General features: G+C 41.2%; 3 protein-coding genes across 3 annotated transcripts in view; all 3 read right to left on the bottom strand.

Moving 5' to 3' along the window:
* The window catches only part of LOC117460866 (E3 ubiquitin-protein ligase RNF19A-like), a 52,685-nt gene extending 30,973 nt beyond the window's left edge, over positions 1–21,712 (bottom strand). Inside the window, exon 1 of the mRNA XM_034102466.2 lies at positions 21,495–21,712. The gene's annotated coding sequence lies outside the window, so the exon portion shown is untranslated. The remainder of the gene's footprint in view (positions 1–21,494) is intronic.
* A 2,705-nt stretch (positions 21,713–24,417) lies between these two features.
* pabpc1a (poly(A) binding protein, cytoplasmic 1a) lies at positions 24,418–44,080 on the bottom strand. Its single transcript, XM_034102737.2, has 15 exons — positions 43,207–44,080; positions 42,794–42,987; positions 42,501–42,616; positions 42,091–42,230; positions 41,893–41,987; positions 40,152–40,289; positions 39,776–39,871; positions 39,378–39,650; positions 28,514–28,604; positions 28,231–28,353; positions 27,975–28,117; positions 27,034–27,118; positions 26,784–26,914; positions 24,886–24,976; positions 24,418–24,773 (listed from the first exon to the last, which is right to left on the bottom strand). The coding sequence occupies exons 1-14, from the start codon at positions 43,397–43,399 to the stop codon at positions 24,887–24,889; spliced, it is 1,908 nt and encodes a 635-aa protein (XP_033958628.1). The 5' UTR covers positions 43,400–44,080; the 3' UTR covers positions 24,418–24,773; position 24,886.
* Positions 44,081–45,574: 1,494 nt separating this feature from the next.
* Positions 45,575–68,428, bottom strand: LOC117460771 (14-3-3 protein beta/alpha-A-like). The gene is made up of 6 exons (XM_034102316.2): positions 68,318–68,428; positions 58,057–58,368; positions 51,746–51,869; positions 49,439–49,605; positions 49,186–49,281; positions 45,575–46,568 (listed from the first exon to the last, which is right to left on the bottom strand). Exons 2-6 carry the CDS (start codon positions 58,357–58,359, stop codon positions 46,518–46,520), a joined length of 741 nt encoding a protein of 246 aa, XP_033958207.1. The 5' UTR covers positions 58,360–58,368; positions 68,318–68,428; the 3' UTR covers positions 45,575–46,517.
* Between the last annotated feature and the right edge of the window lie 3,661 nt (positions 68,429–72,089).

The following is a 72,089-nucleotide window of genomic DNA, read 5'->3' as shown; positions in this document are numbered from 1 at the left end:
GGAGGAACAAGTATGTGAACCCCTCGGCTAAAGACTTCTCCAAGAGCTAATTGGAGTCAGGAGTCAGCCAACCTGGAGTCCAATCAAGGAGACGAGATTGGAGCTGTTGGTTAAAGCTGCCCTGCCCTATAAAAAATACACACCACTTTTGAATGTGCTATTCCTAAGAAGCATTGCCAGATGTGAGCCATGCCTCGCACAAAAGAGCTCTCAGAAGACTTACCATTAAGAATGGTTGACTTGCATAAAGCTGGAAAGGGTTACAGAAGTATCTCTGAAAGCCTTGATGTTCATCAGTCCACGGTAAGACAAGTTGTCTATACATGGAGAAAGTTCAGCACTGTTGCTACTCTCCCTAGGAGTGGCCGTCCTGTAAAGAGGACTGCAAGAGCACAGCGCAGAATGCTCCATGAGGTGAAGAAGAGTCCTCGAGTGTCAGCGAGAGACTTAAAGAAATCTCTGGCACATGCTAACATCTCTGTTGACGAATCTACGATACGTAAAACACTGAACAAGAATGGAGTTCCTGGGAGGACACCACGGAGGAAGCCACTGATGTCCAGAAACAACATTGCTGCACGTTTGAAGTTTGCAAAAGAGCACCTGGATGTTCCACAGCACGACTGGCAACATATTCTGTGGACCGATGAAACCAAAGCTGAGTTGTTTGGAAGGAACACACAACGCTATGTGTGGACAATCCAAAGGGTTCACAGGGTTTTTCTTGCAACTGTACACACTATATCGCCCCCCTTGACACGCCACGCGTTTAGATTATTTCCCTGTCTCAATCCAAATGGAACTGTATGAAATAAAACGGCACATTAAATAAAAAGGGATCAGTGAACGTTGAAGATTCAATGGGGATACTGCATGGCGGTTCCGATTGATCTCAATCAGTAAGGCATGACGCAGACCCAGCGTTTCGTTGCTCTGATTGGCTGTAGGTCTATTCAAATTGCATTCGGAGGCATTTTGATCTGACCGCGGCCGCGCTAATATTATAACACCAGAGAATCTCCACACCTTTAGTGTATACAACTCCCCCACTACTTAGACTATTCCTTGCACCCCTCTTCTAGCATAAACCCGAATGGTCTCAACCATATTGCATCAGTAACGTGCACTTGTTACAGCAGGGTCAGTTTGTGTGTTGTGGACACGACCCGTATATTTTCGCAAGCCGTGTTCTCAACATTTAGCTTATTATTTAATTTAATTTGCTTACTTTAACATCATTGTTTACTTTATTAAACAGACCAGACCTAGGTTGCATACCAAGAAGATTAGGAACATGCTCACATCTTACTATGTTGGTCTGAAGAGCTGAAGCATGTATTCATACACAATGGATAAAAACGGTGTTGTCTCGTTCTACATCCTGTGACAAAATGATATACATTTAGCATTAAACTCAACATACTATTCCGGGATCTGATGAAGCCCCCCTCACAGGAAGTGGGATAAGACTCTGGAGACCACACTGTCTCAATGATCCACACTGTTAATATGAGATGAACATAAATGTTTTAGGAAATGAAAAATATAATATAATATAAATATAAATATAAAGTTAACTATATAGAAAAAGAAGAATTAATTGTCCTAAAAATGTGATGCTAATCACGGGTAAACTATGTGTAGCATTTTGCAATGCATAGAAGAGCCAACGCTCAACATGTGTATAACAAATACAACTTCAGAGTAAATGAAACATGTTTACAGTCGGAGACGGTAGGTTTTCCTACAAAGAGAAGAGATCAATTAAGAGCCAGCTCCATTAGGTATCGAGCTCAGCCTCCATTGATTTTCATAGAAAATTAGCTTGCTAATAAAATAAGCTATCATGGCTGCATATCTAAATGGAATTATGAAAGCATGTTGGTCCAGTCAGGCACACAGGTCCGTTTGAGTGTGTGTGCCGGTGTCTGACCGCTCACACACTGCTAGCTAAGTAGCTAACTGCCCCTGCGGTTAGGCTACTTAGCTTGCATTGTTAGCAAAAGCTTGCTTTCTTGCACAGCTTTGCTTTACTTCTCACTTCTCACAAAAATTAAACCGAACGTATAGTACAAACAACACAAATGATCAATACTTACATACATTTTCACGCTATTTACTCAAATTCCTTCCTTGGTAATGAAAAATGTCACTCTTTTTTACCGTTGTCCATGTTTAAAAAGCATAGGAAAGTTACGAGGCAAAACATATCAATGCACTAATAGAAGCTGAAAATGTTTGTTTGTCCATGGCAGACGCACATCAATATAACCCACTGGCTCATCAATGTGACGTTAGATGGTCTAAGAGCGTTGGATTCTTTAACACCGCAGATGTCTGTTTCTCAATCTTTATGAATTCTCCTTCACATCTTTCCTTAGCGCCACTACATGTTCACTGAGGTTAAGGAATAGTGCTTAGAAAGCAACTGTTTTTGACAATTTGTCCGCAACCATGGTATGGCTTACTAATTAAGCTGTGAACTAAGGATGACGTAACGTTCTTTAAGGGCTTCAAAGACACTTGGGATCGGTTTGAATTGTACACGTTTTGACAGATTGACAGAAAAGATTCTGAAATTGCTCAGCAATACATTTTATAGCAAAGATAACAGATCTCAGTAACCTTGGGTAGATTACCACCTAGCTTGTGTTTATCATCGATACAAAGATAGCTTCTGACATTGACATGAGTATGACACTATTATGGTACAAATGATAATAAATGTAATAAGAGTACAGTGATCATGTGTGTGTGCATAGCTGTATGTGCACAAAAAGAACACACTGAGAAATCAGGTTGAAGGGTGATTCCCTTGGAGACAGAGTTCCTTCCTGAGAGAGAACAGATCAAGTTCTGACCCCAGCTGACCCCATGAAGCATGGGAGTGTACAGCTCTCACTTAACCCAGGCTGGGAACCATGTGGTCCTCTCAACATAAAAAAACATCTAACACAATCACTTTGAAACACTGAATTACACATACATAAAACAAAGCAACTAACTATCAGTTCACGCTGAAGAGTTTTCCAACCATGCTGACACACTGGTTAAAAACTAAGCCTTGTATTTTTCCTAGGTCAAGGAAGGTAAATCTGCACATTTTGGTGGTCTAACAGCAAGAAGGGGACTCCCCTGGGAGACAACAGAATGCCAGTCATTCCACTTAGTTAATAATTACACCCTCTTTTATACCAGGGCTTAATTTGCGCTGCATGGTAAGGTTTGGCTCAGCTCAACTGTCTTTAATACTAGGTGCTTCAGGGCATTTTGTTTTACACTGCAGATTGTGCCCTGTAAGTGTATAGGTATTAGCCGAGCGTCGGAGGAGTGCTACGTTAAACTGCTGTGATATCAGCTTCAACGCCACACACACACACACACACACACACACACACACACACACACACACACACACACACACACACACACACACACACACACACACACACACACACACACACACACACACACACACACACACACACACACACACACACACACACACACACACACACACACACACACACACACACACACACACACACACACACACACACACCCACACACACACACACACACACACACACACACACACACACACACACACACACACACACACACACACACACACACACACACACACACACACACACACACACACACACACACCACCGTGAGTCTTTGGAACAGCAACCAAACAGAGGAATGAATGTACCTCATTAGTTAGCAACAGTGTCGTTTTGTAGGCTTCCATTTTTCTAAATATGGAGCAAGTATTGATGGAGGCTGGTCCATGAACAGGGAACCTCGAACTAGGCAATACTATCTACAATGGGCCAAAGTGAGTTGATCAGAGCCTTTCCTTTCAGTACGAAATGCTTCATAGGTCTAAATGTTGCCAGCAGTGCCAGTGAGCTGTGTTTCTATAAGCGGTAACCAGCATGTGCGTGGGGTTACGTATGAATGGGTCAAAGGAAACCACCAACACACAGACAATGAGAGATACACCTAGGGACAAGCAGAGAGAAAAAAGCTTTCAAAGGACTTGTAGAAGCACAGGGAGACAACAATGATGGCAGGCTTGGAATGAGGCAGGCACGCAGACAAATGTTAACATGCAGCAGCTGAGCCAGTGCATTCAGCCAGTCAGTATCACTCCAACGGCATTCCTGGCATGTCTGTCTCCTGTGTAATGCTGCCCCGTGCACATTCCTGTTCTGTGAATGCTTTGGTGAGGCTTCCACTGCACCATGAACACACACAGAGCAACCTCTTGGCGGACAAGCTTAACAGCTATTGATTGATTTAAAATGAAAGTCAAACAGTGTCCCTCTCGTTTGACCAAAGTGTGGAGCAAGCTGGAAACGCAGGTTGTGGTCAGTGGCTGTATCAAAATGACAGGCTGAACCTTGTTATAGTGTGTTCACAGAAGACATTCAAAACAATCCGTGTGATCGTCCCCAGTTGCAGGGATTAGAGACAAACATTATACAAAGAGAAGATTGAGAAAATAGGCCTATTGGTGATGCATTGTGCTTTGAGTCCGACCCAACAAGAAACAAAGGACTAACAATGATAAAACAACAAGAAAGGCCTTGTTGAATGTACAAAGAGAGGCAAGGCAGACCAACAGGGAGAGGTGTTTCCAAGCCCAACAAAGCCAGTAGTCTCCAGCTGCCCCCCCCCCTTTCCTCCTACACTTCACTCAAGTGGGGAGGAAATTAGGTAAACATCCTGGCACTTCGGCGGCCGATCGGAACATCCCTACTACACAGTGTTTCATTAAGGATTTTGTGAGACTATCGTGGGTGGACCACATACCCTCTAGGGTGGTCCAGGGGAAAGTAACATTTTATACATTTTAATGTGATATGCATCGACCTCGGACACTTTGAGAGCAACATATAAATGTTGTGCTAGTGGTGCACGATAATTATCGGTCCGATATTAGGAACTATGACGTCATCCCGATAAAAGTATTAATAGCCCCGATAATATAAAATATATTTTTTGGGTACAAAAAAAAAAATCCTGCGGTGTGGGTGGGTTGGGATGAGGGGCGCTTGTTTTTCACTCGGCTCCTCCCGTTCTGCCAGTACTGTGGTATTAGTGGTTTAGGAAGAGGGGAGTTCTTCACAAATCCAGCGCTCCCTAACTCGTGCCTGGCTGTGACGTAAATGACGTGCGGCCGTGAAGCCAGGACAGCAAACAAACATGTCGTCTGTAGTATGGGACTATTTCAAAGTTTCAGAGTTAGATAGTTCGCTTGCTATTTGTATTAACGACTGCAGAAGTTCCACGAGGAGGGAAGAAGGCAACGAGCTATAATACTTCCAACCTGATGAGTCACCTGAAACATCGCCATGGCTACGATGGTGTGTTCAAAGCGTACGAAGACACCTGCGCTGCTAAACTAGCGGCGAATCCAAAGCCAGCTGCAAAGGCACCAGGCTTTTACCTATCCACGAGGCTTTTGAAAAAGGCAAGGAGTTTGCCAGAGTAATGCCAGGTAATAGTTGTTTCCATTTCTTAATATGGACCACTCATTGTTCAGGGAAACACATTGACTGATTGACTCAATTATATTTATTTGGGAAAATAAATATGGTCACTTTGAAGTCAAAACTGTTCTTGGCTTTGTTTTGTTTTGTTCATAGTAGTAATGCTCATGTCATTTGCTCACTACTAGTCTTTTTTTTACCACCAGGTGTGCAAAAACTACAGGTACATTTAATATATATATATATATATATATATTAGGGCTGTCAAGTTAACGCGTTAATAACGCGTTAATGCAAAAAAAAAATAACGCCACTAATTATTTTAACGCGATTAACGCATGTGTATTTTTTTCCCTCGGCCGCCCCGTAGTTTCAGAGAGCATCGAGTTTAAAATACCATCTACAAGCTGATGCTGACAGCCCCGCTCCTGCTGCCCGCTTGTGGCAGACCACACTTCCACGCTCACCGACTGGCCATCGGGAGGGTGTGTGTCTGTGTGGCCCGAGCGAGCGAGGGAGAGACCTTACGTGCATTATTGTTGTTGTTAGCATCGGGTGCTAGCTAGCTGCGCTAACGGATATAAGGAGCTGTTTAAATGAAAACAGAGGAGCGGTCTATCCACACAACTGCGCCGAGCATTTGACTTGATGCAGGAAGCAGACAGCGGGACATTGTACGAAAAGTCAGCATGATTGCAGCGTCCAGGCAGCTCCCGTTCGAGCATATGCCTTGAGTTGCACATAGCTCCAACGAGAACACACACACACACACACACACACACACACACACACACACACACACACACACACACACACACACACACACACACACACACACACACACACACACACACACACACACACAAACACACCCACACACCCACACACACACACACACACACACACACACACACACACACACACACACACACACACACACACACACACACACACACACACACACACACACACACACACACACACACACACACACACACACACACACACACACACACACACACACACACACACACACACACACACACACAGGATTGAATGAGAGAGGTTCCAGGTTGTTGTGTTTAATATTCATGAGAATATTTGTCATTGTTCAAATGATAATAAACATTAGCATAAAGCATATTTGTCCACTCATATGTTGATAAGAGTATTAAAAACTTGAAAAATATTCCTCTAAGATACATTTAGAACAGATCAAAAATGTGCGATTAATTTGCGATTAACTATGGACAATCGTGCGATTAATCGCGATTAAATATTTTAATCGACTGACAGCCCTAATATATATATATATATATTATATTATTATCGGTTATCGGTATCGGTCTTGAGAAGCAGGAAGTTATCGGTATCGGTTTCAAAAAAGCAATATCGTGCATCCCTATTTTGTGCCAATAAAAAATGTAATCATAAACAAATTCCATGGAACAGGTATATACATCACAACACACTTTTTCCTGATAACGTTTTCCCTACACTGCCAATAGATTTAAAATAGGTAAATTATGTATTGATTGTAGTGTTGCACGGTGTAGCAATACTTGAAAGGTACCGCGATACCCTGCCGTTAAAAACGTTACGATTCCTCCGTTTCATTAGTATCGGTACTTTAAGAATGACGGGGAAAAGTACTCCGGTGAGAAAGCGCATTTTAATAAGAGCCGCGTGTTCAGTGCTCTGCTCCGTGCCTGCAGTCCCTCCCCTCTCAAGCACGCACTAAGTGCCTCCCCTCTCTCGTGCATGCGCTCGCTGCCAGAGCATGTGAGAAAGCGAGAAGCATGGCTTCAAGTGGGAGTGCAACTGCCGCTGCGCCTCGGCTTGTTGACCAAAAAGACGCCAGAAGCTAAATGTGGAAGTATTTGAGCGATATCTCTGACAGTGAGGGCCAGCCTACGGACACCACGAGGCCTGTCTGTAACACATTTTGTAGATCCCTGCAAACCAAGGGAGCCAACACATCAGACTGGCTAAGCACCCGCCGACCGGCATCCAGAGCTGTTTAAAGAACTTAAAGACAGACAGGTTAGCGAATGTGATCGATAACATAGTTACATCATGCTCAGCCCATGCCCTCAATCTAAGTCAAACTAGTGTAATTTATTTTGTGACAAACGAACGTTTTCGTAGTTTGACGAGGCAATTAATGGCAATGATAACCGTCTAATATGGCTATATTTTTAGCTAACTTACCAATGTACAATTTGTCAATAATTATTTATATTACTATCACATGTTAATAAAATATAAAGTTAACTAGCAAAGAAATCACATAAACTCAAGTATAAAGAAGAGACCATGTTGTAAGAAAACACTTCACAGATAAACTACAATTGTATTGATCATGAAAATAATAAAAGAAAAGTATCGAAAAAGAATCGGAATCGCAATTCTTGACTTGGTATCGGTATCGAAACCAAAATGTTGGTATCGTGACAACACTAATTAGTTGTCATTTTGTAAAGCAGGGACTTTGCTTGGGAAGCCAGTTAAAGTCCAACGCACAGACAAAAGTAATGGTACTAGAGAGGTCCCAGTTTACCTCCTGGGCAAGCCGCTGTAGAATAGCTGCCCACTGCTCCTGGTACTATGTGTAAAATGCAGAGGCACTGCGTGTGCTGGACTGTACATGTGTGTGACAAATAAAGAGGGGTTCAGTTAAATCCTCCATTTCTAAATAGCATATTGAAATGGAATACCTTTACGGTGTCACTGCAAACAAAATTAAGTAGTAGTAGTAAATAAATTAAAAGGGGATTAAGAAAATTATTTAAATGTTTTATTGTTAAAGTTCTGTAGGTTTTTTTGTATTTTGACTCTAAATTCACTGAGTTAGATGTGAAAAGTAGGCTTGTAAGTAGGGATGCTCTGATCGCCAATTCTGGGGCCGATCGCCGGAATCAGTATCGGCCGATACCGATCGCCGATCCGATCGAGTGGATGGGGCCTAAATTGAAGATTTAAACATCACTTTAAATCTTCCATTTAAAGTGATGTTTAAAACTCAGTTAATGGGGCTCATTCATTTTACTGTCTTTTTCGAACACCTTAAAATAATGCCAGACCGGTGAAGCCATTTTGGCGAGCTTGTTTTGCCGCGCACAGAGAAAAGTGTCATGTATTTTACTTCATGCGATCGGCTCTCGCGATCGGCATGTTTAGAGAGCACCTAATCGGTGACCGATCGGAGCATCCCTAGTTGTTAGTGTGTGTGCCAAGAAAAAGAGTAGTTAGAGGAGTTAAGAGTGTAGATTACATCACCAGCAATAAATAATAAGAAAAGAAAATGAATTAAGTTGACCATCTACTGCAGCTTTGGTGAGCGAAAGTATATTTTATGACATTTGATGTTGATTGATATCGTCACCACGGTGACGAGTGTCTGTGTTTTCCTTACAGTCTTTGGTGTTTTCATGATGAAGCATTACGGTTGTTGTTGTTAAGTATTGCTTTGTTATAGTGCCCTTTACTCCGTGTATTAAGGTACATTACAATATCACGTCAGCACGCTGTGTATGTAACACAGTAGGGTTGGGTATCGAGAGCCGGTACCAAGTCAGTACCAGTAGCCGATTTGGACGGTATCGGTATACCGTTAAGCCGCTGGACAAACGGTGCTGCTATCGATATATGAATTACGCTACTTCCTTTTGAGGGGTACTTGAGTCTATGAACGGGGGGAGGTGCAAATGATCCGGTGCTCTTTTTATGGGGGGGGATGCACATCATTTGGCTCGGCTCTCTGAGAAGCGCCGGCTGTTTCGGATCCCAAACGGCTCTTCATGTTACCACAGTTTACCACGGAGCCTCAGTTTCGCCGCTGCGAGGCTCAGGCGCTCGCAGTGCATCCGCGTGCTCCACTAGCGATGAGCGGGGAAACGATCAGCAATACTCCGAAAAGAATCCCACCAGACTCCTTTGCCCCTCCAACAGAGGGATGTCCTTGTCCTTTTTGTCATTTCAAGCGATATAAAAACTCTCGATCTTCTCTCGAATTATTAATTTTTTCAATTTCGTCAAATGACGGCAAGACGGCCCCTGGCTGAAACGCTGGTATCCGGTTTGAGTACCACTCTGATTGGCCACTGTGAATGCGACTCGTCAGCGCTGTTATTATTGTGAGACTCCCGGGGGCAGACGCAACATCTTGCAAGAAACAGCTTCTCAAGGCTTCTTAACATTTAACAACCACCAAGAGTCTAAATCAACACTTAGCAAAACGGGCTAACGGCTACTTTAGCACATAACTGGCAAAAGCGATCTTTTCTACTTCATGCAATCTGCATAAACGACATATCACACATGAAAGCTGAGATTCCACAGATTCCATTGGTATAAGTCTCATCACTGTACGACCAGAACTCACTGAACTAGCAGCCAGGAAAGAGCAAGAAAACAACTTAACTTTACGTAGCCATGATGATAATTATGTCTTACCTTTGCTGTTTTGTGAAAGTTGTGTTCAAGGGCATAAAAACGCTGCTGAAGGTTAATCCAATGTCTCTGTGTAACTTTGAAATGATTACTGATAATCCATCATTACAATTATAAATAATAAACGCAATAAATGGATTATAATGGTTAGCCGACCAGAGCTTCCGGTTTAGGAGGTGCGCACGCAGCGTCTCGTTTAAACTGAATAATGGTCATGTTTACATGGATTTATGAACTGCCCCTAATTACTGCCCCCCTTCCAGAGACACACTGTCAAACACACTCATACCTGCTTGGTATGACATTGAAAAAGTTACATTAAATAATAAATAAAAATAAATTACAATAAAATGACTGTTGTTTAATCTTCACATCTTGTAATCATGCCTATAATTTTGAGCACCAAATTATTGAAAAGTATCGATAAGAGTATCGAAAAATACCGGTATCAATAAAATCCTAACGATACCCATCTCTAGCTAACAGTGTTGCTCTGTGTTCATTCATGGCTTCAGACATTATGTAATGTGTTGCTCCCATTCTCCCTCTCTCACACAATCTCACACACTCCCTCTCTCTCTCTTGCCTCTCTTTGTATGTGCAGGGATGCAAACTCATCAGGTATGAAAAAGGTGACAAGGATCCGAGCCCCCCGACCCCACGGAATATTGGCTTTAAAATGAGGAATAACAGGATGTTAGCAGTCAGAACAACTAAAGCAGCAGTGTTAATAATAACAGAAACACCAAAGAGTCACATCTAATAGAAATATATAAAAGCATTTATTTTAATTGTGTAGCAGTCAGTTGAAAATGTATTTGCATGCCTCTGTGCAAGGCTTAGTCTTTATATCTTTATAGCCACTGGTGTAAAGTAACTAAGTTCATTAACTCAAGTACTATACTTACTTACAATTTTGAGATACTTGTACTTTATTTAAGTATTTCAATGTGTTGCTACTTTGTTCTTCTTCTCCTCTACAGTTCAGAGGTACATGGTGTACTTTTCCTCCACTACATGTATTTAATACCTTTAGTTACTTCACAGATCTGGATGAATGATGTGAAATCTAATCAAGTGTTGAATCAGACTTTAGTTCCACCTGGAGTAAATCCACCAGCTACCCTGCAGTCTACAAAGTACTTCAGACTAGCTGCACCTTCACCAGCTTTGAGAACACTTTAATGATCAATCATTATAAAACATATCAGATATATTATTCTGAAATGGACCAATCTGCACAACGACTACTTTTACTGTCGCTACTTTCACGATATTTTGATGAGAATACTTTTCTACTTTTACTTGAGGAACATTTTGAATGCAGGACTTTTACTGTAACAGAGTATTCCTACACTCTGGTACTTCTAGAACAAGACCTGAGTACTTCTACTTTTACTCAAGTACAATATCTGAGTACTTCTACTTTTACTGTCACTACTTTAACTATATTTTGATGATAATACTTTTGTACTTTTATTTGAGGAACATTTTGATTGCAGGATTGTTTCTACATTCTGGTACTTCTACTTTTAATCAAGTACAATATTTGAGTACTTCTACTTTTACTCAAGTACAAGATCTGAGTACTTCTCCTTTTACTCCAGTACAAGATCTGAGTACTTTTACTCAAGTACAAGATCTGAGTACTTCTACTTTTACTCAAGTGCAAGATCTGAGTACTTCTACTCTAGTACAAGATCTGAGTACTTCTACTCTAGTGCAAGATCTGAGTACTTCTACTCTAGTACAAGATCTGAGTACTTCTACTTTTAATCAAGTACAAGATCTACAGTACAGTGCAACAAAACAGGAAGATTAAATGTGGTCTCTTAAACATAAGATCTCTAGCATCTAAAGCAATATTGGTAAATGATTTAATATCAGATTATAATATTGATATATGCTGTCTCACTGAAACTTGGTTGAGACATGAAGAATATGTCAGCATAAATGAGGCCACTCCACCCAGCCATGTCAACACTCATATTGCTCGAGGCACGGGCCGAGGAGGTGGAGTTGCAGCAATCTTTGACTCAAGTTTACTTATCAATACTAAACCAAAATGTAATTATACCTCTTTTGAAAGCCTCGTTTTTAGTCTTACGCATCCGACCTGGAAAACTTTGCAGCCAATCTTATTTGTTACAGTGTATCGTGCACCAGGTCCTTATTCAGAATTCTTATCAGAATTCTCTGAGTTTTTATCAACTTTGGTTCTTAAAACAGACAAAGTAATTATCGTAGGTGACTTTAATATTCATGTTGACGATGATAAAAATAGCCTTACTGTTGCATTTAACTCTATATTAGATTCTGTTGGTTTCTGTCAGAGTGTAAATAAACCAACCCACTGTTATAATCACACTCTCGACCTTGTTCTGATTTATGGTATTGAAATTGAGCAACTATTAGTCGAACCGCATAATCCTGCTTTATCCGACCATTTCTTAGTAACTTTTGAAGTACTGTTACTAGACTACAAAGCATTAGTCAAAAGCTCTTGCAGCAGAAACCTATCTGTTAGTGCTATAGCCACATTTAAGGAAGAGATTCAACCAATACTTAACTCGATAGCATGTCTGCATGTAGGGGAGGAAACTTATACAAAATGTACACCACCCCAAATTGATCATGTTGTTGATAGTGCTATAGATGCGCTGCGAATAAAATTAGATTATGTTGCTCCTTTGAAAAAGAAGAAAATAAAACAACATAGATTAGCTCCATGGCATAATGCCGAAACCCGCAAAATAAAGCAAAAGTCTAGACAACTTGAAAGGATATGGCGTTCCACTAAACTTGAAGAATCTCGTTTAATTTGGCATATTACTCTCAATGAATATAAGAAAGCACTGCGTAAAGCGAGAGCAGCCTACTACTCTTCATTAATAGATGAGAATAAGAATAATGCAAGATTTCTTTTCAGCACTGTAGCCAGGCTGACAGAGAGCCACAGCTCGATTGAGCCTTCTATTCCCTTAGCACTCAGTAGTAATGATTTTATGTGCTTTTTTAACGATAAAATTGTTACTCTTAGAAACAAAATTAATGACCTCTTGCCTTCGACCAGTATAGTGTTATCAACAGCTCCCGGAATCGTAAGTTCTAATATTACACTAGATAGTAAACTAGAATGCTTTTCAGCCATTAACCTTGAACAATTACATTCAATGATTCTCTCTTCTAAACCATCAACGTGTATGTTAGACCCAATTCCAACTAAGCTGTTGAAGGAAGTTTTTCCATTAATTAGCACTTCTTTATTAAATATTATGAATATGTCTTTATTATCAGGCTATGTTCCACAATCATTCAAAGTAGCAGTGATAAAACCGCTTCTTAAAAAGCACAACCTCGATCCAGAGGTTTTAGCCAACTATAGACCTATTTCTAATCTTCCGTTCCTCTCAAAAATTCTTGAGAAAGCGGTCGCAAAACAGTTGTGTGATTACTTAAAAAACAATGATTTATTTGAAGATTTTCAGTCTGGCTTTAGAACACATCATAGCACAGAGACAGCTCTGGTTAAAGTCACAAATGATATTCTAATAGCCTCAGACAAGGGACTTGTCTCTATTCTTGTTTTGCTCGATCTTAGTGCTGCATTTGATACTATCGACCATGATATCCTATTGCAAAGACTAGAGCACTTAGTTGGCATACAGGGAACTGCTTTAGGCTGGTTTAGGTCGTATCTATCTGAACGCTCTCAGTTTGTACGTGTTAACGATGAATCTTCCACGCAAACCAAAGTTAGCCATGGAGTGCCACAGGGCTCAGTGCTCGGACCTATTTTGTTCACATTATATATGCTTCCGTTAGGCAATATTATAAGGAATCATTCTGTAAACTTTCATTGTTATGCGGATGATACTCAACTATATTTATCAATCAAGCCTGATGAAATTAATCATCTAAATAAAATTCAAGACTGCCTTAAGGACTTAAAAACGTGGATGACCTTAAACTTTTTGATGTTAAACACGACCAAAACTGAAGTTATTGTACTTGGCCCGAAGAATCTACGAAACAAATTATCTAAAGACATACTAACTATGGATGGCATTAATTTGGCCTCCAGTGAGACTGTAAGGAATCTTGGTGTTATATTTGATCAGGATTTATCCTTTAACGCCCACATAAAATCAATTTCAAGGACCGCCTACTTCCATCTACGTAACATTGCAAAAATCAGGCATATCTTGCCTCAAAACGATGCAGAGAAACTAGTCCATGCATTTGTTACTTCTAGGCTGGATTATTGTAACTCTTTATTATCAGGGAGTACCAAGAAGTCAATCAAGTCGCTTCAGCTGATTCAAAATGCTGCGGCTCGTGTACTAACCAGAGTTAGGAAAAGGGACCACATTACTCCTGTTCTGGCTGCCTTACACTGGCTCCCTATAGAACACAGGATAGAATTTAAAATTCTTCTTCTCGCCTACAAAGCCCTTAATGGGCAGGCGCCATCTTACCTTAAAGAACTCATTATACCCTACTGTCCTACTAGGGCATTGCGTTCCAAGAATGCAGGGTTGTTGGTTGTTCCTAGAATCTTTAAAAGTACAATGGGAGCCAGAGCCTTTTCTTATCAAGCTCCACATTTGTGGAATCAGCTTCCAGTTTGTGTTCGGGCGGCAGACACCCTATCCGTTTTTAAGAGTGCGCTTAAGACCTTCCTTTTTGATAAAGCTTATAGTTAGGGCTGATTAGGTTCAGCCCCTAGTTTTGCTGATATAGGCTTAGTTTGTCGGGGGACATCTTACTTCTTCCTTCTCTCTGTCTATACCCGTGTACACTCATGTTCCGATTAACCCAGCTTCCCCAAATGTCTTTCTTTTTGGTGTCTATATACGCTGGGATCCGGAGTCACGGATGATCCTGCGGTCCTGTGTCCTGGATCGCGAGCGCTGGATCTTGAGTCGTGGCTGTGGTCCTGGATCATAGGTCCTGGATGGATATCCTCGTGGATTCATCTTCCTATTATACACACATGCATTTCCAAACATTTGGACTACCTATGTTGCAAATGTATTATCTTTTCAATTTACACACGGCATCTATTGCACATCTGTCCGTCCTGGGAGAGGGATCCCTCCTCTGTTGCTCTCCCTGAGGTTTCTCCCATTTTTCCCTTTAAACTGGGTTTTCTTTGGAAGTTTTTCCTTGTACGATGTGAGGGTCTAAGGACAGAGGGTGTCGTATTGTCATACTGATATTCTGTACACACTGTGAAGACCACTGAGACAAATGTAACATTTGTGATATTGGGCTATATAAATAAACATTGATTGATTGATTGATTGATTGATTGATTGATTGATTGATTGATTGATCTGAGTACTTCTACTTTTAATCAAGTACAAGATCTGAGTACTTCTACTTTTACTCTAGTACAAGATCTGAGTACTTCTACTTTTACTCAAGTACAAGATCTATACTTATACCACCTCCGTTTATAGCCTATGAAAAAAACTATAAAATATTTTTATTGCAGATCTACAGGAAATCACACAAACGACCTATTTTGGATTCAAAACGGCGAATTTCGCCGAAAGGTGACAAGTTTGCATCCCTGATGTGACGATCAGCTAGTTGTTGCCTCGGTATCATGGACAGCCTACAGCTATTTGATGAAGTGTTAAAAAAGCACCAGAAGCCTATATCAAAATATCTAAGTTGTTCGTGCCCCACCAATTATATAAAAACACCACTGATGACATCATACCAGCAACATAAAATAACTCACATTTTTCCTTAAATATTCAACGTCAATGTATTTCACAGCTATGAAAAACTTTGTTTTCTCCATTGAACGCATATTTTTTCTTCCGTCTACACCAATTATAAGTTAAAAATAAATATTTTAGGATGAAACATGGGACTCTACCAGTGGCGAACCGTCAGGGCCTTCAAGGTATTTAGAGAATACCCTGGAACACTCAGATAACACAAACAAAATATCGATTTAATTATATAAATAAAGTGTAATTAAATGTATATAAAATGAATAAATGAGAATCGTATCTGTGTTGTTGATCTGTAATATTACAGTGTTACGTTGATTTGTTTGTCCTTCTCGGACCATGCACTACGCATTTCAGTGGTTTTGTGTTAGAAAAGAAATGCTGCGGGTGTGTGTGTCTACAGAAGGTCCAGTTGTGATAGACACGGTTCGCCACTGGACTCTACAAAAGTAAAAAGGTTTTCTTGGGGAAAGCTTTCACATGCAGTGGGCAAAAAGAAAAGAAAATCATCCATAAAGCATATTTTCCTTTACCAAGATGGGTGTCTGTCTTTTTGCAGTACTCTGTGTCTTCTCATCCAAGATGAGAGCCGTACAATTAGGCTGTGTATATCAGAGTTTCCGTTAGCCAGTAATTACCGGACATTGACTGGCAAATCCAAATCTCTCCGGTCAAAATAATTTCCCCTTAGCACAATACCACATCAGTTGCGCCACTTATGTGACAGACGAGAAGAGTAAACGCGAGTGAAGTATAACCGGACACGAGAGAGAGATCAGATCAGCTGCTGCTGACGGAGACACGCAGCTCTTCCGGATCACAGCTCTGTGACGGACCGTTGAGTGGAGCAAAACTAAATACACCAAGAGTTAGACCTAACACACTTGGCTTGTTTATCTACTCTGGAACTAGCTAAATATGTGTATTCTTTACTGTCGGGTCACTTATTACAGGTTCAGCGAGCTGCACGACTCGAGACGATGGGCTGTCAGGAGAGGGAGAGGAAAAGAGAGCACCCCGTTTATTTTCCCCATTGTATTGTCCAGAATTACTGTTACCTTTGAATAAAGTAGTTAATCTACTATTAGTAGTTTGTGTAAATTCATTAATTATGTTTGTTTTTTCATTAACATAAAATAAATCTCACGTACCCCCTGCAGTACTCCAACGTACCCCTAGGGGTCCACGTACCCCCATTTGAGAACCACTGGTCTAACACTTAATGTGGAGAAAGAGATGTCCTGTATGGGTTGATTGTGCGTTGATCTGTTGGTAATGCCTCAGGGTTCCGGTGGGCATGTAAACAAATGCATAATGCTGCGCTATACTTTGTGGCCTCACCCGGTTGCATAGCGACACTTATTGTGTAGTTGTCTTTTAATAAGCAGGTAGTCCTATCATTAGCTAGAACTAGCTGGATCTGATCGATATGGACATAAACGCGAGTGAAGTCTAATCTGACGGGAGAGAGAGATCAGCTGCTGCTGACGAGTCGACACGCAGCTCTGCATAAACACATGCAGCGGTGAGCGGAGCAACACACACACTTCAGGTTAGAATATCACACGTAGCTATTTTAATTACCTCTCAAACTACCGTAACTAGTTATAGATATGTTTAGTTTTACTGTCGGGTCACTCATTACCAGTGTTGGGACTAACGCGTTACTGTAACGCCGTTATTTTTGGCAGTAACTAGTACTCTAACGCATTACTTTTTAAATTCAGTAACTCAGTTACCGTTACTACATGGTGCGTTACTCCGTTACTGCGTTAGTTTTTTTATATAGTCAACAGCCAGTTGAACAGAGATGAGAACTGTACTTAAGTACAGTACTTGAGTAAATGTACTTAGATACTTCCTGTGTCACATGCGGAGACGGGCTGTGGGCGTGTTTGTGTTGTTTACTAACAAGACTGTCATGGCGGCGGCGGAGCTCAAGTCTAGTTTCTCCACCTGGAGATATTCTCACTATTTCACTTTTGTCGAGCACAAAGAAAATAACGTTTCTGTTAAATGTAAGTTGTGTCCTGGCGGGTCAAAGAGCCTATGTACTGCCCGAACCAGTCATTCAAATCTCTTAAAACATCTGCAAAAACAACATGCTGGGACGAAGCTAGTAGCTAAGACCACAGAGACTCAGCCGACGCCACTCCACCTCCACCTGCACCGAAGCAACAGCGGCTGGATTTTAACCAAGGGACTGCTGGCCAGGGAAAAGTCGATAAAGCCATTGCACGGTATGTTGTAGAACACATGCAGGCTATTGCTACAGTGGAGTCACCCGCTTTCAGGGAGCTAGTTAGCATGATAGCATGTCCGGGCGGCACACGGCATATGGGACGGAAAACTTTTTCCAACTACCTGGAGAAAGAATATACAAAAATGTAAAGCCAGCTAATATCGATGCTATCCAGATTGCATATAATGCATGTCAAGTTGAACAATAGATTGTATTATTCTCCAATGCAATAACAGTACTGAAATTAAGGCTATAAGGGCATTAATATAATGGGAGCCTTTTTTAAAGTAACTAAAACGTTACTTTTCACAGTAACGCATTACTTTTTGGTGTAAGTAATCAGTAAAGTAACTGAGTTACTTTTGAAATGAAGTAACTAGTAATGGTAACTAGTTACTGGTTTTCAGTAACTAGCACAACACTGCTCATTACTGGATCCGCGAGCTGCATGATACTGACGGCTGTCAGGCATACTTGCCAACCCTCCCGATTTTCGCGGGAGACTCCCGATGTCATAGCCCTCTCCCGGTTTCCTCCCGGGATCATATTTCTCCCGATTTCTGACAAAATCAGATTTACTCAGGACTGTTTGCACTCAGACTTTAATACAGCTACACCATTGTTTGGTTTCCGTGGTAGCGCGTCTCTTTAGTAGCGCGCGCAACTGAAAGTCTGAGAGGGTGAGCCGATAGTCACAGAACAAGAATCGACAACTCTACCCTCTGCTCACTCCTTTCCTGAAAAATACAGGTCCAGCCTGCTCCACCAAGGATGCTGCTGCAGGCTGCAAGACAGTGCACTTACAACTACAATACGCATGTGTAGATGTAAGGCTGCGGCCCCACGAGGATGAATTCGGCCGTTTGCGTTACTGTTTAGTGTCATATAGACCGTTCGGCCACACGAGGACGACCGAATACAGCACTAAACGACTGAGGAAACGATAACGGGTCCCAAGGTGGATAGAAATGCATACGCCACTCTCTGGGGGGTCAAACAGCTCCGTGTGTGCTCCCTATACGGACATTTTCAGATCACTGATAGTGATTGCGCAATAGCCCCGCCTCTCCCCACCTCTTCTGCTCACCTCCGTTTACCCCGCGCCAGTGCTGAAGTGTTTCGCCACCAACAACAACAACAACAATGGCGGATCGCAGAGTTGCTATCGTGCTCCGGACGCTATTGACCATGCTACAGTTGTTTGTGCAACATCTACAGCAATAATGATGAGGCAATAGCCCCGCCTCTCCCCACCTCTGCTGCTCACCCCCGCGTCAAAGTAAACTGCACCCTGAATTCAGATTATTTATCTTTCTCTCGCGAGTGAAGTCTAATCTGACAGGACGGAGACACGCAGCTCTGCTCACCTGCAGCTCCTCCCTCTGCAGCAAAACACACACTTCAACTCAGATCATCACCCTTAGCTATTTTAATTACCTCTCAAACTAAACTAGTTATAAATATGTTTATTTTTACAGTCGGCCGGGTCACTGATTACTGGATGAGCTGCTGCATGAGACAGACACTGACGCTGTCTGAAGAGAGGGAGGAAAAAGAGAGGCTCCGTGTATTTTATCATTATATTATATAGAGTCGTTATTAATTTTTTTAAAGCTCAATAAATAACAAAGAAGACCTTTGACCGGCACTTTTATAATTTTGTCCGGAAGATTTCAACTTTAATACACGCTGACTGGCGAAAAACTCTGCCCGGTTCCCTCGGCCCCCACCGCGGAGAATAAACAGAAGGGCAACCATGACAACCATGCTTCTTCGCTGCTTTTGTGGAGGAAGTTACAGCGCCACGTACAGGCTCGGCATATGTACTGCAGCTTCTCCAGCGGTTGGAGCTAAACGGAGCGGTCTCGTGTGGGCAGACACTATCCGGATAATTATTGCATGTGGACGGAAGCCGTTTGCGATTGCGTTTGCGTTAATCCTATGCGTTTAGCCGTTTTCGTCCTCGTGGGGCCGCAGCCTTAATCTAATACAGCTCCGGCGATCCACTAACACCACCCCCCCCCCGCGGTGGTTTTGAAATGCTCCCAATTCTGAGGTCTCAAGGTTGGCACGTATGCTGTCAGGAGAGGGAGAGAGCGCTCCGTTTATTATTCCCGTGTTATTATAAATTACTGTACACTTTTGAATAATGTAGTTAATCTACTAGAATTAGTAGATTAACATCCTTTTTCCTGGGGCGTAAACATTACTGTGTGTACAGTAAAGTGGATGTGGACCAGTTGAAAGAAGGCCGAGAAAGTACAAATACAGTGACCTTTATTGATAACAACTTGTACTTCAAACACATTAGTGGTTGGGGATGATTGCCATTGTCTATAGTGCTGCAAGACTGAGTTGCATCACTTCAAAGGGCTGTTGATTCTAAAAGGAGCCGGATTTGGCTGTTTTGTATTTTGCTGAAACTATTTATTTCTTTACACAGCGAAAACAATATTTGGGATGTGATGACACTGTCGGCCATATAGCTCAATATCCAACAACTCAGTTCTCAACAGATTGGACTGAGCTAGGGGACACGCTGTGGCAGTTCTTTTTTACCACCACAAGTGGACAACCGTGACAGGGCAAATGAAGTGGGCCAAAATATATGGAGCAAGTCTTTAGTCTTTCTTAAGCCAAGGAGATACGCAGAACTACTACACCGGATGGTGACAGCAACACATTCACTTCATTGACAGTTCAACTGCTTGCTCAGTAAGACTTTCCTTCCAGGTTTGAACATGTGTTGATTAAACGCACAATAACTATCTGTAACATGATTAGGTAGACTTTATATCTGTTGAAACGTGCTTTTAATCTTAACTGATGGAAGGTCTCCATTTTCATCTCAGATTGGCACATATTACAAGAAGAAGAAGAAGCATCAACGTTTGTGACATGTCACCTGAGGAACAGACAGAACAGAGTCTGGCCGACTTCTCAGCACAAGAAAGAGAAGCTTCAAGCACCTAGTAGCTACCCACCTGAGAATTCAATCACAATAATGATAATAATAAATGTACTTGTAACAACGATACCCGTGTTTACAATGTAGTTGACAGTGTGACGGAAACAAATCCAAAACCATGTCTGTTCCTCTGTTCAGTTTGTATCTTGTCATGGCAGTCTTAGGCACATCCACCCTGTTGCCTAAGTCTAACACACTGCTGCAGAAACTGGCTGCTTGACTCAAAATCTTTAATTGACTACCAACTAAAGTGTAACGATCATATATTGGTAAGCAGCTGGAGTTCAGTGCTGAACTGTTCCTTGTCTGCGACTTCTCTATAACGTTAGATTGAAAGCTAGCTTAGCCACATAGTTCATTGGCTCACAAATGATCACCATCTGGTACATGTGTCCAGGATGGGAAATATGCACATGACGTTAGGAGAACAAATATATGAGCCACTAGAAAAGGTATTACGGGTCTCAGCTTGCCTTACTGACGATGACCAGAACACTAGCCAGCTAACTAGCACACACAACGAGCGTTAGCCGCTGGTTAGCAAGGTTAGCGGTTAGCTAGGAACGATGAGAACATACCGTCTGTTGCTAGTGACACTTGTTCCGCAGACAGTAACGAAGACTAGGGAAATCGTCCTGCCTTCCAAAAACGATTCAAGTTAAGAAACGAGTGGTCCCGGCGCAGTGCTGTGAAGGACTTCCCCACTGCTACTAGCACTTATGTTCCTGCTGTGTTCGGTCCCACCTATCCGTATCCGTTCCGTTTCGAGCGACAACAGCTCCTACAGAGCTCCCTCTGTTGTTTACTGTTCTCGTTCTAGCTCAGATATTCAAATCGCATCGCGAGATTTGGACCAAGGTTTCAGAGGCCTCAAGTAGTGTAGGTTCAAGATCAGCACCACACTTTGGCTTCTGTACACATGTTAACATGTTAAACATGAGACATGATATCAAATCTGCAAAACATTATTAATATTTTATTTTATATAACTACCATAACTGAAGATGATCACTCCTCTTCTCTATTCCCAATGTATGTTTTCCAACATTTTATTTTCTGTTGGCTATAACTGTGTTAATTAATTGTTTGACATTACAAATATAAAAGTACAGTTCAAAGCTTTATGGTGATTTAAAGATTTCTCAGTCCACAGCAACTAAATAATTTATAATGTATAAGGTTAAATAAATAGCGCCTTAATAAAAAGGTAATAGTAAATTCCATTCATAAATCACAAAACGAATGAACTAAGCATGAATAATTATTGAATGGACACATATGGTGTACAGTAGAGCAGTAAGTACGTCAAATATGTTGCTGATGGACTAGCACAAACTGCAGTTCCAGAGAGACGCATCTGATCCAACATACAGAGGATTACATGATGATAGCTGTGTGTTTTTGTATAATTGTACAAACTGCCACTCAAATATTTAGACACGTGAGAATCAGTTTGTGTCCTCCTTGCAGCAAGGATTCCTTACAGCCTCATAAGCAAGGAAATAACGAATAAAACAATTGACAGCCTGAACCAGACTGGAAGACATGTGACAGCAGCAATCGAGGATAAGCGTACACACCTAAGTGTGTATGTATGGACACAACTCTATCCTACACTACACAGGGCTTACAATCACGCTACACAGAAGCTCCCTCCATATCATAATACACAAAATAAATCAGAGGGACCAGATTATGCTTTATAAAATGTCAAAAAATAAATATTTGTATTCAAAATCCCCCCTTTGTAATCATAAACAGATAAACAAATATCATGACGTAAAAATCCTATAAAATTTATAATTGTTTTGGGTCAGTCATGCTCTGAAATGTGTTAACCGTCTGGTCCAGCTTCAACAAGGGCTGATCTTTTGCCTGGGAGTATTGGTGCTGCAGTGCGAAGGAAGAACACCATGTCAACACGTTCCAAATGAAGTGGAAGAGAAGCAGCACCAAGGACGATTCCACCCTGAGATGTCTCCATGATTAACTTCCTGTTGTTACCCTACCTGAATAAAGAATGAAGATGTAGAAGGTCCACATTATAAATGTTGGGGTAAAAAACACATCACAGCATTCGAAAGGCTTTTTACATCTGTGTACACACATCAGTAACTTCCATCCTCTTGACTCGTAATTATTAAGTTCCAAGAGATTGTCCAAGTTCCCCTTAGTTTAAAGGAGAAAACATGTGATCAAATGGGACTTTGACCGGGTTGGGAGGGCTGCTTTCATTACAAGGACTCATTAAATAAAAAAAGTTATCAGTAACCATAATCTCAGTATCACAATATATAAGTAATGTAAACTGGTTACTTTCCAATTCTTCTGAATGCCCTCATTATCCAATGCAATGCAAATAAGAAAATAAATATACATAAAAAGGCAATATCTTTACAAGATACCAAAAACAAGACCTCTTAAATGATAGGCTCTACAGAATAGTATAGTTTACAAATGCTGTTTTAGTTTAACGAATGAATAAAGTATTACGGTTTAACAAATCATCTGCTGCAGATATTTGAAATAAAGAATGTAAGTAAAAAACAACAGATAGGTCATCACCCTCTTTACTTTAACCTTGTATTGCAAAATAGTTATAATGTTTATCATTTTTATAAACATCAGTAATCTGATCAGGTGTCTTCTTTTTATGTAACTGGGGAGTATAGTCGTCTTTTTGTGTCCTGATCCTGTGACATGATCCGTTAATCCCAAAGCCTCTCATTTGACCATTATTAACATAACTATGTACTATTTTAAGTGCAGGAAAGTGAACAGAATGGGCTCAGTGGGGAAAGCTGTCGAGGCTGAGAGAGACGCTGACGCACACAGAGGGCCTTTCCCGATCGTGTGATGGACGCACATACACTTCCATTCACAAGTCAATGCCCTTCTTTAAAAGAAAATACCATACAACTCGGAATTAATTACATTTGGAGCAGCATCTAAACAAATCTATTTTGTATCACAGTAGGAAAGTTGGTGGAGTTTGCAATGTGAAAATCCATGTCATCCAAATCAATGTTAAACGTTGGGACCTGTTGCCACTTAAAGCTTTTCCACTTTGTGTGGGGACATGAGTTGCACTAATTAGACAGCTGTAAACAATGTAGCCACTTACCATTGGGATCTGTCCACAGTAACCATACATACAAAAGCCTATCGACTTCCAACTGCTGTCGAGGATGCCTTAGTGGCTATTCCAAGAACGTTTTTAACAGATGCACAAGGCTATGATTGTAAAAATTGCCGGTGACATGAGAAGAAAGCCGGGACACCTGGTGGAAGAAAACAATAGCGTCTTTCCCATAGGCGGGACCACTATACAGTATGAACATTAACCTGCAGCTACAAACACCAACTCAGGAAAACAGCTTCCGAATCTGTTCCGTCACACATGAAATTATCAAAACTGGCATTAATATCTATCCAATTACAATGACAGTTACAACATGTGAAAATTAATTGGGACAATAACTGAGTTATTAAACAAAAGCATGAATTTTGAATGAGAATTTATTACAGCCAGCAGTTCACAATACAAATCACCCTTCATGACGCTCGACTATCACCTGAACATGGCTGATATTCTGAGCACTGACAGTAACATGACACAAAACAGGGGAATGCATTCAGAACGTATCATCTCCATTTGTTTTCTATTTTGCTATTTTTTTCCAACACATTTTTGTTTATTATCAAGGTCTAGTCGAACCATCTATAGACCTGGCAGATTAATTGTTTTCTTCCTTTTTTTAAGAAATAATTTATCATTTTGCGATGTTTTCAGAGTTTTAGGTTTTTCAATGTTTAATATTTTTTTCTCTTTTTCCATCGGTGAAGCAGGCTTCAATCTGCAAGACAAAAATACCAGAAATGTTGATGCTTATTCTGTAGTTCATTTATTCATTATTTATATACTGTATAATTTCATCCGAGTCATCTTTACTTCAAAATGTTACACACCTTAGACACTGGGGACACCAGCGGGGGTGGTTGACTTCTGAGCAGCCTCCTTGGCCTGGTGGGCCTGCAGCACAGCAACAGCCTCATCCACCTAAAACAACAGATAGATAGAATCGGAGGGATGAAACCCTCTTTAATGGTCACACATGCAAAGCACAGTGAAATGTTGCCTCTGCATTTACATGACATTACATTTAGCTGACGCTTTTATCCAAAGCGACTTACAATAAGTGCATTCGACCAAGAAGATACAAACTTGAAGAAAACAGAATCATATAAGTACACTAGGTTTCATAGAGCCAAACCATTTTAAGTGCTACTCAACTGGCTTTAGATAAGCCAGTCCTTTGTTAGTATAGAAGTGCTTTGTTAGTCATTTAACCCATCCTAGTACCAGGAGTCTAGTACTAGGAGCAGTGGGCAGCTAGTGTACAGCGCCCGGGGAGCAATGGGGGTGAGGGGGGATGTCCGGTGCCTTGCTCAAGGGTACCACGGCAGGGCCCAGTCCACACTCCATATTGAGGTCTGCTCAGGTCAAGAGAAACAATGCAGATACCGACCAAACAGGTTCCAGTTCTAGATCGGTGCTAGTGGTTTTTTAGTTCGGAATTAGTTTGCAGTTTAGGAACCAGTTATTTTTCCACTGCCCAGTTCCCAAGTGGTGCCAGGCCATGACATCACCATTAAAGTTGCAGATTTTCCAAGCAGCGCCCCTCACAACAACAATGGTGGACTGCCTGTCAGTGTGTTCTTGTCTGAATGGACGCTGTTTGGCATCACAATGCCTTTATTAAAGTTTCTCTGGTATGAGATGGGTGATGTAAGCCTAGCCACCGAAGCTTGTCTGACTATCTTGACTACTTGTTGCCATCTGTTGGGGAATAATTTGCTTAGGTATTAAACCTTTGACACAGCTCATCATTTTCTCTTTTCACCGTCTCCTTTCGCCTGGCAAAGGTCTACGGCCTTGGGTATTGCTGCTATCTCTCTTAAGGAGGGGCCGCTTGGGCGCATTGTTGTTGCCAGCTTATGACAGAGCAGAAGCTGACATGAGATAGTTTATTGTTCAGGGACATCTAGAAGCCCTTCTTTTTAGGAACGTAGGTTCCCTGGCGCACATTATTTTCTATGGACGAGAGCTCTAGTTAGATTCAGGGTCCATATTTGTTTTGTCTCGCTGATAAAGAATGTTGATTATTACACTCCGAACTAGTTATAACCTGGAACTACAGAAGAGTTCTTCAGAATTGATTGTGGCATCTCTACCGTGCAGTCAGAACCTCTGACTCTTGACATGTCTGTGCATTCTCCGGCCGAAGCTCCAAATAAACCGTCAGTGTTTACCATCAAAGCTCCAGCTCTCCGAGTCCTGACTCCGATTGCTTCAGGAGTTTCCCCCACACTATCCTATTGTGGAATAAGCCCTTTTCTACAGGCATATTTTACTTGCTTATTTTTCATTACGATTTCAATTGCGATAGTCTGACATGGCAACATGTGTAGCCCATGTGTTGTTTACACCCGAGAGCTGCTATAATAAAAACAACATCAAACTGATGCAGAGTCATTATAATTAAGGTAAAAAATAAACAATATCAAATAAGTCTTGCCTGACTTAATATATATGTGTGAGGTTGCGTCTTAGTCACTTTGCAATCTGAGTGGTACGGCGTGTAACAACTTTATTCTGTTCACCGTACTCGCCATAAACTGTTATTGCTAAAATTAATCTGACCAAGCCTCCAACATAAGCCTGACATATTTGGTTCTTCAAGCTGCGGTGGAAACAGGAAGAACTGGGTCATAACGGGCACTAGCTTCAAGCTTTGGTGGAAAAGGGGATGAGTGATAAAATCATTATGCCCTGTTAACATTTGATAGCTTAGTCACCATCTGACCTTTGAGCGCAGCGACTCAGGTGACTCCAGCATGTGGAGAAGTTCAGAGTTGTCGATCTCCAGCAGCATACCGGTGATCTTGCCAGCCAAACTGGGGTGCATGTTCTGGATCAGGGGGAACAGACGCTCACCTAAAGAAGAACAGTCAACAACTATTTCAAAAATGTGTAAAACCAGCCTTAAATCCTTATTTAATGACTTATGTACAATTCTGTTTATGTTAGTTTCTTTGAGCAGATCATTTACTTACCCAGCATTTGCTTCTGTTCCTGAGGAGGGGCCGCGGCCAGCATGGAGGCCGTCAGTGGCTCCTGTCCTTGGACATGGACAGCAGGCTAAAGAAGGAAAACAAAATTAATGATTTGGTTCTTGAAAAGTCCTGCTTACTATTTGGCATAAACCAAACATTTTCATGATATGGTTTTTACACTATAGCCGCTTTCACACCAAGTACTTTGCCGTACTTAGTGCCCAGCACTTAGTACCCCCATGGAACGAAGTACAGATCGCGTTCACACCGGAATAAGTTCCCTGAGGGAAGATTACGCAAATGTAGCCGCTGACGTCACTTCTTCTTCTTCTGCTTTGGGCGTATACTGCCACCCGAAGTTCCCGGCCGGAAGACCCTGGAGTTGGGGACTGCGGAGTTGGGGACTGCGGAGTTGGGGACTGTTGCAGCAGCTTCTACTGAAGCCTTCCGAGTAAATTGCCAGAACACCGACACCTCCTCATCACTTCACCGCTCCCATGTTTTTTTTTGTGTTGCCATAAGTTATTCTCTCTCTGTTGGTGCACGGGGCTAATGCTAATGCTAATAATGCTAATGCCAGCAAATACAATGGCGGCTTCACAAAACTTTTCAGAGTTTTACGCGGCGTGGTTTGCAATTCGCCCAGCCAATAGAAATTGGTACTTTTCTCCCCAGGATAGTACCACCTCTCTAGCAGGCACTAAAAATGGGGGTAAAAGTTTACGGAACTAAGTACTCTTTTTGGTGTAAACGCAAAATTCCAGGCACAAACGGAACTAAACGGGAAAAGTACGGGTAAAAGTACTCCGGTGTGAACGTGCCTTATGTTCTTGTTTAAAACTAATTAAACAGAAAAGGTAAATAAATGCTGATCGTCTTCTATTTTTTCTTCTTGGGCATCAGCTAGTTAAGTTGAAAAGCACAAGTGGAATGGAATCTACCTGCTGCATGGGGACCTGTGGCTGGGAGGCCATGTGCTGCTGGGGGTTTCGCACACCAGCAGCATATTTGTACTGGGGCATGGCGCGCACTGGGGCAACAGTTGCTGAAGATCCGGCAGGGCGTTGACTGAGGGCCTGTGTGGCTGAGGAAAGTGAAAAGGTCCCTTTATCAAACCTGCTTCAAGTGATTAACTCGCGAGGACAACTTGACAAAATATAGCTTTAGATTGTATTTTCTGAAATATGAAATACTTACGCATACGCTGGGAAGCCATCATGCGCGGAACCTGTGTGTTGGGTGTGGTGGTGGGACGGATGGTGTTGAAGGTTTGGGGCCTGGGAGCTGAGGGCCGCATAGCATTGGGCATGTTTTGGAAGTCTGAAAGAAGAGGAAACGACATTAAAAGGTTCACACTGAAAGGGTGAGAATTCAGCTCCTTCAATGTTTAACAGAGCCAGGTACCATTTATTCAATTAAAGCATTGCTTCAAAATCCGATAACAGTGAAGTGACAAAATGAGTGAAAATGTTTTACTTACGCTGAGGACGCACTCCTTGAGTTGCCCAGCGGGGGCTGGGGCGGAGTTGGGCCAGCTGGTTGGCAGAGTAGTAAGCAGCACGGTTCTGAGCCTGATGGAAAGAGAAACAATCATTTATCAGTTCATGGTGTCCGATAGCCAATTCGTTACAAATATTTCTATTATCCATACCCCTACAACCAAGAGGTGGTTAAACCGGATAACAGACGCGCTGTGCCCTCTTATTTTCGGTGTGCGCCCTCATACCAAAATGCAGATTTTCACAGTAAGATCTTAAAGGTGGTGCCAAAAAAACAATATTTCTGTTTGTCAAAAACTGTATAATTACGGAACTCAGAATAATTATGGGATGGATGTCCGGTCGGTCTGCAGGGGGACGAGTGGCAGGCAGCAGGCTTACACTGAAACTGATTTCTGAATCAGTTTCTTTTACTGTCCTTATTTCTGTAGAGGAAGTAAAGAAACCGTAACTCGGGTCATTTGGGGCTCAATATATGACTCCGCAGCTTTAAGACATGAAGGAACTATCATTTTCCACTTCGCTCTAATGCATTAGTTTTGTCGGAGGGTGGGCGGGGCAGTCATTTTGGCCGGAAGAGACGTTAGCGCCCTCATACTAAATGTTTCTAGAAAAACCCCTGACAAACTATTGACATTTCTAGTGATGACATCCAAAAATATGAGTGCTTAAGATGTTATGGACTAGATACAGTGGAGGAAAGAAGTATTTGATCCCTTGCAGATTTTGTAAATTTGCCCACAACATTATACAACAATGTATAGTTGTAGGTTTATTTTAACAGTGTGTAAGAATATCAACACAAAAAAAAAATCCAGAAATTGATATTGTATAAAAGTTGATTGATTTGCATTTAACTGTGGGAAATAAGTATTTGATCCCCTGGCAACCAACAAGAATTCTGGCTCCCATGGACCGGTTACATGAGTCCTCTTCCTTTAAGAAAGTACAGATCAATCAACCTCTACACCATGGACCAGACTAAAGAGCTGTCGAAGGACCTCATGGACGAGACTGTAGACCTGCACAAGGCTGGGATTGGCTACAAGACCATCAGAAAGTAGCTTGGCGAGAAGGAGACAACTGTTATTCGCCATTATTCGGAAATAGAAGAAACACAAAATGAGCATCATTCAGTCTGGGGCTCCACACAAGATCTGGCCCCGTGGGGTACGACGATGATGAGAAAGGTGAGGGATCAGCCAAGAACTACACGGGAGGAACTTGTTAATAATCTCGAGGCAGCTGGGACCACAGTCACCAAGAAAACTATTAGTAACACACTACACCAGGGGTGGCCAACCAATCAGAGGTAAAGAGCCAATCATATACTGTGTTACTGCAAAGAGCCACATCATACAGTCAGTCCCCACATGTGACTATGTAAACAGATTTAGGTCCCCACAAGTATAGTAATGCTAACACACACACACACACACACACACACACACACACACACACACACACACACACACACACACACACACACACACATTAATATTGTGTCTCAAACACAAACTCTCACTTCAAAACATTTGAAAAAGTAGTTATCTTGCTTCTTGAAATGTGCAGAGGATGTAGAAGGGTCTCAAATGCATGAAAGGGCACATTTGCGACCTTTGTTAATAATTTTATAAAAATATGCCTGGACTTTTTTCTCCCCGTCTGTATCTCACACACAGATTCATGACAGTTATTTAAAAATAAATGTAAATACATGAAGTTTATTTTAGTTAATTCTCCTAACACGACATCTCAACTTTGACCTAACCTTCTGACTGACAGAAGCTCTGCTGACGAATGCACTTTCTCTCTTGTTTATTTCTTTACGCGAATCATCAAATTCGGGAGCCCTTCTGTGTCAGTAGCCAGCTTTCCGGGAGCAGGCCTTCTCACATACACATACCACTGCAAATTGTTATCATTTTTGATTTGACAACATTATATTGAGTTATTACGGTTCTGAGTTATATTTCTGCCGATCGGAAGCAGATCTCTCCCTTCACTGTCACATCGCGAGTGCAGTAAAGCCCGCCTCCAGTACTGCAGGATCTGCATTCTGATTGGCTAAAGCATTTTTTTGTTGAAAAAAAGTTAGTTTGGCGATTTCAGATAACACAGGAGCTAGAACCCACCTGCTTCTTTTAAATCAGCTGTGTGGGAACATTTCGGGTCCCCATTGGACTACAATAACGATTAAGTGCGCGAGTGGTGGATCGGACGAGGACGGTGTGTCGGCGTTGTTCGATAGCGGTGCGGTATGCTAATGGCAACACACGCCAAACATGCTAAATCATATCAGAAGGCATCACCCAGATTTGCCAATCACCGGAGCCCGGCAAAAGACAACAGCAGTTCAACAGCTGATCCCCGCTGTTTTTAAGAAGCCAATAGACATGAAAGCCGAGAGACCAAAATAAATAACGGAAGCTTTTGGCATATGTTTTTCAACGACTATGCGCTCTTGAAAACACTTTCTTATTATTTATGATGTAATATTTAAGATATTCTTTTTAGTTTTACAGCTTGATGAAACCTTTTTGTCAGCCATTATAGATAATATGGCCATCTGAGTGTGTGGTGCTGTTTGTGGTTTGTTTTTAACTGTGTAATACAGTTAATTATTCAAAATGTCAGAGTTCCTTATTTTTAAACTGAAACTTGCACTACGGTTCAAACATATATAACAACAAACCTGGAATTATGCATTTGGGACTTTTTTTTGCTTTTTCTTGTTGTACCGAACTGTGACCCCCAAACCGAGGTACGAACCGAACCGTGACTTCTGTGAACCGTTACACCCCTAGTTCGCACTGAAAAAATCCGGAACTAGAACTTAGTTCTTGAGAACCTTTTCACCCTCTTTTCAGTCCCTGCTAGAGAGCAGGTACTTTCATGGGAGAAAAAGGTTCCCATCTCTGATTGGCTGGGCGGATTGCAAACCACGCCCCGTAAAACTCCCAAAAGGTTTTGTGAAGCCGCCATTTTCTTTTCCTCGCATTAGCATTATTAGCATTAGCCCAGCGCACAAACGGAGAGAGACTAACTTATGGCAACACAAAAGAAAACATGGGAGCGGTGGAGATGAGGAGGTGTCAGTGTTTCTGGCGATTTACTCGGAAGGCTTCAGAAGCACTGTTAAAATAAATCTACCATAAAAATTATAGACTGTTAATTTCATTGTACGAGGGCAAACTTACAAAATTTGCAAAGGATCAAATACTTATGTCATCCACTGTATATTATAAAGTACTTTGCTTGACTCAGATATTCAGCCATATATTAGCCCTAGCTAATTCTGACTTTACATGACATGTACTTATGAGACGCTTTTATCCAAATAGACTTACATCTACGCAATGCTGTGGACAACCCCCACAGGAACCCTTTGGGGTGATGTGTTTTGCCCAAGGACACAGCAACATGCCGACTGCAGTTGGTGTCAAGATTAGATTGAACCGGTGTTCCCCATATCTAAAGATGATCGCACTAGCCCACTGCGCCACAGTCGATGTGTGCTTTGCTGAATTGCCCACAAATGCTGAGGTAAGTTGGTTTTTCAGTGAAAGGTAAAATAAGAAGGAGTGAATGTGTAATGCATAGCTTTTGACGGATTTGAAAATATTCAAAATATTTTGAGCGTTACAGGACGAATAGATTTAGCAGGAGAACTTTTTCCATTTTCTCAGATTACGTTTACCATTATAAATAATCAGACAACTTGAAAAAATGTTTTGATTCAGGTAGCAATGTCGCAATATGCGAATATGTTTGTCATGTACACACTGGCGCCATCTTTTTTTCCAAGATGGCGCCAGTGTGTGTGGTCTGCCGTCTGTCGCTGCCAACGCCGTGTGTTTTTGTAATAGGCACATTCACACCGCAGTACTTTTCCCACAAAGGTTCATGAGAACTCTTTAGTTCTCATGAACGAAGTACAGATCACGTTCACACCGGAATAAGTTCCTGGGGGTGGATTAGGCAAATGAAGCCGCTGACGTCACTTCTTCTTCTGCTTTGGGTTTACTGGCAGGCCGCAAACCACTTCACGGCGTATACTGCCACCCTGGAGTCCCTGGCTGGAAGTCCCCGGAGTGCAGCTTCTACTGAAGCCTTCCGAGTAAATCGCCAGAACGCCGACACCTCCTCATCTCCACCGCTCCCATGTTTTATTTTTTGTTGCCATAAGTTAGTCTCTCTGCGTTTGTGCGCTGGGCTAATGCTAATAATGCTAATAAAAAGGTTCTGATGAACACATTTTTGTTCCGGCTCTTTTTGGTGTGAACTCGACATTTCGGAACTATATCGGAACTAAAGTGGGAAAAGTACTGCGGTGTGAACGCGGCTAATGTTTGTGTAATTTGTAATGCTAAATGTCAACGCTCTACTGGTGTACGATCGCCAAACCCTGCTGGACCTTCGGTTTTCTGCCATTAATCTAGAAAAGTCTACTCATGGTGGACATAAAACGCTGCCTCCGTTTTTATCAGGGCGACTAGTTTACCTGTGCCGCACCCCAGCTCCACCTACCCACCGTAAACGCCACCGCCGCCGGGGAAAACGCGCAGTGGTCGACTGGTGAGAATGAAGGCTTCTTTAGCTCATCTTTTCTCTCATACCGAGTATGAGCCTCGTCTCTCTTTTTCGAGGCTGGTAGTTGTTTTTGGCTGGTAGTTGTCGTCGGCCCGGATGAGGCATTCCTGCACCGCGGGACCTGCTCCCCTCGTCCCCGCGGGGTTAATCTGCATAACCTGAGGTCTCTGTGTCGGGCTCCCCGGACCTCTAACGCCGCCGATCTGCCAGCCCCTGCCAGGTTTGGCTTGATTAACGCAAGATCGCTGACAAACAAGACTTTTGTCCTCAAGGATTTCTTCACTTCCAAGGGTTTGGACTTCCTCTGCGTGACTGAGACATGGCTCAGTATTGGTGAGTCCAGCGCATTTACCGAACTTGTACTGCAGCATTGCCGCTATTTTAACTCTCTGCGGACGTCAGGCCGAGGTGGAGGTATAGCAACTGTTTTTAAGAGTGACTATAAATGCCAACAGCTTTCACTGTCATTCTCACCTGGTAGCTTTGAACTGAGCGTGTTCGAGCTTGGTTGCTCTCATACAGTGCTGTGGTCTATAGACCTCCCAAATACAATAAGGGATTTCTAAATGATTGCTCTGATTTCTTGGCTGAAATTATGCCAAAATATGACCGTGTCCTTATTGTTGGGGATTTTAATATTCATGTGTGTTGTCCCGATAAACCTGTGGCAAAGGACTTTTTAAACCTCGTTGATTCCTTTAATCTTGTGCAGTCTGTGCCTGGCCCCACGCAGGAACGCGGACACACACTTGATCTTGTTTTATCTTATGGTTTGCCTGTTTCTTAACCTGGAGATTTGCAACGCTTTTTTCTTTGATCATATGCCTGTATTATTTGATGCGACTCTTGCTTGTTAAACTGTTAAACCGCGCGCTGCTTCTCGGTGCACTCGCATTATTAACCCCTCCACTGCTTGTCGCTTTTAAACAGAACTGTGTTAATCATGAACCTATGTCACCTGAAACGGATGAGCTTAGCTCATGGTTTCACTCCACTTGCAAAGCTACCATAGACACTGTTGCTCCTTTAAAAACTAGGCAACCTAAAACTAAATCTAAGCCTTGGTTAAATGACACGACTCAGACTGTATGACGGGATTGCCGTAGAGCTGGGCGTAAATGGAAAAAGGACAAACTGCAAGTTTCATTTCAAATGTTGAGGGAGTGTTGGCGTGCGTCTCTATCAGATCACTGTGAAAGAGGCAAAATGCAAACATTTATCTGACATCTTTCTGTCAAACCGTCACAAGCCACGTGTTCTGTTTCAGACTATTGATTTGGTCCTTAATGCCCCCCAGACTACCGTTATGGAGACTTCTACTGCGGTCTGTGAAGACTCTTTACTTTTTTATTAATAAGGTAAACTCCACTAGAGCTCAAATCTCACCCCTCAGTTCCTGCACCGTGTTCTGCTGTCTTTAACCAGTTTGAGCATGTAGCTCTGTCTTTTGTACAGGAGATTGTCTCCAAGTGAAAGCGCTCTGGTTCTCCAAAAGACCCTGTCGCGCCTCGACTTTTTAAAGAGGTTTTCCCCACTGTTGGACAATCTGTGCTGGCAGTTATAAACAGCAGTCTGCTCTCAGGGAAGGTCCCTGAAAACCTGAAGCATGCAGTAGTGCAACCTCGTATTAAAAAACCCAGTCTGGATCCCACAGTTCTGGCTTATTTTAGGCCCATTTCCCAAATGTCTTTTATGTAAAAATACCTGGAGTCTAGAGTCAAATTATGTTTTTTCTGGAAGAGAACAATATATTTGCGGTTTTCCAATCCGGTTTTAAAACTATGCATAGCACTGAAACAGTGCTTTTAAGAGTTTTTAATTACATCCTTTTATCTACTGACTCTGGGGACTGCGTTGTGTTTCTACTTATTGATCTAACTGCTGCTTTCGATACAGTCGACCATGACATCCTGATCTCTCGCTTGGAGCAGTGAACGTTTTTAAATCGCTGTTCTTTTGCCATTTTGAGATTTACATTTCCAGCTAAATCTAAACCAAGAAGTGTACACCACGTGACGCATCTGAACGAATCACGTTGTCAGAAATTGACACCAGCCAATGAGATTTTGTTTCTTGGTTTAAGACCCCTTTGTACTTTCACGATTGGTTGCTGATACAAAGGAAATGACCATATTTGGATCCGATGAGATTGTGCAGGAGAGACACAGCTTTCCAGCGATACCTCTGATGACATGGTGCAAACAGCGGTCGCGGTACTTTATGTTACGTTAGAATGCTAACTTTTGGTGAATTTAGGAGAAACCTACAGACGCAAATAGACAAACTACAGTAAAATAAACACCTAAATGTGTATTTTGTACGTTTTCCTTCCAAAAGCCTGAAAGAAAACATGTTATGGAATCAAAATAGCACAACATCTCAAAATTAACCAGTGCATGAAAAACTATGTTTTTGCCTGCCGTGTCTCGCCTTAATGAGCGAGACACACCGGAGTTGAGGATCTGTGGGGTTTGTATGTCGATGTATGGGAAACACTGTTATTTGTATGGCAATTCACTAACAACAGTTCCCTGGTTACACCAAGCCCACCATTACGAACCGTGGCATTAAAATAGACTCTGAACTAAAACTTGAGTCAGATTAAATCTGTGGTAAAAACGAGCTTTTATCACCATAGGCAGCTAGCCAAAATGAAACATTTTCTCTCCAGACAGCAGTTTGAGACAGTAATCCACGCCTTTGTCACCACTCGGCTGGATTACTGTAACTCTCTACATGGGGGTCAGCTCCCTCGATCGCCTGCAGCTGGTGCAAAATGCAGCAACAAGGCTTTTAACTGGCACACGGAAATACGACCACATTTCCCCCATTTTGGCTTCGCTCCATTGGCTGCCAATAAATTTTAGGATTCATTTGAAAATCCTCGTATTTACACTGAACAAAAATATAAATGCAACACTTTTGTTTTTGCTCCCATTTTTCATGAGATGAACTCAAAGATCTAAAACATTTTCTATATCCACAAAATAACCATTTCTCTCAAATATTGTTCACAAATCTGAAACAATGTGTGATAGTGAGCACTTCTCCTTTGCCGAGATAATCCATCCCACCTCACAGGTGTGGCATATCAAGATGCTGATTCGACAGCATGATTATTGCACAGGTGTGCCTTACGGTACGTCCACACAGCAGCTTTTCAAAAACCTTGAAAATCTTGGAGCTGGGCGTGTCTGAAAGCTTGGGGATTTTTTGCGACCAACAACCAATCACATGAATCTCCCGCCCCCGACATACAAAGCAAAAAACCCCGGGGATTTTATGCGAGCAATATATATATATGAATGGAAAGATAAATGAAAGAAGGCGGATATATATATTTAACATACAGTATCTATGTTTATTAACATTCTTCTGCGTGTCAAAATGAAAGACAACAACCCACACACCTATCAATCATCATACCGTGGGGTCTTAATTCATTACGTGTTGATTTCTATCAACGGGGGAGTACTTCAGGAAAGTCGACGGAGGGGGGGGGGGGGGGGGGGCGGATAGTGGAGTACTTCGTGACCACAGAGTGTGAACGTTGTGATCAGCTGTTTTAGCGCAGTTCTCCAGTGAAGGGGGGCTATACACACACACACACACACACACACCAGGGTTTCCGCTAGGATTTTTTCTCGCCGGTCAAATGTCCGGGCAGAATTTATTTTACCGGTAATTACCGGCCAACGGAAACCCTGACACACACATATATATACATATATATATCTGAAACGTGCAGTTTTGCTTTATTGGGGCGGTCTGGGGGGGTCCGAAAACCAGTCAGTATCTGGTGTGACCACACTCGCCTCACGCAGTGCAACAGATCTCCTTCGCATAGAGTTGATCAGGTTGTTGATTGTGGCCTGTGGAATGTTGGTCCACTCCTCGTCAATGGCTGAGCCAAGTTGCTGGATATTGGCAGGAACTGGAACACGCTGTCGTATACGCCGATCCAGAGCATCCCAAACATGCTCAATGGGTGACATGTCCGGTGAGAATGCTGGCCATCCAAGAACTGGGATGTTTTCAGCCTTCAGGAATTGTGTACAGATCCTTGCAACATGGGGCCGTGCATTATCATGCTGCAACATGAGGTGATGGTCGTGGATGAATGGCACAACAATGGGCCTCAGGATCTCGTCACGGCCAGACGCCATCGAATGTGAGCATTTGCCCACTCAAGTCGGTTACGACGACGAACCGGAGTCAGGTCGAGACCCCGATGAGGACGACGAGCATGCAGATGAGCTTCCCTGAGACGGTTTCTGACAGTTTGTGCAGAAATTCTTTGGTTATGCAAACTGATTGTTGCAGCAGCTGTCCGAGTGGCTGGTCTCAGACCATCTTGGAGGTGAACATGCTGGATGTGGAGGTCCTGGGCTGGTGTGGTTACACATGGTCTGCGCTTGTGAGGCCGGTTGGATGTACTGCCAAATTCTCTGAAACGCCTATGGAGACGGCTTATGGTAGAGAAATGAACATTCAATTCACGGGCAACAGCTCTGGTGGACATTCCTGCTGTCAGCATGCCAATTGCATGCTCCCTCAAAACTTGCGACATCTGTGGCATTGTGCTGTGTGATAAAACTGAACATTTTAGAGTGGCCTTTTATTGTGGCCAGCCTAACGGTACGTCCACACAGCAGCTTTAAACAAATCTTCCAACGCTTCTCTGCCCATTGACTTTGAATGGGGATGACGTCACTTTGCCTCGCTTTTCGCCGAACTGCATTGTGGGTAGGGATGCCAGTGATTATTCGATTATTCGTTACAGTCTCCATAATCGAATATTATTTTTAAAATCGATTTTATTTATATATTTTTTTATTATTATTTATGGTTTTTTTGTTTTTTATGGCTTAGTTTCAACCAAAATATAGACTAATGCTAATAATGATATTAATAATAATCTATTATTATTCACCAGGGCTGCCAAATAATCGATTTTGATCATGGTCAGTTTCTGGCAACCCTAATTGTGGGGGAACGAAGCGACGATTTCCAGGATTTCCAGGATTCAAAAGTTGAGCAATTTTCAACTTTTGAAGCTGAGCTGGAAGCGTCAGCCAATCAAATCCCGTTTATGCAAATCTAACAGTACAAGCGCTAGCCAATCAAACCACGTGTATGCTGGGAGAGCCAGACCGCAGTTCATTTCCTCATATTCCAAACGACTATTTACCGGGATACAGACTATTTACCGGGATACAGACTATTTACCGGGATACAAACCGGAGGAATCAGGCATGGAGGGAGGTGGCAGAGACAGTGGGTGAAACTGGTAGGTTTTCGCCTGTTTGGGGAGTTTATATATATATATATATATATATATATATATATATATTGCTCGCACAAAATCCCCGTTTTTTTTTGCTTTGTATGTCGGGGGCGGGAGATTCATGTGATTGGTTGTTGGTCGCGTTGCTTGCAAAAAATCCCCAAGCTTTCAGACAGGCCCAGCTCCAAGATTTTCAAGATTTTGTCAAAGCTGCTGTGTGGACATACCGAAAGGCACACCTGTGCAATAACCATGCTGTCTGATCAGCATCTTGATATGCCACACCTGTGAGGTGGGATGGATTATCTCGGCAAAGGAGAAGTGCTCACTATCACAGATTTTTTCAGATTTGTGAACAATATGAGAGAAATGGTTATTTTGTGTATATAGAAAATGTTTTAGATCTTTGAGTTCATCTCATGAAAAATGGGAGCAAAAACAAAAGTGTTGCATTTATATTTTTCTTCTGTGTACTTTTAAATCCCTAAATGGCATGACCCCACCATATCTTTCTGAGCTGCTACACCCTTACACGCCCAACCGCCCTCTCAGGTCAGCTGATCCTCCTGAACGTGCCCAGAACCAGGTGAAAGCTCAGAGGGGACCGTTGCTTCTCTGTAGCGGCTCTCACACTGTGGAACGATCTGCCCCTGCACATCAGACAGGCTCCCAGACTGTGGAACGATCTGCCCATGTATATCAGACAGGCTGCCACACTGCCTGCTTTTAAAGCGCTTCTTAAAACCCACCTCTTCTCCTTAGCGTTTTAACATCTTTTAGAGTGTTGTTTTTAGTTCTTTTAAATTGTCTATTGTTTTTACTTATACTTGTTTTATGGTGTGTGAGCTGTGCTGTATTATTTGTTGTATGTTTTGTTTGTTTATTTGACTGTACAGCACTTTGGTCTGGAGGTTTAAAGTGCTCTATAAATAAAGCTGTATTGTATGTATACCCAGCGGACTCACCTGAGGTATAGCTGCCATGAAATAGCCTGAGGGTGGGGCCGGCTGATATGGGTTGAGTACTGGGTTGGGCACAGCGCGGACTGTGGCCATCCTCTGCATGTACTGGTTGGTCAGGTGGGCCTGACGCTCCTCTTTCCGCTGGGCCAGGGCCACATACAGTGGCTTTGTAGCAACAATACGCCCATTCATCTCCGTTACAGCTTTAGTGGCCTCCTCTGGGGAAGAGAAACACACAAAGCCAAAGCCTTTGCTGCGGCCCCCCTCCATCATCACCTATGGGAGAAGACAGATAGTTTTGATACGCTTTGTTAATCATTATAAAATTACATTCATTTTGTATTTTAACAACTCAATCTATTTTTAGGCCAACAAGTCCAAGTACAAATCAAGCCCCTTACCTTAGCACTGGTTATGGTTCCAAACGGAGTGAACTCTTTACGCAGACGCTCATCATCTAGGCCATCATCCAGGTTTTTCACATAAAGATTGACACCCTGTAACATTGGCAATGGCATTTGGGACATATCAAGAATGAGCCAAATCAACTCTGTGTATTGTAGAGCCAGCCATTGTTGTATCTGGGGACAACCTAGTTTGAATTATATTTCGCACCAATATGACTTTGTTGTGATTTACCAGACCCAATAGGTTTTGGAGAGATGAAACAACTTGGCTAACTAGGGCAATGAGGTGGGAGAGGCTCGGAATGCTTTCTACTTTATCACAGAAAGGAGTTTTCAAGCTACAACCCAGTGACAGTAGAAACCAACAAACCTGGTATCTGGTCATGCGATCCTGTTTCATCTGCTCAAATTTACGCTTGAGCTCATTCTGGCGTTCCCCTTTCTTCTGTGCACGGCCCACATACACTTGCCGCCCATTCATTTCTTTACCATTCATCTCGTCCACAGCCTGAAATGATATAAGCCAGGGGTTTTCAAAGTGTGGGAAGGTGAGCCTCCCCTCAGAGAACATAAGAACAGCTGCGCCCCCCCTCCCAATTATTATTGCTATTATTATCGCTATAATGCAGGGGTATTCAATTTCAAAGAGGTCCAGTAAGAGAAAATGTCATAAAATGCTCTGTTTTCGCTGTCTACCTTTCTCTTTTTTGAGCACGCCATTTGAAATTACTCACTGCTGTTTCTCTCTTCTTGTCTCGTCTCTCTGTGTTTGAATCTATCGTGCTGACTCACTGACTGCACCGATTTGATTGGCTGAGTAGCGTCACCTCCTTAAAACAATAACTTTTTATCTTTTAAATTTTTTTTTTACATTTTCAACATCGTGGATAAATCTTTATATGCTCCCGACAACACACTGAACGAGAACTTTGCCTCCTTATTACACTCACCCCTACTTTAGTGGGAACAATGAGTCTGCGTCTTTGATGCGCACAGGCGGATGATGCAATGTAGAGCCACTATTTCAAGCATACTACGTCATCGAGTGCCGCCGAAGGACTGTTCCAATGTCCAGCATACTTGGAAATCTACCGAGCCCGGCGTACTCCGTTTGGAGAAATGTCGAGGCTGCACATGTGTAGACTCCGGTCTTAAAATCCCCACAATGCTTTGCGCACGGACCAATTTCCCCAAATCGGTGGCGGAAAATGTAAGGCGGGGCCTCTCATATGAAGCACACCTGCACACTTGCTAGCCTGTACCACTCTTTGTTTTCCGAATGCCAGGAAGTATTCTTGCCTCGCTTCTGAAGCAAGACGCTCGGAAGACATGTGCTACCAAGCAAGTGTACTGGAGATTGAGAAACACCCGCTTGTGCGCTGGGCTAATGCTACTAATGCTAATGCGAGGAAAATACAATGGCGGCTTCACAAAACTTTTTGGGAGTTTTACGGGCCGTGGTTTGCAATCTGCCCAGCCAATCAGAAATGGGAACCTTTTTCTCCCGTGCTCTCTAGCAGGGACTGAAAAGGTTCTCATGAACTAAGTTCTAGTTCCGGATTTTTTTGGTGTGAACACACGGAACTATACTGGGAAAAGTACTCCGGTGTGAAAGCGCCTATTATTACAATTAAAATAAAGGACGGTGCCGGCCTTCAGCGAACCGAGCCCGCTGACGACCGGCCGTTCTGTGATTCTCCAGAACACACAGATGGCCAGTCCGCCCCTGCCAGGACCAGTCCATGAAATTCCTAGCTTCAAATAATCGTGGTCATACTTCCTCTGTTTTCTGCCAGACGCTGTCTCCTCTCTCACTTTAGTTAACTTCACTAAAAATCGATCCATGCTGTTGCTCGCATAAAGTTAGCTGAAGTTAACTAGCTAGATTTCACTGTTTCTAGTTGTTTTTTCACGCTGCGCCTCCCCTGAAGCTCTCTAGCGCCCCCCTGGGGAGGTGCGCCTCACACTTTGAAAACCACTGATACAAGCAATAGAATACTTAAAGTGAAAGAGAAGCAGAATTACAGTGACAAGTGTTGTGATGGTCATTTTTCAATAGTTAGATACATATGATGGGGCATAATAAAAAATAACCAAGAGTAGATTCTAACCTTCTGTGCATCTTCATGTCTCTCAAAGCTGACGAAGCCAAATCCCTTGGACTTGCCACTGTCATCAGTCATAACCCGGATACTTAGTGAAGGTCCTTCAAATTATAACAAATAATCAAAACATTTTACCAGCCACATCACACCATTAACCTGCATTATACAAACATTATGAGTCTCTGAAATGTATCATTGTCCTACCATATTGGTTAAACAACTCCCTCAGCTTCACGTCATCCATGTCATCCCCAAAGTTCTTGATGTAAACATTGGTAAACTCTCTGGCACGGGCTCCAAGCTCAGCCTCCCTTTCTTTACGAGACTTAAAGCGTCCAACAAATCTGTTGATTGAATAATGTGACAATTAACACATATCAAGACATATACCGCACCCCAGCAGACGATTGTTTTCCATAACTTGTTAACATTATTTTGACACCTTCATAATTGTTGCTGTAGTTAAACAGTTCATTCAACATAATTATATTTGAGTATGAAACCAAGATGCAGTTAAACATGAACTCACATTAGTTGTATAAAAAAACCAAATCACAGGTTAATGTGAATACCCCAACATATGTGAGACGCAGGTAAATTGTGGTCACACTTACACTTTTCTGTCATTGAGCAACATGCCATTCATTTTCTCAATGGCCCGCTCAGCAGCCTCGTGGGTCTCAAAGTGGACAAAGCCGTACCCCTTTGAGCCATTCTCATCACAAACAACCTTGGGAAGTGGAAATTAGGCATGTCAACACAATCACAACACCATGCATTTGAAAAACCATCAGACTCACACAATCAGCTTCCATCTGACAATGTTTAGTCATGCAAACTAGTGGACTCTATGTAAAGCACTTGAACACAAAACAGAGGCCATCCAAATGCATGTCGCCCCACCTACCTTGCAAGAAAGGATGTTTCCAAATGCAGAGAAGGTGTCATAGAGTGCTTTGTTATCAATAGACTTGTCCAGGTTCTTGATGAAGATGTTGCCCACACCACTTTTTCTTAGGGAGGGATCCCGCTGAGACCACATGATGCGGAGTGGTCTGCCTTTGATTACATCAAAGTTCATTGTGTCCAGGGCTCGCTCAGCTACAAATCAGAAACGACGATAAGACTTCTGAGGATTTACATTTTCCTTATTGGAATAACGTAGGAATACAAAACAAACACATATCTCTTTCCACCACAACGTGCATACTAAATCCCAATGGTACTAATGTAGAACTGCTGTAACATGGCATGTGGTCAAAATTGAGTCAGCTTGGGTCCCATCCCTGTCGTTGCTGTATTATTTTATTGTAAACTCACCGTCATTCGGCTGCTGGAAGTTGACATATGCATAGCCAAGAGACCGGCGTGTGATCATGTCTCTGCACACTCTGATGGATAAGATGGGCCCAGCCGGGCTGAATTTCTCGTAGAGCATAGCCTCGGTAACGTCTGCATGCAGGTCTCCCACATAGAGGGAAGCCATCGGGTAGCTAGGAGCGCTGGGATTCATGTCTGACGACGAGGGTTCTCAGGCTTGTATTATAAATGTTAAATTGGGATGACACTCTTCTGCTTATGACAGCTTCCGATATATAAATGCTATTGTTCTCAGCTATCACCTATACAAAATAAGATCGCAAACACATATTCTCGCTCTCTTTAGAGTTAGCAATGTGGGCTACTTAGCTTGATTAGCAAAATGTCGTGACCTAACCGCTGCGGCTGACAGCTCTGACAGCTCTGACAGCTCTGACTCAGTACTCTGTCCTAGTGAGAGGAAGCGAAATAGCTGGCTGTTAACGAAGCAAATGTTCTGGTTAACGATGTTCCCTGGAATGACAACTCCTTTATAAAAGGTAAAAATAAGTAGTGGCTAACGTTAATCACCCACGCTTTCAACAATGACTCTCGCTGCTCGATAACGTGCTTCTCGTTCCGTGTTTCTTTCTTTTTCGAAGGCTGTTCTTCCGTTGCTTGAGTTGTCAAATTAAATCCTGCTTCACCGATTTTTCTTTTCTTATAAAAATATGTCTGCGTGTGCTCTCTAGCTTTTGGTTTGTTTCATAATAATAAAATGTGTGCCGAGACTAGCTCTGGTGCACACCCTACGCAGACGGATTAAGGGAATGATGGAAGGAAGATCGGCGGAGGTTGTTTCACGGTTCTGGTCGAGATCACGGCGTGTTCATCAATGTTGACGTCGCACATCTCGCGATAATTCATATTATATTGAATTTTGAGCGTTACAAATCATTTTTTACTAACTCGAGTCCCCAGCTCTGTTATATCTTCAAATGTAAGGACTGTGCCCAATGTAAGCTGATTGAACAGCTTCATCCACTATATATTTTTCAACTTACGTTAGCAGACATACATATCCAAATAAAAAGTATTTACATATTATTTCGGAAGAAGTGACCCAGGATACCTCTTAAATTCTAGTTTTTTCATGCTAGTTAATATTCAAAAATGTCACCTCATTTGAGACTTAATAGATTTTAGGGCATGTATTGTTTATCTTGAGAATGAAAGGGAGACAGTTGTTTATTTAACATCCTCCTGCAGCTGCATCAGCTCAGACAAATATCATCCACTTAGTTCAAATCAATGGTTGTTTCCATAAAGTCTGGTATGTTGGACTGTATTGCTGCGTCTGAAAATGATTCATGTCACGTAACGAATGCTAACTTTAAATTTCGCTTGCAGAAATAATATATTGCTATCAATCTAATATGGAAAGTGATTTTGATTTAAAAGATGACTGATCATAATGTTCCTAAAGGCCAAATCGTCTGATAAGCCAGGCATTAATTAGTGTTACTCATAAGAAAAACTCACTGTAATAGCCCCTGAAACATTTGTCCTGACAATGTAACGTGCGTGAGCCATCGCTCGCTCCCGCAGTAGTCTCGCGCGCCTCTGCAGTGCTGCAGAGAGCGCGTGCTTCATCGACGCAGCGAGTTTCGTTTTATGGCAGGCTATACATACATTATGCATTTTATTATGCAACCACCACAACGATATATACTAACTTATTTTAATACAAACTTTAAACTATTTATTTGTTATCTTGCACCACCCACAGCAGCCTGTGTCCAGAGTCGAAATCTGCTGGAAGCAGGCTGTGCAGAGGGTTTGCAATTGACTGCACTGCCGTTTACCTATGGGTAGGGATTAAAAGATGCAATAGCAGCGAAATTGTCATGGCAGATCATTCCTTTAGATGTTCCTTCAAGCAGTGGCAATTAAGCAAGATATGTAGCTTTTTGGTTTAGGATACAGACTAAAAATGGATGCTTTAGTCCCGTGAAATAGTTGTTCAGAAATGTTTCACCCTGTCTAGTTTAATTAACAAATCCTTTTGGGGGTCAATAGGATTTCTTAGTAGCAATTTTTATGAAGGTCATTAAAGGTCCAGCGTATTTAAAGATGTGTGGCTTGAGGTCCTATATATGTTTGGCTTTTCCACCAAGAACACACTTGTATGATGTATTTAAAGGCCATTACAAAGGCGCAAACAACAACATTGAACACGAGCAGAATGTTTTCATTATTCCCATAAAGTAAGGTGACTTGTCCTCCTCCTCCTCCTCCCAGACCCAGACAACCATTCCTGAGAGCGGAGTGCAGTTCATTTATACCAGACTTTGAATAATATGGCTGCTGGGCCAAATGAGACTAATAGTTGGAACTTTTAAATAATTTTTTTATTCCACTTTCATGAAATGACACATTTCGCCCCAAATAACAGCTATGCTTGGGTGTTCTGTATGAAAATTCCAAAGACATGAACAAAGCTTGCCTGCCCAACAACAACCATCCTTACAAGTCCACAAACTACTTCTTACCAACATGCAGTTAAGGCAAGTATTGAAAGGAAACCGAGAATAAGACAAATCAAATCTAAATCTGTAAAAGCAGTAACGAGATAAGGACTTTTTCTTACTGCTGTGCTCATAAAAACAAAATCAAGTTTGTGTGCTCTTTTGTTTTTCAATTTTTTCTATACCTCGTAATTGACACAGAAATACAAAAGCATGTCACCCGAAAACAAATACAAATAATAAAGAGTAGAAAGTTGAGAAACTGACAGTTTATGGAATGTTACCTTTGTGTTCCAACAAAACCTTGCCATCCGTCTCCTTTACACCTCCACCGGTCACAGCTGCTGTCTCCTAAGGTGTAAGGAGCTGACCCCTGATTTTGTGAAACCCCAGATGTATCATCAAAAGATGGTGTTAATGAAGAACAGGAGCTTCAAAATGAATATGATACATACAGCTGCATGTTTCATGAGTTAAGTACTTCCCCTTTCACCCAGCACCTCAATAATGCAACACCCCCATTTCTCCCACACAAAAAAGGTCAGCTGACAAGCAACCAACACTAAACACCCTTTATGCTTTCACCAGGACCCTCACATCACGGATTTAAAACCTCCCCATCCCCCTTCCCATGCAGTTACTAAAGAAGGAATAGTAAACTGATAGGAATGAGACAAGTGTTGAGGGGACTCAATATAAAAAAGATGAAGAATTGGAAATAATGTGGTCGTCTCAGTGTTGATAATCATGATGAAGATGAAACGGAATGATGGCAGGCAGACAGGGATGAGTATGGGGTCAGGCTCATTCTGCTGCTTCTTGTTCCTCTTCGGCCTGGTTATCAGAAGTCCACAGCTGAAAAAAGAAGGATAAAAGAGTAGGTAAAGGAAAATAGGGATACACCAATTAACACTTCATCTTAACATGTTTTTGATTTTCATTTCATTAGAAAGTTCTACTCTCCAGTGACCAGAAAAAGAAAGCCCCTGTTCAGTAACAATTCTGGACTATTAAATAACTGACCATACAGATATAAACAGTGTGTGATAAACCATCATTTAGATCAGGGGTGGGGAACCTCCGGCGCCCGCGAGACCATTTGGTACGGCCCTCGAGGTAATTTAAAAAACATTTTTTTTTAGAAATGTAAACCGCAAAATAATTAAACAAGCGAGTGCCTGTTTGGTCCTTGAACACAACATGAGCCTAACTGTCATCACGTGGTATATGTCTCGTCTGACAGGGGTGCAGTTCTGACGGAGAGCACCAGAACGCCACTCCGGCACAGAAATTGCAGTACCCATAAGGAGCCGTGCTGCAGTTTCTGCGTGGCTGTGTCTTTAGCTGAAAGCCCAGTGACGATCTGCTCATCTGTCACACTGAGCATACAGTCAATAACTTTGTTGTTATTAGCATCTGGTTAGCTAGCTATGCTAACGAATATAAGAAGCTTTTTCTAAAACCAATGAGGTAAAGGCACATCTTTATATGATCATTATAAAAAAATAAGAGAATAAAGTAAACGGGTATAAAATACTATATGACAGTAAACAAAAGTTGTTATTAATAAACAAGAATACAGTTTGAAAGGGGAGTGATTTGTAAAATATCCATAAAGAAAAAGAAAATCTGCTTACAGTTCTGTTTCATGTGTTGAGAGATGTATCCATAGATCTCCTAATGTTGCTCTCAAAGTGCACCAGATTGATGCTTTTAACTTTAACTTCAACTTTTAAAAACAAATCTTCTAAAAAAAAAAAATCTAAAAATTGCTTTCGGGACTATTGTGGTACAAATCCAACTAGCCATGCTTAGTAGGGATGACCGATGCATTCGCCAATGTTCTCCCCATGTACTAATGGTGTTAATAGGTTTTACTGTCATGTTACTTAGCACTGTTGAAGAGGACGCGGTAATCCTTTATTTTCTTTTATGACGGACAAAATCTAAAGTCTGTTTGTTATTTGAAAGATGACTGATGGCAGTCTGCTGTACGTTTGAAGTCATTAACGTCGCAGTTCTCTCCTTCCTCCCTGTGAGGAGCTGCTGCTGCAGAACAAGCACATGCTGCAGAATTTAGTCCGCATGAAGCACGTTTCTTCAGAATCAGTCAATTACATCCCCAGTTCAGAGAGTATGCTATAATAATAGTTGTGATGATGGAAATGTAAAACTAATGAAAACATTTTTACATTTAATACTCAACCCATGTTTGTATAATTGAGTAAACTCTGTGTGGGCTCTAGGCTGCAAGCAACATAACATACTTGAACTGGTAACATTACTCGTAGCTTGGGCAACTACAGCTCAGAGATAGGCAGTTCCAAAAGGTGCATTTCTCTGCCTGAATATAGTGCACTTGCGCCAGATGTTTGGACAGATTGCTTGTGTTTCCGCCATTACACAAAAATCCCTTATTGCACTTGTGGCAACAAGCATTGTCCAAATAAAACTTGTAAAGTGTAACCACACTTGAATTCTTAGTGTTGTGCATCGCTCGTAAACATTGGTAACTTCTGCGCTCGAAGTTCAAATTATTTTAACTTCGACCTAATTGGTGACTTTTCACCACACAACCAATCAGACAACAGTTGCATGAAGAGGCGCAAACTAGAAGGGGGAGGTATACATAGAAACGGAACTTACATGCTCGGTGGTCTAACCTAGTGGTGAGCAAAGAGCAAATTGTGCATCATGTGAATGCAGCTTTGGTGAACTGCAAGGTGCTTATCCACATTTTGTAATCTTATTGCAAATTGGAAACGGAGTTGATGAGATAAAACGTGCAAGATATTGTTTATGACATTTCTCCAGTACGAATAGCAAAACCGATAACATTGAAGCTTATGGATACCACGGTATTATAATAATTTAGCCCCAAAGCCCATTTAATACCGGGTTTCAGTACTCATCTCTACAATAGGGTAAAAGGCTCCTGCCCTCATACATGGGTACTTGTTGCATTGCACAGTCAACAGGAAATTATTTCTAGACAGAAATATGCCGTTTCATTTAATGTTATTTTGAAATGCTTTGAGCATGATAAACTTCTACACTGCGACTTACTTATACAGTGTATGCCATTTGAATGACTCCAAAAAAGTTACCAAACTCTAAAGCGTAATATTTCTGGTCACAGATTGTCCTGGGGTAGTAAGCCCCACCTACTCAATCAAACCTATATCAAACATAATGAACCATGAATGAATGTTATTAAATTAGAGCTGCAACTGAAAAATGATATTCAACCATTTTGATAATCAATTACCTTAAATTATTCTATAATAGTTAAGTGAATCTGTTATTCTTTCAGACTGAAAGTTGGAAACATTACCATTGGTTCTAGGAAGCTGTAATTGCATTTTTAAAAAAAAAACAATTGAGAAAATAAATCAATACTAATCAATGAAGAACATGACAAATTGCACACGATATGTAGAAGTGAGTTTGTGTCCAAGCAATGGAAACTTACTGTCAAGTTGTCCCTCAGTAGCTGCATGATTAGTGTACTGTCCTTGTAGGAATCTTCGCCCAGTGTATCCAGCTCTGCAATGGCCTGATCAAAAGCCTAACAGATTCAAAAATATGTTTTAGACTGCTGTAAGGATGGTGATCTTAAACAAGCTCTTAAGTACACTGTTTTAGCTCAATAATCAAAACATATTACATTAAATCATTTGCATTACATTAAGCAGAAGTATGAACATTTAGTGTTATGAACGCACCTCTTTAGCCAGCTTGCAGGCTTCTTCAGGTGAGCCGAGGATCTCATAGTAGAAAACAGAGAAATTGAGCGCAAGACCAAGACGGATTGGGTGGGTTGGGGGCATTTCCTCTTTGCTGGTGACATAGGCGGCTTCGTAGGATGATCTTGAGTTTGCAATGATTTCATCTGACAGAGGACAAAAGGCACATAAGAGCTGTGATATAACAGACGTGAAATATGCAATTATTTGTATTTAAATGAAATAAACCAGTGTTATGATTATTATACATTGTAGAACACTCTACTATACATACCATATATATATATATTAGTGGTGCACGATAATTATCGGTCCGATATTAGGAATTATGACGTCATCCCGATAAACCCGATAAAAGTATTAATAGCCCCGATAATATACAATATATTTTTTGGGTAAAAATGTTTTTCACTCGGCTCCTCCCGTTTTGCCAGTACTGTGGTATTAGTGGTTTAGGAAGAGGGGAGTTCTTCACAAATAAAATAAATATGGTCACTTTGAAGAGAAAAACTGTTCTTGGCTTTGTTTTGTTCATAGTAGTAATGCTCATGTCATTTGCTCACTACTAGTCTTTTTTTTACCACCAGGTGTGCAAAAACTACAGGTACATTTAATATATATATATATATATATATATATATAAGCTGTATTAAGAAGCTGCTGGGAGTCTTCCCAGCAGCTTCTACTGAAGTCTTCCGAGTAAATCGCCAGAACGCCGACACCTCCTCATCTCCCATGTTTTTTTTGTGTTGCCATAAGTTATTCTCTCTCTCTCTCAAGCTAATGCCAGCAAATACAATGGCAGCTTCACAAAACTTTTCAGAGTTTTACGGGGCATGGTTTGCAATTCGCCCAGCCAATCAGAAATTGGAACGTTTTTCTACCCAGGAAAGTACCTGGGCTGCAGTCGGATAGTTTAAAAATCAGCTCCTAAATTCTAACCCTATCGTCTATTCCTTGACCTCTGAGTGAAACGTCACGGGGTTAACGGATAGTGGACAGGAGAATTCAAAAGGATTTAGGAGAAGAGACTGCGGTACTTTAGAGAATCCGAATGCACTTTCACTATCCGACGTGTTTATGATGTGCCAGCGGACGTCATTGTGTGCGTCTGCTGCTGTGGGGAAACTATGGAAACCACAGTTTTCTATACAGCGGACTACAACATGGATGTTTAATAAGAACGAGGGACTACTGTGAACTCATCTAGAGACTCTGCTCCGTGCTCTGATGCTGCTGCTTTGCTTTATGAACGTGGACAACAGAGAAACATATTCTTCAGGACCAAAGTTGGAATTGAAATAAAAAAGGAAAGTGAAACTTATGCTCGTCACCCTCTCCCTCCGGTCCACATTAATACCAATGATCCCAATACGTATGATTGATGAAAAGATCTTAAAATCAATACAAATGTATTTATTATAAACGTTAGTCCTTAACATCTATCACTGTGTATATCACCATTCAAACATCTTTTAAAAGTTGAACAAACCCCACACAGCTCAGTAAAGACTGTGAAATGTTTACTTTATTTGATCATTTCAGTGAAAACTAACGTTCATATTTCTCTTTTTGATTATAATACTGATGAACGTTCAAAACAAAGCACTTTGGCAACTTACCACCTATGTTTTAAAATGCTTAATAAGCACCGTAACTTTCATGATATCATTTCTCGGTCATAATCGGTTGTTTCCGTGAACGGCCGACTGTTGAGTGACGGCAAATGCTGCGGCTGCAAGGCATTGTGGGGCAGCATTTTCGCTTCTCCTGTCGGTTAGGGAGGTCCAGTGGTTCCTAAGCTAAAGGAGGTTATAAAGGAAGTTTGAAACCTCCTTTCCTTTCATTCTCATCATTCTAGAGAATTCGAACGGCACTTATCATGGCTGCCACTGAGGGACTTCCGGGTCATTTCACTCCTTTAGGAAGGTTCCTAAGCTAAATGGACTATTCGACTTCAGCCCTGCTCTCTAGCAGGGACTGAAAATGGGGGAAAGTTCTCATGAACTAAGTTCTCTTTTTGGTGTGAACGCAAAATCCCAGGAACTATCGGAACTAAAAGGGAAAAGTACGGGGATAAGCGCCTAATGTAAATCTATTCTGGTAGACCTCAACAATGGAATTATGATCAGTAGAAATGACCATGTCATGGGACCTTTAAGACTTATTAAGGATCTGTGGGGACCCTGAAAAACCTCCTGTGGGTCTGGTTACTTTTATTTGAAGGTTTTACAATGCATCTCTCCAAACAGGAACACATACACGTATAAATGACATAGTACTTACCATGTTTGCCTTCTACTTTAGCGACCTCAGCCAAGTAGCGGTAGTAATCTCCTTTCATTTTCAAATAGAATACTTTGCTCTCTGCTCCAGAGGCCTTTGGAATGAGATGTTGGTCCAAGAGTTCCTGTGGCAGACAAACAGAAAAATCTAACTATTACAAAATAACTCACTTTCTAGGATATTAAATCAAATGTTTCAACTATATTTGGCAGACTTTGCAAATCAGCAGAAACAGCATTGATTTATTTACTTGGATACTACAGGTTGAAATTGTGTTAACACATTAATAATCGGCACTTTATACACAGATTACTAATAGGCTTGTTTGAATGACATCACCTAACCCACTGAAGATGGTGGTGAGTGGAGAAGTGGGAAGGAAGAAGAGGAGAAAGAGGGTGGGTTTATGTGTAGAAGACACAAGGAGTGAAGAAGGATGAGAGAGCAGGGCTGTTGAATTTTCACTGAGGAAGTAGGTCAATCATATAACCCATGTTAGCTCTTATACAGGGTATATGCAGGAATCCTGGAGTGGAGTGCACCAGCTGGGTAAAAAAGTAGGGCTTAACTCTAACGCCGGGCTTAGCTACGTCCGACGTAGTGATTCGAATTTACACCGAGTGCACCAAGCCTGACTAGTCTCGGGCGTAGCTGCGCCTGGTCTTAAGATGCGCGTCCACGTGAATACACACGAAACAGTAATTGTTGCCAAGCAACGCCATTTTACAGACTCAGAGGACCGCAGAGAAGAGGGAATTCCCACACCCACAGCCTCAGCGATGACTCAAGGGGAATCCCAAATGGCCACACCCCGAAAGAGAAAGAGGGATTTGTCAGAGCTACAGCGGGAACTGACGGAGAAAGAAATCGTTCGTGTGGAGGTGGAGACAGTCAAATTGAGAGCGGAACACAAAACAATTCTGAATCTGAGCGCAATCAGCACCTGCAAGGTTGGGGAGAGCGCAGCGTTTCGATCTGATCCGTGCTGGAGTTGAGGGGAGATCTCCTCGATTAAATCAAAAAGGGCTCGCCTGCCGAAACCTCTCTATCAGTTCACTGTCTGAATAGATGTCCAGTGGGATTGTTCGATCACGGACGACTCTTTTTCTTCTTAATGCCCTTTCATTGTTAAACCTATAAACAAGACGCCCTGCCATCGTTAATATCCTTCTTGCCTGTTTTACGTTACTATGGATACTCGTCTGTCTTTCCGATTTACGCCTGCTCCATACTAGGCGTACAAGTTACACCCGGGCGCAACGCATACAGGGCTTAAGTCTAAGTGGTCATAACTTTAGTTTGGTCTTAACCTTCGGTTCTACGTCGGACGTAGCTGGTGCACTCCACTCCTGAAGTCAAATGTAAGAACTTTTAAGACCTTTAAGACCTCATCGCCACTTTGAGTTTTAACCCGTTACATTGGCGACACACTTTAACCTCACATTGACTATATACAGTATTGATTGTCCTTCATCCTTATCTTCCAACCATTTGGACTAGGGATTGACCGATATGGCTTTTTCAAGGCCGATACAGATTATTAGTAATCAAGGAGACCGATAACCGATATTTGGAACCGATATACATTTGCAGTAAAATCAGAAAATCTTAGTGTCAACATGTAGAATAACAAACTCCAACACAACTTCTTTGAAATGCATTTAAGCATATATTATGTTTAATGAACTTTTAAACATCTTACAACTGGTTTCCTCTCTGAGCCCTTTTCTTTAGTGCAGCCATCTGCTATGAGTTGGAGAGAGAGACAAGAAGTGGGGCTGCAGGCTGACGTGCTTAACTAACAATAATGCTTAATTTATTATATCTGTCTATCTAGCATAAAATCCCAATAAGCTGCTAGCAACTGCACAACACTAGTGCTGGCTAATGTTTTGCAAACTATTAAAAGTGAGGCTATTACAGTAGACCTAACGTTAGTCTAGTAGCCTAACTTCTAATATTTTGCTAAACATTTGCTAGATACATGTTGGCTAGCTAATGATTTCAATTTGAATTCACATAACCTGAAAAACTGCGAGGCTCCACATGCCCTTTAATACTTTTTAATAGCCTTAATTTTCGCTAAATTGATTTATCAACTTTTAATACTTTTTAAGACCCCGCGGACACCCTGTTATAACAAGCATGCACCACTCAGACTCTCCCCGTTGTTAATTGGAAAGCTAGCTGGCAGGGACACGCTTATTGTCACAAGCGATGAGTATACTTTCGGTGTACGAAATATGAATTGATACATCATTTAAAGAACAAATTTGATCTGTTGGCGGCTGAACTGTGGATTTTAACTTGTAATTTGTACGCCTGGGCTACACTGGCTGAGCCTCAACCTTTGTGTGACATCTACCTTGCTCAACTGCTGTGGCGCACACATGTAATGTCCACACTGACAGCTTGCCGCTGCGCTGCCTGTCCAGCTTTTCTGTCTGATTTGAGGATGTCCATTTTTCTGATTCATGTTAACCCATTTGTTTCCAAGACGATCAGTGCCTTGATTCAAGGGATGGTTTCAGTGGGTAACAAGCAATTCACGTACGACCACAACAAAGGCACAAACAGCTTAATCCATTATTTATCTTCAGCTGCTGTGCATGGAAAACACAGGAAATCAAGTCTATGAGAGACTGGGCATTTTCTGGGATACATTCTGCCACTTTCCCAGCAAGTCTCCATGGCATTTCCAAAGTTAAGCTACATAGTGGGCAGATGTCTGAGAACTTTACTCTGCCAGTGTAATGGCAAACCGATATGTGTGACTTCATCACAAATTAGTAGGGATGCTCCGATCGATCGGTCACCGATCGAGATCGGCAGATACTCACTCTCTACCGATCGATCGGTGCTCTCTAAACATGCCGATCGTGAGAGCCGATCGCATGACGTAAAATACATGACACTTTTCTCCATGTGCGGCAAAAAAAGCTCGCCAAAATGGCTTCACCGGTCTGGCATTATGTTAAGGAAGGTGTCCGAAAAAGACAGTAAAATGGCGTTATGCAACGTGTGTGAAGCAGAAATCCTGCAGCTCCGCCCGCCGGACCGGTAAGCGGAATGAAACACACAAGAGTTAGACCTAACACACTTAGCTATTTTATCTACCTCTGGAACAAGCTAAACTAGTTACTATAAATATATTTATTCTTCACTGTCGGGTCACTCATTACTGGATCAGTGAGCTGCATGAGATACTGACAGGCTGTCAGGAGAGGGAGAGAGGGGGAGAGAGGAAAAGAGAGCGCTTCCGCTCATTTCTCCCGTGTTATTCTCCAAAGTGAATGTAAACTTGAATAATGTACATCATTTGAATGTAATAATTAAGTTGATTGTTGTTTGTGGAAGCTCCAGTAAATGAGCCCCATTAACTGAGTTTTAAACATCACTTTAAATGGAAGATTTAAAGTGATGTTTAAATCTTCCATTTAGGCCCCGCCCACTCGATCGGATCGGTATCGGCCGATACTGATTCCGGCGATCGGCCCCGGAGCATCCCTAGTAACGATACCAAAAACTCACGGTACGATAATATCGCGATAACAAGTCCACGGTACGGTATTTATTGCGATATTGAATAATAAAGAAAAATAAAAATAAATGTGTTTTCTTTATTAAATAACAAATCTGATTTGAACAGCATTTTAGTAGGATAGCAGTATTTTAAAGTGTCAAAAACAAAGTGACAGTAACAGACCAGTGTTTTTGTACCTACAAGTACTACCAAACAAAGTAGGCATTTTCTTTGAGCCACTGCATCTCACAAATAAACAAGGACATTTAATAATCAGACCCTGCAATAAAATAAATCAAGTTTCACTTTAGTTTTTCAAGTAACTCAACTCAAACTCACTAGTCACTCACTCAGCATCATCAGACAGGTTTTTAGGAATATGAGAATGTCCACATTTCCAGGTATTTATAAGCTGGGATGTTTGGGCGTTTACAATATCCCCTGCTCTGGAAAGAACTCTCTCGCTTGGTACTGATGTTGCTGGGACAGCAGTGGTCGCGTTAACCGAATATTTTATTTAACAATGACGGAAAAATCTGAAAGCAGTCTGTCATTTTGACAGATTAGAACAAACTCGGAACAGCGCCAACGTTTCCCCGCAGCGAGGCTCTGGGGTTATGCCGCGTTATGCATGCCCTCCAAAAGGAAATTATATAGTTTCCAAACCGTACTTTGCCGTACAGATCAACACATGTCTGGGAGGTTTTGCTTCACGCTGTGCACGCTCCCGCGAGGTGCATGCACACACGGCATAACACCGCCCACCGAAAAAGCGAAAAAGTCTAACGCCACCTCAGTGGAACGGAGAGATATGCTTTGGCCATGGGTGACAGCAGTGGGTCAAACTGTGCATTGTCTCTCCACCACTTCAAAAACAATACAGTTTTTGCCAAGAAGGTGAGGCTTATTGACAGGGCGAGATATAAATATACTGTTGGTACTTGTCAATGTCTCTAGGTGTGTAAATGTAGCCCTGTAAATACGATGTCCTTTTGTGTTATCTGTTGTTTTATGTTCATGTTGTAACCTACTTGCTGCCATGTTGGACAGGTCTCTCTTGAAAAAGAGATAGATGATCTCAATGGGACCACCTGGTTAAATAAAGAAATAATAACCCAGCCCAGACCTGCTCTTAACCTGTTAAACCCCACGCCTGTTTTTCAGGTTTCAGGCTCGAAAATGACATGCCCAGAACAAATGACTATATATTCACTTCTATAAGGGTACATTAATAATCTTTTTTCTCAAAGCAATGATAAACCTGTGAGTTGAATGTAGAAAGGTCAGAATCAATATAGATGTTTTTATTTTAAAGTAAATTCCAATTGAACATAGTAAAAATTTAAATTATAGTGTCCGTCCAAAAAAAACAACCATTACTTATAGTGAAAACTATCCTTGAATGATGGGATAAGACTAAAAGCTTTAGGAATCCAAACTATAACATATAATTAATACCCTGTATCAAGATTTAGACAAAAACCCCACCTCTGGGGTCATTTGGGTGTATTTGCCATATCTCTGGAACCCATCGGTCGAATTTGGTGATTGACACCTCTTTTTAACCGATAGAGCCAATAGAATCGAAGGGGGAGTTCCTAAATCCATCTAAACATTAGCATTGGTGAATGAGAGTGATGCGCAGCCAGCATGCCCCAAACCGGAAGCTGGGTTACAGCTCTCATACACTCTATATGAAAACTACTCTTATTGACAAAGTGTTATGATGGATCATCAGTAATCATTTCAAAGTGACACATTGGATTAACCTTCAGCAGCGTTTATATGCGTTGTAATGCCCTTGAACACAGCTTTTGACAGCAAAGGTAAGACGTATTTGTCGTTTTTGCCACGTAAAGTGAAGTCGTGTGTTGTCTTTCCTGGCTTTCGCTGCCGTGAGTTCTGGTCGCACAGTGATGATACTTATACCATTGGAATCTCAGCTTTCATATGATATCTTGTTTGTGCAGATCCAATGAAGTATACAATATTTCCACCGTGAGTTATGTGCCAAGTGCGTTAGCACTCTTTCGCTTAGTGCTAATTCAGAGGCTCTGCTTTAGAGTTGTGTTTTGTTTCGGTAAAAATTGTTCATATCGTCCGTTAGCTGAGTTTCTTCCCGTTAAGTGGGTATGACACATTAATAGGTTGTTAAATGTTAAGCCCTGAGACAGTTTCGTGAACATTGTTGTGTTTAGCCCCCGGGGGCGGGGGCATGGGGTTTACCAACAACGGATGACCAAGAAACTAATAGGGATGCCAATGATTATTCGATTAGAGTCTCCATAATCGAATATTATTTTTAAAAATCAATTTTATTTATATATATATATATATTTTTTTTTTCTGGCTTAGTTTCAACCAAAATATAGACTAATGCTAATAATAGTATTAATAATTGTAAATGGCCATTGGTCATACCACCAGTTTGTTTTACTGTAAACTTGGAGGAAGCCTGCTGCTGCAGCACGCTACACACCGATGTGTACAGCTCCTTATGGGTACCCCCCAAAACGGAAACTCTTCGGTTCTCCACAAATCACCCAAATCAGCGTTAAAAAAGCGGGGGGCACCGAAAAGGGACTAATTTGCATGCACGAATACTAACATGCAGTCTGTCTATAGGGCCATAGACAACTAGTGTAAATCCTAATGTGAAAAATGTGCCACTTTCATGACTTGCATGGTTTTACGTAAAAGTGATGTTGAAAACTATTTCTAAATGACACAAGCGTTAACAGAATTCTTAAGCAAACAATGTTGTCGAAGTAAATGTTCAAAAACTCACCAGCACTTCTTCGCAGATTTTATTCAGCTCCTTCTCAATCGTATCCTTGTAGTCTTTGGACATGGTCTTCTTTTTGTCGGTTCCGTCGGCCTTCTGCTCAATGCTGGAAATCACTCGCCATGAGGAGCGTCGGGCACCCACAACATTCTTGTATGCCACTGACAGCAGGTTTCGCTCCTCGTTCGAAAGTTCCTCGCCTTTCTCCGTCACAGACTTCATAGCCTCAGCCATGTCGTCATAACGCTCAGCCTGCTCAGCCAGTTTGGCCTTATGCACAAGTTCCGTTCGGCTTGAATCTCCCATGACTGCTTACTGGAGAAAGAAAAGCAAATAAAATAAGTGATGATTACACATTTCTTATATGGACCAGTACCTATTTGAAAGATTACTAAATGTGTAGAGAAAGAACAATTGAAGCATTTAAGATAGAGAACAATTAAAGAGTCGAAACACTCAGCAAAAGAAAACTCCTCTGTGTTGGTTTAGCTGAAGCTATGGCATATGGTGCAAATTATGTTTCTGCGGCTTTCTGCCCTCTAGGTGGTATTTCTACAGCGAAAAACTGATTCATTCCATGGTTATAAAAGTGATAAGAGTAATTAGACAGGGAAGAATTGCAAAAACTATAGTTAATCACAACAAAGTGTAAAGTTACTCTACGTTTGAACTACATACATATGAAGCAAGCAGCGCTGAGCGGCAGAGCCATACATGTGTTAAGCCGAAGTTCAATAAACATCCCAATCCCCTATGCTGAAGTTGCAAAAACACCACGATCTTATGATCCAAACCTATCAGTTTCCCAGTTACACAGAAATGCAGGAAGTCAGTCAGAGTTGGGGGTGCGTGCAGCGTCTCGCAGCGGAGTAACTGTGGTGCGGAGGGGCTGCGAGTGGAGCCTCGCAGTTTTTCAGGTTGATATGTGAAGCTCATTAGCTAGCCAACCTGTATCTAGCAAATGTTTAGCAAAATATTAGAAGTGAGGCTACTAGACTAACGTTAGGTCTACTGTAATAGTAGGGATGGGTACCGGGCCCCAGGGCTGAATTATTAAAGACTGTGGTACCGTTAAGCTCCGACGTTATCGGTCTTTTTATCGGTACTGGAGACATCTAAAAAAATATATGTCATATGTATTATTGCTACACAAACATTATATTGCAGTTTTAGTGTCGCCAACTCCGTTTCTAATACGCAAAAAGACTGCAAAATGCTTCCATGATTATCTTTGATCTCTCTCGCCCGCCTGCTTGGGAGGGGGCGGGGCAGTTTACACACACACACACGCGGCTGCTACATGCAATGCAACACACACACACACTAGGGATGGGAACGATTAATCTAATATTCGAAATGATTCAGGTATTCGAATAATTATTCATGTATTCGAATATGAGTTATGAATATTTTTATAAACTTTTTTATTTTAATTTATTTTTGGGAGTGATGCCTAAGTTGATTACATATTATCAAATTGAATAATTCAATGTATATATATACGACTGCCATAGCTAAATGTGTTAGGTGACGTCTAAAGGTGTGTTTTGCTCCACTCACCGGCCCCTCACAGCAGGTGCTGATCTCTCTCTCTCTCGTGTCCGGTTATACTTCACTCGCGTTTATGTCCAAATCCATCAGATCTAGCTAGTTCTAGCCAATGATATGGCTGCTGCCCCTGCCTACACGCAGATCACGCAGACTCAAACCTCATCTTAGGCCCAAATGTGGCGCAAATGAGCTCCGCAGCCGTTGCGAGGTTCCGGCGCTAACAGTTCATGAGCGTGCTCCCCCGCCCCCTGTCAACACTCGCGACACATGAGTGGCCAGCCTAAACAACAATAAGCGGACATGGACATTTTGACTGGAGAGATTTAGTTTTGCCGGTATTCAACATTTTACCAGTCATAGTCCGGTAATTATTTACACTCTAAGAAGAGTCCTACACAACAGAAATGGCGTCAAAAAGGAGTAATGTGTGGAAATACTTCGACCGGGTTAGTGAGTGCGGTGTAGAGGTCAAACTATGCCAAATTAAACTTATATACATGCTATACCTTGCTATACCCGCAACCTCCGTTCCAGCTGAGAGGGTCTTCTCTACAGCTGGCCTGATTGTGAATCGCCTCCACACTATAGCTGTCAAACTGTGATCACCAGTTCAATACATTTGACAAATTCGACTTGGTTTCTACACTTATTTGAACATGTATGCATTTCAAAAAAATTCTTGAAAAAAAATGTAAAAAAAATATATATTCGGGAACAAATATTTTGCCCGATTTTTTTTGGGGGGGTCGAATATACATTTGCTTTCAACTTCCCATCCCTAACACACACGGAGGAGGAGATGGCGGAGAGAACGCGCGCCGAGGTGTGGTTAAACTGTACCCGTCTCGATGTGGACAATGCTCGTTACCAAAAGTGCAATAAGAGTTTAGCATGTAAGGGCGGTAACTAGGGCTGTACCCGAATATTCGACTATTTGTTCGTTGGCCAACTATTCGGGTTTCAATTTCATTATTCGGATATTCGTTTTTTTCTCCAAAAAATATTTTTTTCCCCCTAAATGTATGCTATCAATAAAGGCGAATTGCCATATTCTTATACTATATTTATACTTTTGAATTGCACTGTTAAAATGCGGAAATATATACAATATCAGCCTGGGCTCCTGACATCGCGTTCACTCACAGTCACGAACTGCACGCTTCACACACCTGAACACAAAATGCCGAAGACTTCAGCTGTGTGGGACCATTTTAAATTGGACAACCGTAAGAAGAAGGCAGTGTACCAAATATGCGACAAGAAACTGGCCTACCACGGTGGCACAACAACTCTGAAAAGTCACCGGATCCTGTAAATACTAGCCTAGCTTAGCTGTTGTCAAATTGCCATGATGAAGCTGCTTTATCCACCGTTTAAACAGTAACGTTACACATGATAACATCGTGCACTTACTTTGCTTGGAAAATAGTTGCAAGCAACCAAATAGTTTTTTTATATTAGTTTTTCAATTTTATCCGAATAGTGAAAATAATAGGAGCAATGTGGGAACATCTGGGGCTACGGCAATTATTGGCATACAGTTCGTTCATTTATTTTTCGTTCTTCATTTATTTAAATACTGTTTACTAGGGGTGTAACGGTTCACAAACATTTCGGTTCGGTACGTACCTCGGTTTTTGGGTCACGGTTCGGTTCAGCAGAATTTTTTTTCACAAAACAAAAACATATATATATTTTTTTATTGTTATTAAACTGTGAATAATGTATTCACTCAAATAAATACAAAATATAATAAAATAAACATTAAGGTGCAGCATTTCGATGAACTGAAATAATCTGTATTTGAACTTTACTGTACAAGTACTCACAAAACATAAACTATTAGTTTTGGGTTTTTAAATCATTATTAAACTGTGAATATTCACTCAAATAAATACAAAATATAATAAAATAAACATTAAGGTGCAGCATTTCGATGAACTGAAATAATCTGTATGTGAACTTTACTGTACTAGTACTCACAAAACATAAATTAGTTTTGGGTTTTTAATTATTATTAAACTGTGAATATTCACTCAAATAGATACAAAATATAATCAAATGAACATTAAGGTGCAGCATTTCGATGAAATTAAATTATCTGTATTAGAACTGTACTGTACTAGTACCTAAGCAGCCAGCTTGACATTAGGACTTGCTTGTCATTGTATTTTCATGTTGTTTAAAGAAAAATGAACTTTTCCACATTGCTTGCCGAAAGGGCAGATCTGCTGGCACTAGCAATGCCTCCTACTGTGGAGAAAACCCTCTCGCTAGGGACAGAGGTAGCAGATACAGCCAGGTAGGTAGCGCTTTGCTAACATGGCAACATAAGGATATTTGGCGTTTGTAATAGCTTTGGCTCGGTCTGAACTTTTTGCGAGTGGTGGAGGCTAAATGCTAGTGGGAGTTGGGTTTGCACTTCAGTCTTTTGGTACCGGTGATATTCACGTTCGGGTGATGCCTTTTCAAGAGTGTGCAAGTTTGATGTATTGCCAGCCGCGTAACCAATTTTAGTTGAACAATGCCGACAAACAGCTTTGGTTTGGTCCACCTGTCTTTGTCCGCCATCCTTGTACGTAACTGTGAAACCAAAATGTTCCCAAACCGGAGACTTCAATGATGCTGGAGGATTTTCGAGCTCAACTTGATCTGCGTTCGCCATTAATTTTCGACAGTTCCTCAAAGTACTGACTAAATTTGAACGCATCCCTCTGACCAGCTCTCATAGCATGCCCTCTCATCCAATGAAATGACTTGCTCGCTCTATGACGTTATGAGCCCAATGTGAGGAAATTACTCCGAATGCTGCGACGCAGCACCTGAGATTACTTCCAAGAAGTTGTTCACGTTGTCAATTGTTTACGTTTAACGTTATATTCGTTCGGTACACATGTGTATAATAATTTCGGTACGGGTACGTGTACCGTTACACCCCTACTGTTTACTGTATCGGTAACAAGTATTACACTGTTAGGCCTACTGTTACGGCTATGTTATTAAAAGTATTGTTGTTAACAGAAATATGTGTTTTGTATCTTCAGGTTGTAAAACGTTATAGACGGAATTTGGAACCAGATTTGGTCCCCGGGCGCTGCGCTGCGTTAAATGCAGAGGACACATTTAGTTTTAATGTATGCGAGTACTGAGACAATAAATAAATATAAATCGTAATAGTATGCTCTTTCTGCGCTTCTGCTTAACAGCGTGTTGTCAGGTGTCTCAGAGCGTGTTATGAAAAAATGTTGGGAAAAAAGTTTTATATATAAAAAAAAAGGATCTCTCCGCACCGAATATTCGCTGTTGATTACTACCGAATATCCGGAGCCCGAAAAATGGTATTCGGGACAGCCCTAGCGGTAACACGAGCAGTTTGTCTAAACATTTAGCAAAAGTGCACCACATTCAGACGGAGGAATGCACCGGGTTCCACTGTCTTTCTAGTAGCTCTGTAGCCCCGTCCACGAGTAACGTTTCCACGTCAGGTGTTCTGTATGCTAGCAGCAACACACAGAGTTAACTCAATTATACAAACATGAGTTAATGATTAGAGGAAACTGAGTTATTTATTTTGTTAAAGTTTCAGCTATTCTGTTTACAGTTCTGTCATCAGATTATTTAATACGATTTGTTAAAACATTGTTGTTTCTTTTTGATGTGAAATATTATGCGTTTCATTTAAATAAAAAGCAATGTTAGTTTTGTTCACAATTTGTTTAGTTAACCTTTTTTTTCTTCAAAAGAACCGATAAGAGTACCGTTAAAAGACCGGACCGATAAGCGGCATCGATAAAAGTAGTAGTACCGTTAAAACCTTAACGATACCCATCCCTATGTAATAGCCTCACTTTTAATAGTTTGCAAAACATTAGCTACCACTAGTGTTTTGCAGTTGCTAGCAGCTTATTGGGATTTTATACTAGATAGACAGGCATTGTTTTGATATAATAAATTAAGCATTATTGTTAGTTAAGCATATCACCCTGCAGCCCCACTTTTAACTCTCTGTCTCTCTCCAACTCATTGCAGATGGCTGCACTAAAGAAAAGGACACAGAGAGGAAACCAGTTGTAAGATGTTCATTAAACATAATATATGCTTAAATGCATTTCAAAGAGTTGTGTTGGAGTTTGTGTTATTCTACATTTTGACACCAAGATTTTCTGATTTTAGTGCAAATGTATATCGGTTCCAAATATCGGTTATTGGTCTCCTTGATTACTAATAATCGGTATCGGCATTGAAAAAGCCATATCGGTCGTTCCCTAGTAGAGATGCAGCTGGATTCAAACATGTACCTACAAAAGGCTCTGAACAAATCACTTGGCAATGTTGAGTGCTATGAATTGGTAAAAAGAAAGAAAAAACGTAGTACCAGCAGATGTATTGTAAATGCAGTTTGTGTTGACTTGACACCCACCAACTAGGGGTGTAACGGTACTTGCACACTCATTTGAAAAGGCATCACCCGAACGTGAATATTACTGGTACCAAAAGAAAAAAGACTGAAGTGCAAACCCAACTCCCGCTAGCATTTAAACCTCCACCACTCGCAACAAGTTCAGACCGAGCCAAAGATATTACAAACAGGAAAATATCCTTATGTTGCCATGTCAGCAAAGCGCTACCTGGCTGTATCTGCTACCTCTGTCCCTAGCGAGAGGGTGTTCTCCACAGCAGGAGGCATTGTTAGTGCCAGCAGATTTGCCCTTTCGGCAAGCAATGTGGACAAGTTAATTTTTCTTTAAAAAAACATGAAAATACAATGACAAGCAAGTCCTAATGTCAAGCTGGCTGCTTAGGTACTAGTACAGTACAGTTCAAATACAGATTATTTCAGTTCATCGAAATGCTGCACCTTAATGTTAATTTTATTTTGTATTTATTTGAGTGAATATTCACAGTTTAATAATAATTAAAACCCCAAAACTAATAGTTTGTTTTGTGAGTACTAGTAGAGTAAAGTTCAAATACAGATTATTTCAGTTCAGCGAAATGCTGCACTTTAATGTTTATTTTATAAAATGTTGTATTTATTTGAGTGAATACATTATTCACAGTTTAATAATAAGTAAAAAAATATATATATTATGTTTTGTGATAATTTTTTCTGCTGTACCGAAAACGTACCGAGACCTAAAAACCGAGGTACGTACCAAACTGAAATGTTTGTGAACCGTTACACCCCTACCACCAACACAAAATAATTCTCATTACTAAATCAATAGCCTATATCCGTTTGACCTATCCAAAATAGCCAGCGGAAATCCAAAGAATCAATCAGATGATTTCCATTCCAGAGTGCAAGTAGTGATGCATGCACAAGCTCCATCCTGATATAACGAGGTGCACCCCAAATAAAGTTCAACTAAATGAACTATGTGACAAATGAAAAAAAAATCACCAAATATATATTAGTAATGTTGTTTAGACACTACTACGACACATTTGAAATCACAAAAAGTGTTTTCAAACTACTAAAGATACAATGCCATTGGGGGTTTGGCCAATTTATAGGTATAGTTTCAGCAATGACAGATTTACCCATGCCCCTCATGACCTATGGGTAAACCAGTGTGTTTGCATTTCAATTGAAAAATTACTATGCTGCAAAGTCATATACCAGTTAAGGTATGTTTGGTTGTGAGAGACTATTTGCCGAAACATGCATGTAGCAGTCATAAGCCGCTTTCACACCGCAGGACTTGCGGTACTTTAGTGCCACTAAAGTACCACTAAAGTACCACGGCACTAAATCCGCCAGGGGGCTAGTGCCAATCGCATTCACACCGCAGTACTTTCCCTGAGGCACGATTACGCTGACGTCACTTCGTCTTCTTCTTCTCTGGGTTTTCTGGCAGGCCGCAAAACCACTTCACGGCGAGTACAACAAAAAAACGAGAGAAGAAGAACTACACGGGGGGAGGGGGTATAAAGCCCATCCGCTGTATGAGGCGTTTGTTTACTTTCCGACCTCAGACATGATGGAGTTCATAAGGGTAATTTACAAATAAAATACCCCATTATAACAATGGACTTTATCTTTATGTATTTATTATATATGACCCCCTCAGGCTGATTTTGGAAAAGGACATCAACCCTTGTTTGGTGTTTTTCCCTTATTTATCTAAAACAAATGACATGATAAATTACTTGTGTCTATGTGTGTAAGACTTGTGTTTCTGATCAATTCAACCACAGACACCTGTCTGCTCTCACATTCTTCTATTCTGCAAATTTGGGGTGGGACACAATAAATAAAGCTTCGCCAGTTTGTTTGTTTTATTGCACAGTCAAGACATAACAATAACGGCATCATGCTGTTCCAGGTGTGTCGTATGCATGTAAATTGAAGTTAAATAACAGTGTAAAATGTAAAATAAAGTGTAAGTAGTTTCAAAACAATGTAACAGTGGCAATATATATAGCAGCAGACACACCTTAGTGCAAGTTAGGTGTCAGTATTAAAAAACAGTGGCAATATATATATATAATAACAATAGAAAATCGTTACCACTCTTATTATTGTGGTCTTTAATTTTTTTATAGTCCTGCCTGAGTTTCTTTATTTTTACCCGGCATCCACATCACGAGTCCCAGCTCAAGTAGCGAACATCGCTCAAAACATTTGGAGTTGGGAACTGCTTTCTGTAGAAGCTGCTGCATCGCGTCCTTGGAGTAAATTGCCAGAAGCGCCGACACTTCCTCATCATTCCACCGCTCCGGTGTTGTAGTACGTGTGGTCATAACTGCTTTAAAGTACAAAAAAACCACTCGCTCAGGTGTGGATGTGGTTTTGTAGCGAGGAAAAAAATGGCTGCCTAACAAAACAAATTCAGAGTCTAACGGGGCGTGGTTTGCAATTCGCCCAGCCAATAGAAATAGAATAGAAATTGGCACTCTTTTGTCACCAGGTTCGTACCACCTCTCTAGCAGGGACTAAAAAGTACCAAAAGAGTTCCCGGCACTGAGTAGTCCCGGCGGTGTGAACGCGACATTATTGGTACTAACGGAACTAAAGAACTAAAGTACCAGGGAAAGTCCTGCGGTGTGAACGCGGCTATTGTACATATACACAGGGGTGTAAAGTACCTAAGTACATTTATTCAAGTGCAGTATACTTAAGTATAGTTTTGAGGAACTTGCCTTTATTGCTACTATTTAGTTAATACCTTTAGTTAATTTACAGATGTGGATGAATGATGTGAAATATAATCAAGTCTTAAATCAGACTGTAGTTCCACCTGGAGTAAATTCACAAGCTATACTAAGTATAGCAGTATACAAAGTCATTCAAACTAGCTGCAGCTTTACCAGCTTTGAGAACACTTTAATGATCAATCATTATAAAACATGTCATATATATTATTCTGAAATGGACCAATCTGAATAACTGAGTACTTTTAAAGTATATGCTGATGCCAATACTGTTCTACTTTTACTCGAGTAACATTTGGATTGCAGGACTAGTAACAGAGTATTCTTACACTTTGGTCATTTTACTTTTAAAAGATCCGAGTACTTTTTCCTCCTGTGCATAAACACTATCTACGATTACTATGTATCTCTAGCTAGAATCTAGGGCAGATAGATGAGCCCCCCACCCCCGCTCGCTCTCTGTCCTGTACAGACACACACACCCACAAGCACGCATACACACCACACCCAATCCTGTACCTGCGGCAACATGCGAGAACACGGAAACTACAGTCCGGATAAAAGACGATTACTGTGATAAATGTTACAATATCTGGCCGACAATAACCCAGAAGAGCTTTAATGAAATGTATGTTTAGCTAAATGCAAATATTTTCTAAAGAAAAACAACATCCGACGAAGGAAAGCCCAACACTACTGTTAGGCCCTCGTGACCCGTTTCCAGAATGACACCAACTATTTCCTGAAACGTAGCATTCCGAACAAGCCATATTTTACTAATGTGCTAGGGTTTTAACCAATTGTGTATCTTTCCTGATTATCTCATAACGTGTTTAAACCATTTCAAACTTTACTTTTCACTTAATCACCAATGCTTTAGTTGGTTTTGAAGCACGACGCCATCCTTATTTTATATTATAAAAAAGGTGTGCATCTTGGCTGGCTGTCCTTTGGCATAGTGTATCTCACTTCCTCACGCATTGCTTATTTTTCAAACGTTAATGACACATTCTTGACACATTACGTCAGCAAACGGATATACTAACGTTACATTTCGTGCCACGGTGCTGTTGTACCAAATATGTAGTATTGCAGACGCTAACATCTAACTAATCTTTGGAGAATAACATACACATTTACACGCAACAGTTATTATATCTTATAAACAATGTATCCCTATACAGATGCCTGGTAATACTTGACGTTATTAGCTAACAGGCGACATACAAACGAAACCAGTAAGCACAACGTGACAAGTGACTTTTGTTAGCAGGTTTGACGTTTGTACTCCATACAACAAAATATCAGCGCTTCAACCTTCGACCCGCCTTTCACGGCTGCTCTTCCATTTTAAAACCAGCCATTAGACATATCCCACTGTAGCCAAGCTAGCTATTGTTCTATGGTCTGGTGATTGTCGTCGCTAAACGCAGCCCCACGGGTAATCGAAGGCGGTGCGTTTCGATGATAACTATATTTTACGAAGCGTTAGAAGACCTAGCGATACATAATGCAATCGTATAAGCCGTTTAAAAGGGTGAAACTCATTTCATACCTGAGTTCTGGTAGATAGCAGTGATTTCGTCGTGCGAAGCTACAGCTTCTTCTCTCAGCCCGTCTGTCTGAATGAAATCCACGGGGTTTCCCTCCAATGAAACCAGTCCAGGGCAGGGCCGGGGCGTTGGGGGGGCGGGTAGGGTTGGTGGGCTGACGTCAGACGTTATCATGGCAACCTTACTCGAGATATCTTGGGAGAATCTGAATCAGAATACTGAATTTATTCGTCCCGGGCATTTACCATTTTTACAGCAAAGAGCATCTTTAATATATCACTCAAAAAGCATGCATGATACACAAATATATATTAAAGGGAGCAGAGGTGGGAGAAGTACACAGATCTTATACTTCAGTAAAAGTAGAAGTACCAGAGTGTAATACTCTGGTACAGTAAAAGTCCTGCATTCAAAATGTTACTCAAGTAAAAGTACAAAAGTATTAGCATCAAAATATAGTTAAAGTAGCAAAAGTAAAAGTAGTCATTTTGCAGATTGGTCCATTTCAGAATAATATATATGATATGTTTTGTAATTATTGATCAATAAAGTGTTATCGACGCGGGTAAAGGTGCAGATAGTTTGAATGACTTTGTATACTGCAGGGTAGCTTGTGAATTTACTCCAGGTGTAACTAAAGTCTGATTTAACACTTGAATATATCTCACATCATTCATCCAGATCCGTAAAGTAAACTAAAGGTATTAAATAAATGTAATGGAGTAAAAGTACACCATTTACCTCTGAACTGTAGAGGAGTACAAAGTATCTAACTATTTAAATAATCAAGTAAAGTACAAGTATCTCCATCCATATATCCATTAGTCATATTTGCATGTTGTTTTTTGTTTTTCCAACTTTATTGAACAATTTATGAAAAACATAAAAAATGCAATCCATCAGTGTTCATTAAATGAATTCTAACTGAGGGCATTATGAACAGAAAACTTAGGTAAACAAACTAAAAACAAAGTGGTCAATTCAGAATTAAGTTTATTATTGGGAAATCTGTATAATTGTTTGACTTTTTTTTGGTATAATTCCATGTTATTAAGAAATCCAATAGTATGTCTTGAAATTACACAGTTGCACTGTTAAGGAACCTGTGACCTAAGTTTTTCAGGAGTTACACCGTAGTTATGCATATGACATGACAATACATCTTTGAATCTTTAATCAATAAATACTATAGACATTTTGAGGAAGTGACATTTGTGGATGTGAAATGTCTAATTCCAAATCCTAATGTTTTCAAATTTAAGGCCACATTTTAAATTATCATATGTTCAGACCAGATTGTTTTGCTCATTGTAAGTTTACTAATACTGGATGTTAGGGATTAATTTTGTCTTTACTTAAGATATTTGACCTTTCGGCCTGTTGACATTTATGACGAAGTCTGTTATCTGTCTTAAGGAATGGGAAGTCTCAGCTATTGCTGACATTATCAGTGTTATGACCGGTCAACTCTCGGTCACAAGAGCCATAGAGTCAGATAAAGTGATTCAGTGTCTCCAGGTGTTCACGTATACCTTCCCCCAAGATGCGAGGCTGATCAGAATTGACATGGCAACCCACCCGTGCAGTCAGAATCTTTGACTGTGTGACTTGTGATGTGAAATTCTCCGGCCGATGCTTGTATTAAATCCCAGTGTTTGACATCAGAACTCCTGCTCGTCCCGTGTCTCTCTGAGTCCTGACTCTCCATTGAAGCAGAAGTTTCCCTTACACTGGAAAGCATCCCAGAATATTAGCATGTTATCTGAGCAAGTGGAGAAACACATTTATGAAAACCTCAACTTGTAACAACACAGTAAATGATATGGAAGTCCACCAAGCCGAGGTCCTGTCTTACTGCAGATCTTATTTTTATCAGAACAGAGGCAGAGACATCACATAGGCATGCTGTATGGTGACTATCACTGAGAGGAATTGTTAAACCTCAAATGAATGCAGCTCATGATATGGGTGCTGTGACCCAGATCGCGGGTCTGTGGAGCTGATGGTAATGCTGCACATTATCTAGAGACCGATAAGCTCCTAAACTAGTGACATTTCTCTATCAAAATTGGGATGATGAAGGCCTCACAAACTAGAACAGAGGACAAAGTGCAACAGTATATTATTTAGCCTAATCAAAACAACTATTTCTGCATTGTGGTTTGTTTCCAAGGTGAAGCTATGTTTTGCCTTATCACATGTTTCCCCCTATGTCCATATGTCAAGCATATAAAGGTCAGATCAGATAGTGGCAACACATTTTCCAGCACCATTCTGAGATTCATTTGTTAAGAAGTATGGCTGAACATTTTAAATGAGCTTCAGTTTTCTACAATAATAGATTAATAAAAAGTAAAAGAAACGTAGATTATAATAATTTATGGGGTCAAGAGCACTAACTTCAAGGACTGAAGTGCAAGATGGAAAAAACTTATGAATTCCCAACTTCATTGAATGGTTCATACATGGTGCACGTGATTGCTTTCTATTATTTAATAGTGTTTATGACGGATTAACAATTATTCCATCACAAATTAGTTTCAAGCAGGTGAGGTTAGAATAAGCATTATGTTACGGGTCCCAAAAGCTTGGGTACCACAACAACAATAAATGATATCTGTAGAAAAAAGAAAAGTGCAGCAGCAAGAATTAGACAAAGGATTGCTTCTGAGGAGGGGGAGGAAGTGTCCCCCCTAAGATAACCCAGGCGTCACCGCTCACCTGCCAAAGGTCCCACCTTGGCGCTACTTACTCTTACTGTTTCTCAAACAGTACAGATAAACCATAAAATGATATGAATGTCATCAAAATAAATACAGATAATGTTGAGCTTTTCAAAACAATAAATGCACTGTTTAGCAAAAATAAATAAAAGTAAATACACAAATAATTGTACCATTTTTGGGGTGTACCACAATTATACTAATAATCAATAGAGTAGGTGGAAGTGTAAAGCACAATTCAACATAAGCGCTCACTCTTTCATATTCAAATAAGTTATGCATTTGGACATTTCTACACGATAAAAAGACATCTGAGTAATGTTACAATTAAAAGTATCATCTTTATTTAAAGATTATACATGACATGTTGGCAACAAAGAAATTATAATTTAAAAACATGGCTGGTTGTCAGTACAGACTAAAGGTGGGGTATGTAATTTTGGAGAAACCAGCTCAAGTGCGCTAGAATTTGAAAATACACAACCGGAAAAAATCTGCCCCTTCCTTCAGACTTCCTTACAGAGCCCCTCCTCCAACACACACGAACGCGCACATGACCAATGAGGGCACGAGATAAATGTATGCACGGTGGACCTCCATGGGACCTTATTTCGAAAAAATTATGTATTGAAGTCAATGGAGAGAGAAAGATTATCTTTCGATCCCGTTTGAATTGTGCCACGAATTACAAATATGATGTTTGTCAATTTAAAAGATAATTTTGCAAGTCAAAACAAAAATAATGTGTCGTAAAACTGTGAAGTAACACATTTGTTTGTGTGAAACGCTCAATGAACTACATCTCTGGTCTCGCAGAACAACACACGTCACCAAGATGGCCGTCACTACCGTCTTGTCAACAAAAGGATTGACTACCCTCACTATCACCACAATGAAACACGTCCAGAAGAATGTCATGCAAAGCTGCCTGCCTGCCTGCCTGCCTTCCTTTGATTCTCTCTGAACTGCCTAGTCTTAAGGCCCTGACACACCAAGCAGTCACCAGAGGACTAGCCGACGCTGAAGTCGGCTGTTGCCTGGCCGTGTTCTC

The sequence above is a fragment of the Pseudochaenichthys georgianus genome, chromosome 16 (assembly GCF_902827115.2).
Source record: "Pseudochaenichthys georgianus chromosome 16, fPseGeo1.2, whole genome shotgun sequence".
NCBI classification, from domain to species: domain Eukaryota; kingdom Metazoa; phylum Chordata; class Actinopteri; order Perciformes; family Channichthyidae; genus Pseudochaenichthys; species Pseudochaenichthys georgianus.
The sequence above is the reverse complement of the archived record's forward strand: the minus strand, read 5'-3'. Positions and strand labels throughout refer to the sequence as shown.

Excerpts from the sequence above, each read along its gene's own strand:
- pabpc1a (XM_034102737.2), bottom strand. The coding sequence starts at position 43,399 with ATGAATCCCAGCGCTCCTAGCTACCCGATGGCTTCCCTCTATGTGGGA. Across the intron at positions 42,231-42,500 it reads TTGCTCAATGACAGAAAAGT|ATTTGTTGGACGCTTTAAGT; the intron begins GTAAGTGTGACC and ends TTCAATCAACAG. Across the intron at positions 28,118-28,230 it reads GATGGCTTCCCAGCGTATGC|CCACACAGGCCCTCAGTCAA; the intron begins GTAAGTATTTCA and ends CACTTTCCTCAG.
- LOC117460771 (XM_034102316.2), bottom strand. The coding sequence starts at position 58,359 with ATGGGAGATTCAAGCCGAACGGAACTTGTGCATAAGGCCAAACTGGCT. Across the intron at positions 51,870-58,056 it reads AAATCTGCGAAGAAGTGCTG|GAACTCTTGGACCAACATCT; the intron begins GTGAGTTTTTGA and ends TGTCTGCCACAG. Across the intron at positions 49,606-51,745 it reads TAAAGTAGAAGGCAAACATG|ATGAAATCATTGCAAACTCA; the intron begins GTAAGTACTATG and ends GTCCTCTGTCAG.